We start from the raw sequence: 72,089 nt of genomic DNA, 5'->3' as shown, positions 1-72,089 counted from the left end.
TCATTATTTTATTATTTTTCCCACTTACCCTTTAATCTTAGCCGACCATTTATCTTTTCACCTCTTAATCCTATCCCTCCATTTTCTAAGGTGTTCTCTATATAAGATGATACTCTCTTCCTTTCAGAACCCTAACTAATCCAACAATATAGCTAACACTTTTATGCAATCAAGCCTTTAAGCAATCAAGCAACTTCACAACCACAATTCCGTTCTTTGTTGAGCTCTTGTGCACATACAAAATTTGAGAGAATATATTAAGCAAGATCAATGGAGATAGGAGACAATGGGCCACGACTAAATTGGCTCCAAAATGACACGAAAATTCAATAACACAAAATTTGTCAAAAATTACAGGTCGTTGATCATGATCAGCAGAATTAGTTGCAACTTTGATTATTTGATTTTTTTTGAAAAAGTCAATAAAACGAGTTTTATAACCTCATTTTGGAGCTAATTCAGCCGCATCCGAAGATAATGTAGATAACACCCCACTTGGCATGTGAATGCTATTATTGTCTTATTTGTTGATTTGCATGTTCTTAGGTTTCTTCATTAGTGTATGGTGAATGCTTTATTGTAGAACTAGGATATGCTTGTGGTTGGATCTTTTGTGGTTTTGTAATAGTTTATCATCATCATTTTTCACTGTATACAGATACATACATACATACATATACATACATACATACATACAGATACATATATGTATATATACATATATATATATATATATATATACACACATATGTTTATATATACATATATGTTTATATATATATACATACATACATATGCATACGCATATGCATACGCATACGCATATGCATATGCATACGCATACGCATATGCATATGCATACGCATACGCATACGCATACGCATACGCATACGCATACGCATACGCATACGCATACGCATACGCAGACACAAACACAGACACACATACACATACACATACACATACACACACATACACATACACATACACATATATATACACATACACATACACATACACATACGCATGAATTTAAGTCAACATAACACGTATGAGTTGTTTATGCATAAAAACCCAATCAGGTTTTTTACATATAAAAGCTCAATGAGGTTTTTTTAATTTAAATCATGTACAAGTTTTTACACGTACATGTTTAGGCTTGGATGATAGGAGTGATGCTTTGGAGCTTCATTTCCCTCCTTTTTATGTTTTCTTCTTCCAATCTAGTTTCTCAACTTCCTCATCACCAGGTTTATACGTTATAAAGTGGGTATTTGTAAAATTACCACCATATAATTTCACACATCTTCTCATCTTTCCAACAATATATTCTTTTATATATTTGAACAACATTAAATCATACTAATTTTTAATTTCTTTTAACAATGTCTCCATAGTTCTCAGATGTGTACCATTTTTTAATAAATTTTGACCCAGTTGTCCAAATTTGAAATAAATTATATATTATTGTTCTACACTTCATTCTTTACACTTTCAAAAAATTTGGAATTTTTGATTATTTTGGTGCAAGTTATGTGATCCACATGAACATGTATCTGATTTTCAATGTGCTTCCACTTCGAAAAATCATTAAAAAAAAAACTTAACAAAAAATTATAAAAAAATACACAACTTCTATTACTCACTCTTAACTATCTTTTTGCCAAAAGATTTTTCTAAATACTAAATGCAACTATAACTTTTTTGACCCATAGACCAGAAACTATGTTATGTTTTTCTGAAAAAAACATGAACACTTTTGTGTGTGGGAAGGATTTTACCCCCTTAATCTTATCCATTCTTGAAAAACTTTAGTAGTTTAGAAACTAGATTTAGAGTAATAAAATTCTTGTTCATATGGAATCTTCAAATTTTGAGTGCACGAGTCTCGAATTTCTCCTCCAAGTTCAGGTTTAGCTGATTTCAAAAAAAAGTGGCCACAAGTATACCCCTCTTTTTGTTCACCATCTTGGTACACTTACCCACATGTGTTGGAAGAAGAAGAGGTTGGAATTGATTTAAAAGAAGCTTGGACAAATGACACACTAGTCTCCTTCAAGGCCGGGGTCTTAAATTTAAGGATTTTATATTCTCCACAAATGATGGGTGTGAAGTCTAATGATCCCCAATCATCCTCCATGAGTACCTCTTTAGGTGAAGGATTATCTTTAGTAGGAGATAGTGCATTTTTTTGTATTGGAGAAAGAATTGAATAAATTGAAGGAGATTGAGATATTGTTTTTATTTGCAAACAACTTCGTAAGTTATTATCACACTCTAAGGTATACATCTTGTTGTTGTAGATAAACTTGATACTACAATGAAGAGTAGAAGGGACTGCTTGCATATCATGAATCCAAGGCCTACCTAGAATAAGGTTGTTTGTGAGAGTACTAAGCATGACATGGATAAGAGTTGGTAGGATCACATGAGCTGCTATAATAGGAAATGTAATTTGTACCTAATGAATGCTTACCAAGATTATTAGAGCCACAAATAGGGATATAATTAGGTTGAATGAGAGAGATATCCACTTCAATATTACATAACAAGTTGATGCTACACACATTAATAATTGATCAATTATCAACTAGATTATGTATTATGGCACTCCAATTGATGAGGAAAAATATCATGAGAGGATCATAGTGGTTTTGAGCTTATAAAGAAGGTAGTTCTCATCTTGTAAAAACATAATATTGGTCTTTGTTTTATTCATACTTGATCAAGAAAGTATGATACATCATTTGGCCTAGAAAAAGGTGAGACAACTACCTTCTACAAGGGTTTTTGGAGAATCACATGGTAAGTAGATGAAGTTTGAATAAAATCCCAAAGGGATATCTTAGATTGGGTAGCACAAAGTTTCTCAACAAGATCATACTCCTTACCAAAATCTTGTGAAAGACGAGGTGGTGGAGGAAGAAAAGGTTGGGAAGTGGGAAATAAAATTGAATCTTGCTTTTTGTTTCAAGTGTTATATGTGTAAGCTACTACATGATAATAGGGTTGATGAGTCACCCTACCTTTAACAACATCACTGATTTGTTTTGAGGTTGACAGACATCGTAACAAAGCTAGACAACAATTTTAGGCTTCACATAACTAGAAATGTGAATATAATTGACTTGATTAGGTTCTTTATTTATTGAAGCTTCATCTTTATGAGGGACAACATTTGAAACATTATTAGTGATATCTTCCTCTTGCACCAAACTTGTAACGCCTCATTAAGGAACCCCAAAAGACAACAACTAACTAACCAAATAAACATAGCAAATTTAAAAAAACAAAAAACAAAACACATTTACATTCATGGAATCATCATGGATTTAGCCATAAAGAATGCACAAGTAGAAGATAAACATTCACATAAGCTAAGTTCTCTATGGGTTCCCTAATGTCACTACTTATGCAATGTGCGTAAACAAGATCTAAAAATCTTAAACCATAATAGAATAACATTAATATTATATAAAGAAGAACATCTACAACTATCACTAGGTTCATTTTAAGCACCAAACTAAGTGTTCCATGATAACCTTTTTAATATAAGATATAATAAATCATCCATTCACATAAGAGCAGTCAATACCAACACTAAACCACTTAAAGAGTGCTTCTAGAGTTACATTTCTTTTCAATTATATTTAAATATATTACATAAATCTCCCTAAGGATTGTCCAAAATACAATAATAATGATACAAATACAATAATTCCCAATAATCCATATCATTTAATAAAACAATAATTGAATGATTTATATCATGAAACAAGAGATAGTATAAAGTAGATATCAAGATCCATTGGATGCACACGAACAAGTCCGCCGATACCCAATGGAGGTTGGTAATAATCATCTGATCATGTGGAAACCTTAGGTCCACCCCACCATGTTTTAGAGATAGACACAAGTCCCCACACACATAAGTAAACTAGGCCAACATCACCAACATTCTAAGAAGACTTAGGTGTACACAAGAGTAGATAAGGCACACAATAAGGTTCCACCAGAGGCTTCTATACATAGCCACATAGGATAGGGTTCTTGAGTACAAATAAGAAGGAGTATCATCATATACCCTCAACATGAATTTCCCTGATAGGCTCTCTAGGCCTTGGTGCCCATTTGATTGCTCATGTGGAAACAAATAGTCCTTTCATGAAGACAAGGAGGTTTGATCATGCTAGATTAATGCCCCAAAGACTTGCAAGCCTTCCCACTCCCATCCTTAGTCTGTATGAGCACTCAAGGCCATGGGAGGGGTACCATAATTATCTTGTTAATGTTGTTTTACCTCCTAGTTGATTAATTAGGTTATCACTTGATTATGGAACTCACAATGGGTTTCCCTGGCCGCCACTTTAGGGCCCCAATGCCCAGTTGTGAGCCACTCTCCCTAATTTGCACATAGAAACCTCTAAAATAGGGTTATATCAAGGGAATGATAAGAAACCATAACATATATAACTCATACAAATCATTCATAAGTCCATAATCAGGAATCATAATCAAATATCATACATAGGGCTTCTCTAGGTCTTATCGATCAATATAAATCAATGAATCCACTTCCAATGCAGTAAAAAATAGATTTATTTACATCCAATCATAGAGAAACATATGCAGACATGAATCAACTCAAATCAGGCCTTATAGACCCCCAAACATAGATACAATAGAGTAAAAGCTCATCCCATGCCTTTGGAACTCATTTGAACACCCCACACACTCAAACTGAGCTTAACAAGACTAAATCACAAATTCTGCACAATTAGACAAGTAACTGTATATTTGGAGCTTCAAGCTACACAATTGAGGCCTTTTTCTGTGCAGTTAAAGGTTTTAACTACACAGTTGAGCCTGTTTTGGCGTAGTTGGGAAATGGTCACTTGAGGCTAAAATCTAGGCATCAATCAGGCCTTGGAAGCAAAATCAGGAAAAGACCTATTTGAGGGGTGTATGTTTCCCTTCCAAAAAACCTTTCTCTTGACCTTAAGACTTAGATTAAAAGTAAAAGACACAAAACCCTAAAAATAGACCTTTAAAAATTCAATTTCGAGAGGGCATTTGAACACAAAATAATATACATATAACCAGAAATCAAGAACATATTTAGATATATCAATGGAAGTCATTAAATACACCATTTTACCCTATTCAAAATCTAAGAAGCAAGGTTCATTTAAAAAAGAATCATAAACCCTAAGAACTGTCCATTTGTAAACATAGAGAGAGTGCATTTCAATGCCAATGTTTTAACGTACATGACTAGAATTTAAAACACTTTTAGATAGCAATCAAAAATATTGAATACATCCTTTTTCCATTTCCAAAGAAAGGAAACAAGTTAATACAATAAAGGTTTTATAAACCCTAACTTGGATCCTAAGAAGATAAAGAAAAGAATGGAAGAAAGAAGAAAGAAGACTGATCAAATCCCACTCCCACGAACAAAAAAAAAAAGTCTCCAACCAAAAAGCAAGAAGAGAGAAGTAGAAAAAATTCCATCCAATCCTAAAATCCAACAATGCAACAATATCCAAAATCTCCCCTTAAAACTTGCTTAAGAAAGAATGAAAATTCCCTTCCAAATTCTCCCAAAATTGCACCTAGATCAAACTCTCCAAAAAGGCCCTCCAAAAAAATTCCAGCAACCCCTCTTTTAAGAAACAATAATAAATTAATAAAAATTCTTTCCCAAAATTCCACGGGAATCCTCAACCACCTCTCCATAAAGCCATACAATAACAACACATAAAACAATTCATTAATTCAACTATGCAACCAACTCCCACAAATAACAAATAATCAAAGAATTATCATAAGCTTCCTGCCAAAATAAATCATAAGTAAAAATATAAATAATAATTTACTCCACCTAAAATATAATTGCACCCACCAAATGCTTATAAATCACAAAATGAACCAAATATATATATATATATATATAAAATTTATGTTACAACATTTAATATTAATAACATTAATAATAATGATAATTGTAATAATTAAGAGTGAAGTTTATACCATCAAAATATTATAATCAATCATAAAATAATTAATGACATAAGACACAAATGTGCATGAACATATCCAATACTAAAACTGTTGGATATTGCTGCTGCTAGGATATGCTGTTCTCAGTGATGTTAACATATTCCTATGCTTTGGTGCTCCGGTGATGACATAGAGTTGATTTGGTTGGTTTATTTGTTTGGGATGCTGAATCAACTCGAGATACTTCATTATTTATTGGTTTCAATGGTCTAGAAGTTTACTTGATCATATCATTTGATTTAGATTGAGGTTTGGTTTTTCTAGTCAATGGTTGGCAAAGTCTGGTATTTGATCTGTTGTGCTCTGGTGTGATCTAATATTAAATTTCTTATTTGGGAGAGTGTTTGGGATGTTCATGTGTATCTTCATTTTAGATGGCTCATGATTTGGTGCTCTGCAAGTTATATTTCTAGTCTGAATTGCTGCTGTTAAGTGTTCTTGAGTGTTAGCATGTTGATCGATGAAGATTTGAATAAGTGGTGTTGGTGTAGCTATTTTAGATGGTTCTAACATGCTTGTTGGTGTTTCATGACCACACCCTATTTGTTTTGGTGGTTTGCATTCATCATTGTGTGCGGTATTAAAGATCTTATGGGTCTGGTGATATTCTTCTTATGTGGTATTTTTGGTGGTGTAACGTGTTGTGGTTGATCTTGGCAAGATTTATGATGGTGTTGCATGTTCAGGGATTTGATTTGGGTCTATGCTATTGTTGTTTATGACATTGTATTGGTCTAGTGGTTGGTTTATGTATTGTGTGATGTAATTTTATAATTAGTTGTTGAGGGTTTGAGCTGACCTTGTAGTCAAGGTTGATGAATTGTATGAATAGGTGTAATATTCATGTAATTTGGGTATGGGTGTTGTGTCTGCATTGTCAGAGAGTGGTGTATGTGCAAATAAGTGAATTTATCTTTTGGTATGGTGTGTTGAGGAGAGATTATTGTAGAGTAGACAAATGAGTTTAGCCAAAATTGTTATCAAGCATGAGGAGATTCTATTCTTTCAATTCATCCTAACAAGATTGTAGTCCGAATGTTAATGTAAGGTAGTGAACCTTCCCTGAGGGTTGGAGCCTTCTGTGTCATTATATTTTGAGTAGTGATCTCTAGACAGTGTGTCTAAATGCATGTGCATTCCCCATTGTAATATTTACACATACTATTGCAGAGTATCATCTTATTGTGGGTAGGTTCCCACCATGGTTTTTCCCTTGACCGAGTTTTCCACGTCAAAATCTTGGTGTTATGTGTGTTGCTATTATTGTGTTTATCTTTATTCTTGCTACAGTTGATCAGATATGAGATTGTGCTTAAATTGTTTAATCTAGTGAAAATTGATTCACCCCCCCTCTCAGTTTTCCTTCATTGTTGTTGCGAACAATTGGTATCAGAGATAGATCCTCCGAAATAAGCTTGACCGCTTGAGGAGATCTGAGATGGAAACCTATGTGTTCAAGAAGGAGAGTCCAAGATTTGATGGAAGCAATTATACTGTATGGAAGGACTGGATGGAAGTTCACCTGAAGTGTCTTGGAGATGATTATTGGAAGATTACAAAGAATACCTATAATGTTTCTTAGAATGGAGCGGTTACTACTGCTGAGATCAAGGATGATAAACATAACATAAGAGCTAACGAAGCATTGCTGAGTGCTCTGACTGATTCAGAGATGACAAATGTGACAGGCTTGCAAAATACACATGAGATCTAGGAGAAGTTAGAGACTTTGTATGAAGGAGATAAGCATGTCTAAGTTGCTAAGCTACAGAGTTTGAAGGGTAAATATGAGATGCCAAAGATGGGAGAATATGATAACATATCTACCTTTATGGCTAAGGTGAATGAACTTGTCCTAGGTATCAGATTTGTTGGTGGAACTCTTGAAGAAGATGAGATTGTTGCTAAAGTGCTGAGATCTTTGCCTCTTGCTTACAAGACTAAAGTAGTTGCTATTGATGAAATTCGAAGTGTGACTACTGTGACTAGGACATGCTGGTTGGTAAGATTGCTACATTTGAATTGAGTGAGTTTGGAGAATCACATGGAAAATTCGAGACTGCATTCAAAGCCTCTGTATCTGGGAAGAAAAAGTATGATCCGGGAGAGAGTTCATGTTGGTTTTCCAGATATGAAAGAGAAAAGAGAGAGATGGAAGAGAAAGAAAGAGAATTGGGAGATCTTAAAGCCCTTATTACTAGAAGATTGCCTAAGGGAGCTGGTAAGTATGATGGAAAGTTTCCTTTGAAATGTTTCTTTTGTAATAAGATAGGACATTATGCCTCTAGGTGTCCTGAAAAAATGTCAAGGTATGATAAACATGATAAATATGATAGATCTGACAAGCATGATAGGTATGAGAAGCATGATAAGTATGATATGACCTATAAGCCTAACCGGAAGTACAAATATCAGAAGAGGTGTTATTATGCCACTGATGAAGTGTGACAAATGAAGTCAGAGAATGAAAATTTAGAAGATGAATTTGTGTTTATTTCTATCAAGGAAGATGATCTGGTACTAGTGAATTCTACAAGCTGCATTATTGAGGAGAAATATTTGGCTTCTAAGATTGAAGAAAAAGATGAATGGGTGACTCACAATGATTGTTCACATCATATGACAGGTGATAAAAGCAAATTTGTGACTATGGAGAGGTATGTTGATGGTATAGTGAGATTTGGAGATGATAAACCTTGTGTGATTCGTGGTAGAGGTTCAATTTCTTTTGATGGTAAGTATAATACTGATGATGTCTTGTATGTTGAAGGTTTGAAGCATAATCTTGTGAGTGTTGTACAGATGGTTGATAAGGGATATTATTTTCAATTCAAGAAATGGTAAATGCAAGATATTAAATGCCTCCGGTATAGAGATTGCATAAGGGACTAAGACTAAAGGTAATATGTTTCACTTGAATGCCGATGAGAAAAGTTGTTTGATTGCTCAGATAGATGAAAGTTGGTTGTGACATAGGAGGATGTGTCATGTTAATTTTGATTACATGATAAGGTTAAGCTCTACTCAAGCTATTAGATATTTTCTTAAGATTGTGAAGCTTGCTAATCTAGTATGTAAAATGACAGATGGGAAAGCTAACAAGAACTACATTCAAGAGTAAGTTGTATACATCTAATGAATTATTAGATCTTGTGCATACTAATTTGTGTGGTCCTACAAGAGTGAGAAGCATGCAGGGTGACCCATACTTCATGTTGTTGATTAATGACTACTCTAGAATAATGTGGGTTACTTTTCCAAGGGAGAAATTTGAGCATTGGAGAAATTCAAGATATTCAAAGCTAAGGTGGAGACTGAGATAGGATTGAAGCTAAAGTGTCTGATATCTGATAGAGGAGGAGAATTTACATCTGATGAGTTTGATTCATTTTGTGAGGAATGAAATTAGAAGACAATTATCTGCTCCTAGAACCCCTCAACAAAATGGAGTTGTTGAAAGGAAGAACATAACCATTTTGGATGCTGCTAGGACTATGCTGATTGAAGGAAATGTTGCACAAACCTTTTGGAGAGAAGCTATTAGCACTGCTATTTACACATTCAACTGGGTGCATATAAAAGGCAATTATGATAAGATTCCTTATGAGTTATAGTTTGGTCATGTTCCTACAGTTAGATATTTTAGAGTTTTTCAAAGCAAATGTTATTTCAAGAGAGATGAAGATATAGGAAAGTTTGATGCAAGATGTGATGAAGGAATCTTCTTGGGATATTCTACAAAGAGGAAAGCCTACTAGTGTTACAATAAGAGGTTGAGGAAGATAGTGGAAAGAACAAATATGAAGGTTGATGAATATCATGGGAAGCAAATCAAAGCATGTGGATATGAGTTTGATTATCACGATGTTGTTTCAAAGCCTATACAAACTGAGATCTTAAAGCAAAATGCTCCAGTAGAGACAATTAATCTAGAAATTGCTGCTGCCAGTGAAGAATTTCAAGAACCAGAGAATCAGAACAATCATAAGACTTCGAGGTATGTAAGATTGAATCACTCAAAAAATCAGATTATTGGTGACAAAAATAAAGGTGTGATGAATAGGAGAAGGATTTCTATTGAAGAGATATGCTTGATTTCAAAGATTGAACCTAAAGATATTATAGAAGCATGTAAATATGAGAATTGGATAAAAGCCATGGAAGAAGAGTTGAATCAGATTGAGAAGAATAAAACATGAGAACTTGTTTCGAGACCTAAAGACAAGAATGTGATTGGCACTAAATGGGTGTTCTGAAATAAACTGAATGAAGCCGGTGAAGTGGTTAGAAACAAAGCAAGATTGGTATGTAAGGGATGTTCTCAGATGAAAGTAATTGATTATGAGGAGAATTTTTCTCTAGTAGCTAGAATTGAAACTGTTAGATTACTGCTTGCATATGCTGATTACAAGAATTTCAAGGTATATCAAATGGATGTTAAGTCAACCTTCTTAAATCATGATTTGGAAGAGGAAGTCTACATTGAGCAGCCAGATGGGCTTTTATTATCAGATGAAGGAGACATGGTATGCAAATTGAATAAAGCATTTTATGGAGTTAAAAAAGCCCTTAGAGCCTTTTATGCTAGATTGGACATGTATTTGATGATGTTTGGATTCTGTAAAGGTACCGCAGATAGTAATTTATACTTTAAGGTTGATAATGATAATATTTTGATTGTTGAAGTTTTTGTTGATGACATTATTTTTAGAGGAGGATAATTTAAGTATGAAGTTTGCCGATGATATGCAAAAAGAGTTTGAGATGTATATGATAGGTGAGCTGAAATTCTTCTTAGGATTACATATTACAAAAATTGATAAAGGAATTTTCATATCTCAATCTAAGTATGTGAAGGAATTGTTGAAAAAGTTTAGGTTAGTCGATTCTAAACCTGTTGGAAATCCTATGGTGATTTGATACAAGTTGTCTAAGCATGATGAATCTCAGAAAGTTAATTAGACTCTGTACAAATCTATTGTTGGTGGATTTCTATACTTGACTCAAACTAGGCTAGCTATTATGCATGCAGTTTGTCTTTGTGCAAGATTTTAAGCTGATTCTAAAGAGAGTCATGTTACTGTTGTGAAGAGGATTTTCAGATACTTGAAGGGGACAATTGGCTATGGTTTATGGTATCCAAAGAATGATGACTTCATGTTATGTACTTATACTGATGTTGATTGGGCAGGCGATGTTGATGACCAAAAGAGTACTACCAGTGGATCTTTCTTTCTAGGAAATAAATTGGTTTCATGGTCCTGTAAGAAACAAGATGCTATATCTCTATCTATTGCAGAACTTGAATACATTGCTGCTGCTAGCAACTGTACTTAGGTAGTTTGGATGAAGCATATGTTGAAGGATATTAGAGTTGTGTATGATGAGCTTACTATTATATACTATGATAATTCAAGTGCTATTAATATTTCCAATAATTTGGTACGACACTATAAAACAAAGCATATATCATTTAAGTATCATTTCTTGAGGGAGAAAGTCTATGATGAAGAAGTCAATTTGGAGTATGTATCTACAAAGGATTAGATTGCAAATATTTTTACTAAGCCTTTGCTTATAGTTACATTTGTCTATTTGAGAGACAAGTTAGGGGTATTTCCCCCTCCTGATGAGAACTAGATGCATTGAGTTGCATCAATCCGGTGGACTCATGGTCTTATCTTCTTATCTAGATTGATGAGTTGGTGCCGCTACTCAACTGAAGTAGTCAGTGTTTGAACCATACACTTGTTCAAATGTTTATATTTGCGAGTTTATGTTAGCATTTTAGTACGTTTGTTGGTATGAGGATATTGAGAAGGTTGTTGAAGATTGTGGATATAACTGAGAAAGGATGATTATTGTCTTAATAATATTATTTTGTCATTGATGTCAAGCAATTGATTTTCTGATTCAGTATGATGTTGTCATATCTTAATGAGTATGTTTTGATAAGTATAAAGATGTCGATAAGTGACACATAAAGAATGAAAATGAAGGGGAGTAATAAGTTATTCAATGGGCAACTATTATCGAGTTAGACAATGATGAGATTTTGTTGTTTTGATTGTTTTGATATCCTATATATGAGTATTTGAAGACTGAACAAGAAGGTGAAAAGAATTCAAGCTATAGAATTAGTTAAGGTTTGATACTATTCTATGTTACCGAGCAAGATGCTAGTCGATAAACCCTAAGGTTATCGCTATCAGTTAAAGAAGGCAAAATGTCTACCGAGTGAGGTTCCATATTTATCAAGTAACAACCAAGTAATAACATAATGCATTGGATGGATAAAAGCATTATTAAATGAAAGATGCCAATGAGTTGGAGATGTATAGATGATTGGTATGTTGTGAAAGAAGTTTGTTGAAGATCTACGACAACGAAAATACAGGAGTTAGATCTACAATGCAGATTGAATGGTCATAACCTAGCACAAGTTCCAAGGAAGGAATACAAGTTCCAAGTCGAGATAAAACATTTTCAAATCGAAAGAGACAATGAACCTAGTCAAGTTTAAATATCTAATGGCTAAGATTGATCATGGGAAATGTGATCAAGGAGATTAAGTGGTTAAGAATTGTTTATAAATAAGAAACTATTGATGAATAATGTATGTGGGAAAAATAGAAGAACAGTGATACTACAATAGTGATCACCGAGCACAGAAGATTGAATATCTGATTAAAGAACAGATTGAGAAGCCCAACAAGGAGCAAGATAAGTCTTATGATAGGATTATTTTGAGCACATAGAGTTTGCTTTAGCATTTTAGAGATGAAGTTGCAGATATATTTTATATTGTTAGTTATTTTGTAAGTGACAGGAAATCTCTTAACCGAGTGGACCTAATAGTCTTATTTGTAAATCCTCTAGCAAGGTAACATTTTGAATGAGTGTTTGAAATCCTTTGACAAGGTCACTTCTAACAAAGTGTAAGACTCTAACAAGTCTAAGGGAAATCCCTTGACTGGGTCACATCTAGTAGTGTGTTTATGTAATCTGTAACAGGATTGGCTTTTAACCGAGCATACTCTAGAAGGGTATATTTCTTAGTGGGTCTGAAATCCCACAGTGGTTTTTCCCTATTTGGTTTTCCATGTTAAATCTGGTGTTAAATGTGTTATGATGTCTTAAGTGTATCTGTTTATGAGTTTGAATGATTTACAGTCATATTTGCATAGCAGTAAAGGCTACCTAGGTTGAATCTGATAAATATAATGCATAGTGAGTTTTTATGATTCACCCCCCCCTTCTCATCTTATTAACAACTTATTCTAAGGGGGAGAGATTATTTGGTAAGGGGGAGAGAATAATTATTTGTATTTTGTCTTTGGCATTGCTGTTAAAGGGGGAGAGAAGCATGTGTAAAACTACCTTATCTTTGAAACTTTGTGTGCATGATCTTAGGGGGAGATATTGTTGGAGACTGTTAGTGTTGATTTATTCCTTTGCATTGATTGTTAAATTCACATTCCTATGTTTCCATCAATGCTAAAGGGGGAGATTGTTGGATACTGCTGTTGCTAGGATATATTGTTGTCATTAATATCAACATATTCCTATGATTTGGTGCTCTGGTGATTACAAAAGAGTTGATCTAGCTGGTTTATCTATTTGGGATGTTGAATCAACTAGAGATACTTCATTTGGTTTCAACTATCCAAAAGTTTACTTGATCATATCATTTGATTTAGATTGAGGTAAATGGTTTTTCTAGTCAGTGGTTGGTATTTGATCCGTTGTGCTCCGGTGTGATCTGACCTTAAATTGTAGATTTGGGAGAGTGTTTGGGATGTTCATGTGTGTCTTCATTTTAGATGGATCGTAATTTGGTGCTCTGCAAACTATCTTTCTAGTCCAAATTACAGTTGTTAAGTGTTCTTGAGTGTTAGTGTGTTGATCGATGAAGATTTGAATAAGTGGTATTGGTGTAACTATTGCGGATGGTTCTAACATGCTTGTTGGTGTTTTTGGATTGTGTCCTATTTGTTTTGGTGACCCACATTGATCATTGTGTGCAGTATTGAAGATCTTATGGGTACGGTGATATTCTTTATGTTATGCAGTATTTTCAATGGTGTAACGTGTTGCAGTTGATCTTGGCAAGATTTGTGATGGTGTTTCATGTTTGGGGATTGGATTTGGGTCCATGATATGCTGTTTATGACATTGTATTGGTCTGGTGGCTGATTTATATATCGTGTGATGTAATTTTGTAATTAGGTGTTGAGGGTTTGAGCCGACCTTGTAGTCAAGGTTGATGATTTGTATAAATAGGTGTTATATTAATTTAATTTGGGTATGGGTGTTGTGTCTACATTGTCAAAGAGTGATGTCAACTTGGGTCTTACTGCTATCTCCATTACCACAATGGCTAGGACTACTTGGGTCTTAATGATATCTCCATTACCACCATCGGGGATTGTTAGGCACACTCAGACCTAAAAATACAAGTGGAGTCGATGCCTCATATCTTCATCACCCAAAACAAAAAACACCTACACAACACATATATCCATATGTATAGATATCTAACAATAGCATTAGCAAACATAGTCAATCCTAATAGAGTCACCTAAAATAAATGTTAGTACATCATAATCTATCATCAACATAATACTTCATCTCACATATAGCCATTAAGAAATCATAATCCTCAAACTCTAATATTATCATTATACCCTCATCATATCAAAATCAATAGGAAATCATAAGTGTAACCATAAAACCTCATCATACTAGAATATATGTTAGTACATCATAATCTATCATCAACATAATACTTTGAACATCTCACATATAGCCATTAAGAAATCATAATCCTCAAACTCTAATATTATCATTATACCCTCATCATATCAAAATCAATATGAAATCATACCTGTAACCATAAACCCTAATATCACAAATAGGTCCTTAAAAATATAAATCATCATAACATAGTCACATCCTAAAATATAGATCTTTTATAGATAAGTAACCTTCAATAAAACAACTAAATATGTCTACTTCTAATTGATAACAAGCCACTAAAGCCAAGATAAACCAAAATAAACATAATTAGGATATAGACATAGAAAGCATTACCTTAGATCATAATTCATTTCCTAAAGGAGATCATATAATAAACATGGTTAGAAAAATATTCTTTTTAATAATACATTCCATCAATAATAGATTAACACTAAATAACCACCTCCTAATTAATACAATCAAGACATTATCACATTATAACTAGGCATCCACATATGTATGTAAACAACTTAAATATTGAATTCATTGGAAATATATCCAATCCATTTTCAATAGTTAACCATATTAGTATAAACATTATCATCATAATGACCATTAGAACTATCTACATCTCTATGATTATTACTACATTATCTGCATTAAAGTGTAGGTTCAATATCATAATTCCTGCCTTATCGAGTGAGGGTTAGAAGGGTATTACAAAACCTTCTTCATGGATAGGATCAAATTTGGGAGAGGGATGATTATTATTCATCAATACTTCATCTCTAGAAGGGATGTCATCAAAGTGAATGGTAGACAAAGTATCATGAAGGGAAGTATTAATGGTGTCATCCTCTTGCTTTAAGGTATTCTCATGAGTAAGACAAACTTTAGGAGAGGGACAAGCATAACTCATTAATGCTTCATCTCTAGAGGGAAGGTCATTGAAATGAAAACAAGGTAATGTATCACTAGAAAAATTAGAAATTAAATCATCCTCTTGTACCAAATGATCCTCACGGGAAAGGAACATTTTAGAAGAAGGATCGACATCATTCTTCAAAGCTTCATCCTTAGGAGGGGAAGTTTTAAAAGAAGTCTTAATAATATCTTCTTGTACCAAAATATCCTCATGGGTGGGACCAATTTAGAGAGAGGGTAATTCATAGCTATGGATGAAAGGAAGAACTAGGTTATCATCACATGATAAAAGGGAACATCACAAACATCTTAGATAAGGCTTGAAATTGAACTAGAAAAGGAAGATAAAAAATCCATTTATAAAATGTACTAATTATTAAGAAAGATACTCATATGGCACAATCAACAATGATGTAACCAAAGAAATTTTGAACTAATGTATGCGATTAATTTTTTAAGAAATTCATGCAAAAATTAGATTGGAAATGGAGTTAAAACTGATCTCAGGAGTTTCCAAACTTCCTTCTTGTCAACTTTCAAGTCATACCACTTGGACTATGGCACTAGATTCCCTAGTCCTAGTGGATAGGGGTGCTAGTTGTTAGTGTCCATCTCTTTTCTTTTAAATTTTGTCTCACTAGTCCTATCTTTATTTGTATTATTCTCTTGTATCCTTAGTTTAAGCTTGGAACTTGATTTTGAGCTTGCAAATGCACAAAAGATGAGAAATATGATTTTGGAATATTAGGGGCTTGCCTAATTCAAATCCCAAGTTGTAATTAGCCCCACAACAATGATGATTAGGAAAAATGTATAAATTTGAAATGAAATGCTTGAATGGAAATGTTGAAATAATTACACTTTGAATTGATGATGCAATGCTCTTAGGATAATTCCTCCACATGTTGATGCAATAACAAAATAAATCATTATAAAACCCATCATGAAAACATAACTGAAGATTCCTTATTGTAGTTTGTTGCTCATTATACTCAAATATGCTATTGAAGAATACTAATTGTTCTTGGTATGAAAATTGTAGATGATAAAACAAATTAGGGATTGTCCTATACATGGTTCTCAAGGTAAACTCACTTTTTGGCTTAGGGACCAAATTTTAGGGATGCAATATAATAGGGCCTTGATATTGGTTTTGTAATTTATATGAGAAATGACAACATTTAAGTGGAGAAAAAAGTGCATTAAACATTAAAACGAGATAGGACCCATATAGACTTAAAATGATAAAAGATAAAGGGCAAACATAAAATGAGGGCCTAAAGAGGAGTGCATTGAAGCTTTAAAGTAAGATAAGACTCATATTCTTGAATTGAGGATTAGTTGAAGACAAGAAAAGGTCCCAAAATACTTAGAAGAATGGGAAAAAAATAAAATGAGTTCTAAGAGTGTGAATTTGGACTCACAATTAAAGGAGTACAATTTACGACACTACAAATATGTAATTTTATATTGAAATTTATCATCATCAATTTCATTCTCATGTTTAGGGTTAAAATCCCTTCTCCTATCTTTCTCCACACCATCCAATTATAATTTTTTAGAAAATAATGTTATTAGGAATTGAATACCATTATAAAATTTATATATATTGTTATCATATAAGAATATACAATCTTATATTGTTCAAGCTTTGGCCTTTTTTTTAAAATATATAAAATCTTATATAATAAAATATAAACCATATAATACCCCTTAAGGTATCTTGCCACTCCTATATTTAAATATGTTCTCTTTCATTTGAGAGGGTGCAAATTTGGAGATTTATATTAAACTATATCACTATGCACATGAGTTATTATTAGCCATGTGGAAGTATATATAGGAGTGTCCTTGGGTTTACCCTTTTCTTTAATAGAGTATTTGTTGTAGGTGTTTTAAGAAAATGATGCTTTATTGTGTTTTTTTAAACTGAAAAGGGTTTTACCCTTGTATATCTCATGTAATATGTAAAATCTATGCTTGTATGATTCTCATTTTATAAATTGTTTGTAATGATTAGTATGCTAAGATCCTACTTTCTAACATGGTATGACAAGAGGTTAGAATATACTAATTATTTGTATTTTTAACTTATTTACTTTATCACATATTATACAGTTAGGATATAATAAACTTGCTTACTTAGATTACTTATGTATCATGTGACTTGTACTTTCCTTATTTGGTGGATTTGTACTACAAAGATGTGAGTAAATTTAATTTATTACATATTGGTTATACAATCAAATCTCTTTGTGGTCTATCCTATATGTATCCACATCTTTCTCTCATATGAGTAGCCATATAATATTATTGTGATGTATCCGTTGAGTATAATATAATTCACTATCATATTGACCTTCATTGAACTATGTTTTAGTCCTTCCTTATCTTAGGTGACTATCTTCATAGATAAATCTTATAGAATTTTTACCTACAAGAGTTTGGTTGAGATGAATACCCTCACATGTGACCTCCCTATCACACCTGTACTTCTTTGGTAGAGTTCTACTACACACATGTGAATTATTTTTACTTTATTTCACATGTTTGTATATTCAAATCTATTGGTGGTGTATCCTATATATACTCACTTGAAGCTCTCATATGAATAATCAATCACAAACCTTGTATCATTTGAATCCTTTGATTAGAACAAAATTGTTCTATCATATTGATCTTTTTTGTACTATACTTTATGCCTTCTTGATCTTGGGTGGCTATTTTCATAGCCAAATATATCACACTTTCAATTTGGAACTTCCTTATGCTAATTCTAAGCTACTTTTATATCCTAGATTGTACAATAATTATAATTATATCTCTTGCAATGGATTGTAAGCATGCGACAACTATTTTCCAAAGTTCAAATTCTCACTTTTGAAGGATGAGAATCCCAAGGTTTGACCATTACCAATTGGTGTGGGCATCAAAAAATTAAAATTGTACATCTAGGTTTATGTATGTGAAGATATAATCCTAGGTCACTTATAATAATCAAACTTCACCTATAATATTTTTTTTGTCAATTCTCATTTGATAGATTCAATTACACATGCAATCTTAATTTGCATTGGGCACAATTACTAAATATTTAACTCTCTCTATTCCTTTGTTGCTGATAGTATTTGACCCAGTCTAGAAACTTAGCTACTAGTAAAGAAGTTAAACACTCATATTCCCTTTTGTTGTAGCAATTCCTAATAGTACATCTTAGCACTACCTAGTTTTCCTTATATATTGCAAGTGAACTTATATATTAAAGGTTTGGGGTTTTAGTTAGGATGGAACTACACCATCAAGATAGAATTGTAAAAAACAGCTCAAATCACAACCATTGTCTTGACCTAAATCCTTAAACTTCGAGGTTTCAATTAATTTGAAATTGTACTTGATAATCTAACTTCAAACTGTGGTCTCTTACATCATCACAAAAATTTAAGTCTATCTTAGATAATTTTGAAGTAGACCCTATTGCATAAAAACCATTTCATTATTTTCTATTCAAAATTAATAAAAATCTTTAGTTTTTATTAATCAACCTTACCTTAAATTAATTTACTCTCTAATTGCATTAATTAAATGTCAATTGAATTTCACTGCAACTATAAACATTCAGAAGTTATGACAGAAAACCGAGTTCTAAACATTAGCAACAACATACACATGGTCAGCAACAAAATTAGAACTGCTACTAAGATTACTATACGCTGTTAGTTCTTGACCTAACTGGTTGCCTCAGACCTTTTTCTTGGTTTATAGGGTCAACACTCAGAGTGCTTTTAATATAAAAACAATACATACATTGGTTGACACCAGCAAGTTTATTTTTCCTCGAGAATTCAACACTCTCTAAAAGAAAACAAGAAGGCCAATGCTTCCAATTCTATTGCTGATACTTTAATGGATCAGTTTCCTTGCAGAGGGACAATTCTACAAATTTCCACATCTATGCTTCATAATAACTTTACAAATATTTCCACATCCATGAATCATGCTATCTATACAAAATATGGTGTGTACAATCATAATAATATCCCAATAAAGTGGCACAATCCAGCAATGGAGGACGATTTCCTTCCACCACCATATAACCATGCATTTGGGTGTGAAAAAAATTAACAACGGAGGAGGAATATACTGAGCTCCTGAGATGTACTTCCCAAGGGATTCACCAAATGAAAAGACTCAGAATCACGAGAGCCAACAACTCTACGAAAAGTAGCCCTCATATATGTGACGTCCCCTTCTTGGGCTTTGTATTCCTTGGGCATGACTCCTGCACCTGCTGAAATAGACCGCAAAACCTTCAAAACAGCCCGGTCTGCTTCTGTGGGGTGTCTCTTGATGGCTGATCCCACTTTACGTCCATTGAAGTACATGTTCCATGTGGACACTGAGAACAAACTGCAAGGCTCCTCGTCTTCCCTGTCACACTCAAGCACAATGCGGAGTAGCCCATTGTGCATTTCCTTGGCTAGCAAGTATGTGGGCACACCCAGTTCAAGAAGCAACGCTGGTGGCGCTGAAGAGTCTTCCTGAATGCACAAACTCACACGTCCCTTCCTGTGGCCAAATATGGTTCCTGTGGCCCCATGAAAGTATATTGGTGTTACCCTAAAATATTTTCACAAAACATCTTCTATCTTTAAAATATGGTTCTATTTACAATAGCTAGAATGTGAATGTAAACTTATAATAACAATTTTCTTCTTCAAGAAAAATAGGTCATCAATTATAACTTAAGAGATCTTATGTAATTCATGTGGTATAAAATATATGGAAACAAAATTACAAAATGATTAGAAAATATATATTAAATTGGTATTCTTACAAAGTTAAATTGATAAATTATAACACATTATCAATACTCATTTTTTTTTTGGATTTTTAGCAAAACAAATAGAAATGGATAGAGAGTTTAAGAGGATTACTTGATGGAAGCATGTCTAAGTTGATAGAGACAATTTGATTTACATTTTAGTTTAATCGATTTTTAAAAATTAAGGATTTAATGATTGAAAACAAAATTGAGGGATTATTGTAAGGAAATGGATGAAATGAGATAGAAATTTTCGTATCTTAATTGTCTTATAGAATTTGAGCAAATGAAAATTTCTATACATAATATGCAAAGTTTGCATAAATAACTTTGGACAAGTAGTTGACATAAAAAATACTCATAAATGTCTTGTAGAGTAAATACTCCTAGATCACAACTCAAAAACATATTATTATGATGAGGAACTCCCTCAATTTTCTAGAAGTTCTCTTTTTAACTATGTTACTTCAAATTTACGAGACAAGGGGATGGTTTTTTTTTGCCATTTTTGGGGACGAAGGGGATGACTATATAAAAATAAGAAAAATTTAAAATATTCATATGAATTGATAAATCATTCATCATACACATGTTACATAGAAATTGAGTTGAATTGAGAGTTGCAATTCATAAATTCATATACATGATGTAACTTAATAGTTAATACATGAGGGGACGTCCCCTATCGTCGCCCCATCCCTAAGATGTTTCCATTTTTGAACACTTGGTTTTTACCTAGGAGATGCGTCCTTGGGTAACACTTATTTTTAAGCTTATCTAGAATAAATATTCTTCTATTATTATTAGTTGGATATCTTGCTCTTACTTATAATATTTTATCATCATTTGTTAAGTCTTAACAATACAAATATAGAAACAAAATGATTAAATTTTCATTCCTGACCTAATTAATAAATATTGTAAATACAAAATATTATTGTAAATATTATCTATTTAAGTGCAAATCATTCTTTATTTTTTAAAAAAACATATAAAATAAAATCATGGGATACAACTTTGAATTTTCACCCTAGCATCAAATTTGGTTATGATAAAGCGTATGATTAGGGAATTGAAATATCAAATTTCATCATAATGTTATAGTCCATTTAATATCCCACCCTTTTATAATTATAATAATCATAAGTTGTAATAGAATTAAATATAAGGGATGATACCACAACAATTGTACACTAGATCTTAACTTCTTGATGCTCATGGGCAAGTCATAAAAAAATTATAGCATTTCTCAAGGTATCCACCTTCTTGACCATAATTTTCTTCTCCTTATCATGTCATGAACATAGTGATATTACACATACACTTTTTCTACACATGAAATGTATCATTTTTTCAAGCTAACATCACTGACTATTGTGCTGAACCACAACTTTATTTGAATTGAATAGAATGTTTTGAAACTATTTTTAGATATAGAATAATTGCTATTAGGAATATGTATTTATCATGCACTCTACCTTTGTAGTTGAAAGTGAAATAATAAATTATTATTTGATTATCCAATTGATCACACCACCAAATATGGAAAACACATACCTACTAGTAAAGCTCTTGCTATAAGCATTGGCAGTGCAATTAAAATCAATAAATCCTATTATATTTTTTCTTAAACCCTATCCTCCCTAGTGTAAAATTGAATACTTAAATGTGTATTTAAGATACATAAAGGCTCTCTTTATTGTATTTCAATTCTCTTTTACTCATCTGGACATATAGCTACATGTGGTTCCCACTACTTGGAAAATGTGTGGTCTGGTGTGGACTATAACATACATATAAGTATAAAAAATAGTAATCATGTAGGGGATGTGGTTTTTGTTGTTTATCTTAACTACTATTGAAATAATTAATAAATATAATTATTTGTTTCAATAAGAATGAGAAAAATGATTGGTTTGTATGAAATATTTACAAATAAATTTACCATAAGTTTCCTCTAACTAATCTTGAGTTTTTTGTTTCCTCTATATTTGTTGATATTCATCCTCAAGTATTCATAATGGTTTTATTTAGATATGAGATGCCCAAACTTTAAAACATAAGTGTCAAACATTTGATACTAGGCTATGGTTGATTAGATAATATGGTAGAAATACTTCAATACAAAAACCAAGTGTTTATCATCCTTCACAATGAATTTTTCTATTTATTTTATGTAGATATCCTTCTCTAGATCTCTACATGTAGAAAATTTATTTTCACATTCATCTCTTAAGCGTTAAGATTAAATGTCAGTAAAAAATAAAAATATGATAGATGTTAGCTTTTCTTGGTAGAGCTAAGTTCTCATCAAAATAGATTCTTTCTTATATGAATATCCCTTAGCTACTAACCTTTCCTTGTACTTGTCATCTTATCTCTTTAAACTATATTTATTCATAAAAACTCATTTGTATCGAATCGTGATCGAATCAGTATCCTATTCTTAGGAAGCTTCTATAATCCCCATGCTATATTGTTCTCTAGCTTAACTGTATCCTCATCCATGACCTTCTTCCATGACATAATAAATGTTGATTTCATTTTCTTCTTGATTCTTAATGGCTCATCCTTTCTAGTAAATGAAGAAAAAATACATCCAAAATAAGATAGGTATATTAATGCAAATTACATATTCGATAATTTATTTTGTATAATTTTCAAATATGTATTTTTTTTCTAATACTCAAATGATAAAAAATAATATTTAATAAGCATGTATAGAAACCACTTTTTAAAAGTCACCTTTTTAGGACCATACCATGCATATGTTCAATCACCATAACTTCACCTATATAAAAGTATTTTTCTCATTATTTTTTTGGGAAAATGTGTATTATATTGAATATTCATGAGATTTTTTTTTAATAATTTTTTCCCTAATATTTTTTAAATCAAATTTTATTGGTCTTAATCATTTTTATTGAAAATTCCTCATATACATCCAATGTAATTTGAGTCAAACTAATCATTTTTCAATCATTTTCCATTGTGCAAAGAACCATGTGTAGATTGATGTCATATAATTTTTTTATAAGACACATAAAAATTTAAAAGTAATTAAAAATATGAAAAAATTGACATTTCAAGTATATGGATTTGAAACCCTTAGAAATTAATTAAAAAAAGATGAAATAATTAAATCATAAAAGGAGTTACATATTTGACAACTATACATCATTGTCTATAATGATATTTAATTTCATAAAAAAATTCTTGAAAGAAAAGTCATTATCCTTATTGCCAAACTCCATTATTCTTTTGGTATTTTCATGAAATTCTACTTGGAGGTCCAAGGCACAGGGCTGAGTTTGCAAGCCTAAAAAAAAATGAAAATCCTACTAAAGACACCACAAGATTGAGAGAGGGGAGGGTAATGAATTAGTCTAGAACTTAAAACACTTTACTTATTATCATTTAAACTTCAAATCATAATTAACTTATTGCTGCAAATATGAAACATGAAAGCACAAAGTGCAAAACACAAAAGAGCACTGGATTTACTTGGAAAACCCAAGAAGGGAAAAATCATTGCGAGAATCGTACTCACAATATGAATAAATGATAACAATGTTTTAGGCTCAAGGGCAATCAAATCACTACACCTAATTGGAATTGCACTTGACTAAGGTACACAACCTTACTGCAAGATACAAAGGACTTTCAATATTGAGACGCACAATCTTAGGGCAAGATACAAAGAGCTACATAGGTTGCCAAAGGGCTTACTATCTTTAGGCAGGTACATGGAATGATGAATTATAATGAACAATATCTCCTGATCATGAAAATATGCTTGAACCACTATATCAAGAAAACAATATCATGGAAAATATCACCTTCATTCAATATCTCAACACACTATCACACTAAAGATATGATCTCATCAAAACTCATCACAAACTAAAGTTTTAAAATTTTCTACTTGCACATTATTCACATCCAATTTGCAACAATCCAAACCCCAAATTACACATCCACAATTTCTCTTGTACAAGGGTATACATTGGAACCCTCAACTAGATTGATCATAGACATAATATACATGAATTACATAATGTTGGCCACCCAGACCAAAAATATGTAATGTGATCCAATCTAGGAGATAAAGGGGACCCAAATAAACCACACCACATCTTCCTAAGCTAGTTCCAATGAATTGCATACACTAACACTCCCTCCAAAGTTGGCATCAAACATAATGTGTAGAACAACAATAAAACACGTTAATCAATTAACCCAAATGCATCACTCAATACAAATCTATACATGCAATGGTGAGACCCATATAAAAATTCTAACTCAACCTCCAATACATATCTAGACCAAAAGGATATGATCCAAATAAGATACACCACCTGAGTTATCCAAAGACCAAAATTGCTGACAACACTGAACACAAAACAATATAACTTCACATGTCAATTAAACCAGCACTAAAAATCTGAATTGGAACACTACACTAACCATATAAACATTTCTACCAAGCTATAGCACTTGAATCACCAAAGAGGAGCAATGTAGAGTATTCTCTATACTAGTCCTAATAAACAACCTCATCGTTAGCAGTCGCCACAACTTATTTCATCAACACAACAATTGAGGACCTAAAACCATGATAGTGAAATATCCACAAAATATAGAAATTATATTCAAAATTATAGATAATGAACATCAAGAACTAGAGGAATGCAAAACATTCTACCATGAAGACATTTAAATACTCCTTTCCGCATATTGTAACTTCCACTATACTAGCCTTCTAGAAATACCTAATACTTACTCAGAATTACCACTAGGAAACATAACAACATTTGAACACTCATTTTTGGACCATCAACAATATTTGCACAACTAAAAAATATCAATGACAACCCAACAAGTTTGACAGTAATGACAACACAACACAAGTTTCCAACAATCTCTCCCTTTGTCATTGATGACAACACTTGCACCACTAATGAATAATAGACTTATTTCAAATGTATTTCTCTCCCACACTTATTGTATCTCTCTCTGTCCCCCTTTGACATTAAGGACAAAGTGTACAATATTACAAATAATAACTCTCTCCCCACTTGTAAAACTCTCACTCCCCCTTTCGGGTAAAACTCTGATAACTACAATACTCCCTTTGATAGGGATAACCACCACCTTCATTGCTTCCCTAAGAGTATCCACAACATTAATTCTGGAGACAAAAGATAAAATTTGATTCTCTCTTTGAAAATATGCACCACTTCTATGCATCTATTTTGAAGAAGGAGGGGCAAAAACCCCTAACTTCTAGCTGAGATACTCAACGATATCCTTCACCAGTGTCTTCGTAACAATGTCTACAATATCATCCTTTGTAGGAACATACTCCAATTTGAATTCCTTCTCCACAACCTTCTCTCTTAACAAATGACATCATATAGAAATGTGTTTAGTCCTTGAATGCATTATCAGATTCTTTGAAATGTTAATTACACTTGTATTATCACACATAATAGGAATTACCTCATCATACATGACCTTGATATCTTTAAGATTTTTCTTCATCTACATGACTTGAGTGCAACAAGATTCTGCTACACTATATTTTTTCTTTGCAATAGATTAAGATACAAAATCCTTCTTTTTGCTCAACCAAGAGACCAATCTGTCTCCCAAGAAAAATACACCACCACTTGTACTTCTTCTATCATCAGTACATCTAGCCCAATTAGAATCTATGTATGCCTTCAAAGTGAAATTATCATTCTTCTTGTACCATAAACCAAAATCTGGAGTCCCTTTCAAATATCTGAATATCCTTTTCATTGTTTGATCATGTGATTGCTTTGAATTAGCTCGATATCTAGAAACCAATAAACATCATGTATAATATCCAATCTTGAAGCAGCCAAATACAACAACCCTCCAATCATAGAATTATGTTATTTTTGATCAACTTATGAAGATCTATCATCCTTACTCAGCTTACAACTAGTAGTCATAAGAGTTCCAATTGGTTTACAATCCTCCATACCAAACTTCTTCAACAAATCCTTGATATACTTGGTCTGTGAAATGAAAGTACCTTCTTTTGACTATTTCACTTGAAGGCCAAGGAAAAATGACAAATCACCAATCATTGACATCTCAAATTCTTTCTATATTTCTTTAGTAAATGTCTTACAAACACTATCATCACCTCCAAAAATGATAGCATCAACATACATAACAACTTTCAACAATTTATCACCTTTGATATTGAAATAAAGATTGCTATCTACAATACCTTTCTTGAAATTTGTAAGACAAGATGAAATGTGTGAGGCATCACACCATGTCGATACACCATCCAAATCATTCCAAAATAGCTCTTATAATTCTGTAGACTACTGCATGGACCAAAACATCATAGGTCGGCTCCAAATGATAGAATAGTTAAGACACACCAATTCAATTTACTCAAATTACAATATGGACTGCCAAAAACACTTGTAGATTCTCAACATAGCATCACCTAATATCAAAAAATCTAATTCATCAAACTGCATCACCAGAATACTTGAAGGTAGAGGAATGCAATGCATTTCTATACACTATCACTATGTTGTACCAACCTAAACTCAAATATCTACATAAATCTAACTGTAGACCAAATGATAATTTGAAAACTAGAATATATCATGCATTTGTATCCACCAACATTATACTTCAACCATAGGAATTGATGAAGCATATGTTCCATAATGTGGACCAAAAATTTGAATGAACTCTAACAGATTGTTCACTAGAATAGTCACACTTAACCAACGCCAACTGTGAACTACTAAGTTTATCTTTGATGCTCCAAAAAGCTATATTACAACTTGATAAACCATATTAAGTGACTACAATCAATCTCTTACCATCCAGATGACCCCTGAACTAATCCACTGTTATTGCACTACTTTAGACAACATTCAAATGAAGGATATCACCAAGTTACATATTTGGATCAACAAGTTTGACGTCAATGACAACAAGAACTCATATCTACTACAATCTCTCCCTTTTTCATTGATGGCAACACTTGTGTGAACTCCAAACTCACTCCCCCTTTGACATGAAGGACAAAGGGTATCTTCCCAACACAACACAAACTCAATCTACAACATCTCATCATTACTCCCTATATCTATAACAACTCCTAAAAATGAAATGCAACTAAAAACCAAAAATTTACTCCAATCATCATCTACTTATTCGCGTATACAAGAGAAAAATTGTCTTACCAACATGATCTCAAGCACCTTGTAGAGTATGAGGCTAAATATCTTTATGAATGATCTTAAGCTATGACCAAGTAGTTTTATATTCTTCTCTCATAGAGGCCAATAATAGTCATTGACACCCAATATTCAATAGAAGATCCTTTGCCTCTCTGTAGCTAACTAGAAGCATTATTGACCTATCTAATTTTTGAGTCTTTAAGCAACTTTCTTAGAAAACTAAATTATTTCTTTATCCCCTACCTTTGATTATTGAGTAGATTCAACTTTGGTATGAATTCTCCAACTAAGCTCTACGACTACTATCAACATTCTTCTTCAAATCTGTGAACTATAAAGTTATAAAATTTGTGCTTCTACAATATCTATTTAATCTTAATCTCCTTAGTGGATATTGGTCAGTAATGACAAAACTGGTTAACAATCACTACATAATCCATAATCTTCTCAAACACACCTATACTATGCTTTAGCCAAGTGTGTGAATATGCACTCCTATCTACTAACTCCTTTCACCTCTTGTCCTCTGCTCTTTTTTCTACATCCTTCAAAATTGTTACTTCTAGGTTAGAGGTATGATATTTTAGACCCTTAAATGACACCTATAGCTACTTCACATCACTTAGAGATTAATCTAGCACAACCTCTAAAAGTTTCTCATAAAGAAACATTATTTTATTATTGATTAGTTCTATGCACTCTACTTGAGATATGATAAAATTCTTCCATGGTATGTGATGGAGAACATCACCCAAATGTAACATGTGAAGGGGTGACAATTGACTAAGGTCTATTTGATCTTGGGACAGAGGTAACTAAAGTACCTTAGTAGTAACAACTAGTGCAAAGTTCATCTACAACTACAATAATTCTGATATGGAATCTTTAGAGGGTCCAAAAGATTCTCCACTAGACATACTTCTTCTCTCTTCCTTTTTTCCCTTCTCCTTCTCCTTCTCAAAATTCTCCTCCTTCTTCTCTTCCATCTTCTCCTCTTCTATCTACTTCTTATCCTCTATCTTCTCCTTCTCTTTTGCAATATTCTTTATATTCTCATCTACATCTATTTGGTCACCTTGACTAGTTCCTAGGCCTACATAATCACCTTTCTCATCCTCTGTTTTCTTTTCTGGATCAGCTCCACAGTTGGCATTATGTGAACCAATATGAGGACATAATGACATTGTATGTTGTCATTGATGTTAATATGCTGAAGAGGTGAGAACCGGCATATGTGAGAACCAGTATAACACTACGAACTGACATTTGTGCCAAAGTGAAGTGGTGTGTTTGTTCAAGGTGAACTGACATATGGTTATGGGAACCGGCACATGGAAGCGTTGTATGACTACCGGTTGGTAGTCTCAACTTCAGGGTTTCTGGTTGAAGTGCTTCAAGCCTATGTGGCTCAACCGGTGACTTTGTGTGATGAGTTAGCATGGTAACGAAGAATAGATCATGTTGCCACACAAGCCTTGTGCGCGTGAAGGATCTTGCATGAAGGAGATTGTTCCTATCTACCTCAAGAATGTGCAAAGTTTGTAAACGGTGATAACATGTGATGGGTTATCAGCCGCTATGAAATTGGTGGAAAATGGATGATGGAGATTGGATCAAGACTATTGCATTTAATGCAGTATGCTCAATGGTCAAGATTGAACCGTTTGAATTCCTTAACCTAACAGGTTTTAGGGTTTAGGGTCTATGCTATCGACCTACCTATTTTCCTATAAGGTCGATGTTGTGACTCTTTCTGAGGTTGTTGGCAAAAGTTGTGTGTGTGTATCCAAGAGAAGGGATATGTGATTCTTGCCAGACCAAAGGAGAGAAGTGATACCTACAGAGTGTAAGTGTAGAAGGTGAAGAGGAGCTTAAATGGATCTGCATTGGCATTGAGTGCTGTTACGAAATCATTGTAATACTCGTTGATCTCTAACCATCTCAACAATTGGAAAATCCCTTAACAGGGTAGCTTTAACCGGCTAGCTGTAAATCCTTTAACAAGGTGACTCAAAACAATTGAGTTCTTGAAATCCTCTAATAAGGTAACCTTTAACAGGGTTTAACCCTTAACTGGGTATTCTAGCCATCCCTTAACCGGGTGATCCCTAACAGGATTAGTTCCTAACAGAACCTATTATATCAGTCTTTAACCGGACAAGGCTCCTAATAGAGAAGACTTCTAAAGAGTTCAAAAACAAGCTTGTGGGTATTCATCCCCACCATGGTTTTTCCCAGTTGGGTTTCCACGTGAAAAATGTGTGTGTTATGTGTGATGTCTTCCTCATGTGATGCTTTGTTGTTTTCTTTCAAGCAGTAAATCATCTTGATCTAGTTGATCATATGTATATCTTTGATGGTAGATTACTTGTTCATGTATTAGGGTGAAATGGAAATGAAGTGTTAGAGTATATGAGAAGATATGTATCAATCAGTTTATGCTTGTCTCAGTTATTCTGGGTTTTTGCCGGTTGTACTCTGTTTTAGGACCGGTGTTACTGTTTGTCTATCAATGCATAATGTTTACTAACAAACCAGTTTAAGAGTGTGTTTTTGTCTGTACTGATTCACCCCCCCCTCTCAGTACCAGTTTGGTACTATTCTTTAATCATTGAGTTATCAATTGGTATCAGAGCGTCCTCTAGGTCCTCTGTGCTATAAGCTTAACCGCTTGAGGTAAAGATCCTAGTTTAATGATGAAGAGGGAAGGTCCAAAGTTTAACAGAGAAAATTTCAGTATATGGAAAGACAGAATGAAGATATACATCAGAAGCATGGGTGCTCAACACTGGAGCTATGTTGAGAAATGCCTATGTTGCCCCTACTGGTACTCTCACTGATGACCAAAAGAGAGAGATGCAAGAGAATGGGCAAGTCATGGAAGCCCTAATTAATAGTTTATTTGACATTGAGTTTATGGATGTCTAAGATAAGGTAAATCCCAAAGAGGTATGGGATACTCTTGAAAATATCTATGGCGGTGATGAGCATGTAAAACAAGCTAAGGAAGAAAGCCTTAGAGGGAAGTTTGAAGATATGCGGATGGTTGAAGGTGAGACCATTCAACAGTATGGAATAAGAATGAAAACCATTGTTGGAGATATCAAGAGTGTAGGTGGTAAAAGAGAAGATTCCACTGTGGTAAGCAAAGTCCTGAGATCCCTATTGCCGGTCTATGCAATAAAGGTTGCTTCTATTCAGGAGCTGAGATCAATAGACAAGACTAAGGTATCCCTAGAATCCATCATTGCAAAGTTGATAGCCTATGAGCTAAATAGTTTTGATGGTAGTGTTAAAAAGACTGAATCAACTTTTAAAGCTTCTGCTGTACCATCCAGAAAAGGAAAAGAAGCTAGCACTTGTGGTGAACCAAGACAGAGCAGAGAAATGGATGATGAGGAGATTCTGATGGAATTTGAAGCTCTCCTTGCCAGGAAACTTCCTAAAGGAACTAGCAAATACAGAGGTAAGCTACCTTTGAAATGCTTTTTTTGTAACCAGATAAGATATATTGCTGTAAATTGTCCTAATGGAGACAACAAGGACAAACCAGAAAGGTTCAATAAATTCAGAGGAGGAAACCAGAGAAACTATTTTGTGGCAGTTGATGAAGGTGTCACAGGTGAGGAATCAGAAGATGAAGAAAATGAAGATATTGTGTTTGTTGCTATCAAGGAAGATGTGTCAGACAAGAAGGCTCTTGTCTCCTGATTTGATAATTCCAATGAGTGGATCATTGACAGTGGCTGTTCTCACCATATGACTGGTGACCGGAGCAAGTTTCTATCCTTGGAAGAGTATGATGGTGGTGTGGTTTGCTTTGGCAATGATGCACCATGGATGGTCAAAGGCAGAGGGTCCATCTCTTTGAATGGAAAGAGTAGTGCTGACAATGTGTATTGGGTTGATGGTCTCAGACACAACCTTCTGAGTGTTGCCCAGCTGAATGACGGTGGCCTCACTCTGGAATTCAAGAATGGAGTTTGTAGAATCAAAGGAAAGAATGGTGAATTGGTGGCCACCGGCATGCAGACCAAAGGTAACCTATTTCAGCTAAATGCAAATATAAGTACATGTCTTATGGCTAAATTTGATGATAGTTGGATATGGTATAGGAGACTGTCCCATGTAAACTTTGATAACATTGTGAAGGCTAGTAAGATCAAGGCAGTTAGAGGGTTGCTGGTGCTAAGAAAACCAGATAATACCTTGTGCAAAGAGTGTCAATTGGGGAAAATGTCTTCCTCAACCTTTAAAGGTAAATCTTTCACTGCTGACAACTTGCTTGATCTTGTGCATACTGATTTGTGTGGTCCTATGAAAACTAGAACTGTGCAGGGTGATAGGTACTTCATGATTCTCACTGATGGCTGCTCAAGAATGATGTGGGTCACATTCTTGAAAGACAAGTTTGAAGCCTTTGTAAAGTTCAAAGCTTTCAGAGCATTAGTGGAGAAGGAAAGTGGTAAAAGGATCAAGTGCCCGAGAACTGATCAGGGAGGGGAATTCACTTTCGGTGAATTCAACAAGTACTGTGAAGAATATGGCATCAAGAGGAAACTGTCTGCCCCCCAGAATCCATAGCAGAATGGCCTAACAGAGAGAAATGACTGGACTGTGGTTGAAGTAGCTAGAACCATGTTGATTCAAGGAAAGGTAGCTCACACCTTTTGGAGAGAAGCGGTGAGCACTGCAGTCTACACAATGAACCGGGTACTCATCAAGAAAGGTAAGGATAAAACTCCTTATGACTATTGGACTGGTAAGACACCCGTGGTTAGCTACTTTAGAGTGTTTGGTAGCAAATGTTACATCAAGAGAAGTGAACACCAGAGCAAATTGATGTGAAATGTGATGAGGGAATATTCCTAAGATATTCCACCAAGAGCAAAGCTCTCAAGTATTTCAACAATAGGACTCAGAGAATTATGGAAAGCATCAATGTAAGAGTTAATGAAACCTCTAAGAAAACTGAGGAAACCAGTAGTGAGCAAGTGGTAAATGAACCTGTTGTAACCTTCTGGGAGGCAGTTGTTAGTCAACCAAGTACCAGTAGCAGTGTTCCTACACGGGTAGATGTAGATGCTGATATTGATAAAGATGAGGATGAAGAAGAAAAGCAAGAGGAATCCATCAAGACCATTCCTCGATATGTCAAGCTGAATCATGATCCTAATCAGATCATAGGAGATAAGGATGCAGGAATCCTTACAAGAAGAAAGTTCAGAGAAAACTCATGTATGATCTCTGAATTTGAGCCTAAATCATTCAAAGAGGCCCATAAAGATGAAGACTAGATCAAGGCAATGGAAGAGGAACTTGACCAGATAGAGAAAAATGGTACATGGTCTTTGGTACCCAGACTAGAGCATAAAAATGTCATTGGTACCAAATGGGTTTTCAGAAATAAGTTGAATGAGGATGGCATAGTGATTAGGAACAAAGCTAGATTGGTGTGCAAAGGATATGATCAAGAAGAAGGAGAAGACTATGGAGAAACCTTTGCTCCTGTAGCCAGATTGGAAGGAGTCCCCATTCTTCTTGCATATGCAGCTTTTAAAGGTTTCAAAGTATATCAAATGGATGTAAAATTTGCATTCCTAAATGGTGTACTTGAAGAGGAGGTGTATATTGAGCAACCAGATGGGTTTTCCCTATTTGAAGATAGTGACATGGTATGTAGGCTACATAAAGCCTTATATGGTCTAAAGCAGGCACCTAGAGCATGGTATGAACGTCTACATTCCCATCTTGTGAATATTGGATTTGAGAGAACAAGTGAAGATAGCAATATCTACTTGAAGTCTAAAGGAGACCAGATCCTGATCTATGAGGTATTTTTTGATGACATTATCTTTGGTGGAGATGACAAGATGAGTCATGATTTTGCAGATGAGATGAAGAAAGAGTTTGAAATTTCACTCATAGGGGAGATTAAATTCTTCATTGGACTATAGATCTAGTAGATGAAAGATGGAATCTTTATCACTCAGTCCAAGTATGTTAAAGAGGTGTTGAAGACCTTTGGCATGGAACATAGCAAACTGGTTGGTATTCCGATGGTGATCGGTTGTAAACTATCCAAAGAAGATGACTCAACATTGGTTGATGAGAAGGAATACCGATCAATGATTAGTAAGCTTCATTATGTAGTGCATAGTAGACCGGATATTGCACATGTAGTTGATATTACTGCAAGATTCTAGAAAAGCCCAAGAGAATCCCACTTGGTTGCAGTCAAGCGGATTCTTAGGTATTTGAAGGTAACTGTTGACTATGGATTGTGGTATCTATATAGAAAGGATTTCAACTTGAAAGTATACATAAATGCTGATTGGGCAGGCAATATAGATGACCAGAAAAGCACAACCGGTGGTGCATTCTTTCTCGATGGTATACTGGTCTCATGGATGAGTAAGAAGCAAAGTTGTATCTCTCAGTCTACAACGGAAGCAGAGTATGTTGCAGCTTTCATGAACTGCACTCAGACAATTTGGATGAAGCATGTATTAAATGGCTTCAAAGTTCCTGTATCTGAACTAGTAAGTATATTTTGTGACAATACTAGTGCAATTAATATCTCCAAGAATCCGGTTTTACATTCTAGAACCAAGCACTTTGAGCTTAAGTATCATTTCTTGAGGGAAAAGGTTAAGAACAAAGAGATTGTATTGGAACATGTTTCCAGTCAGGAGCAATTAGCAGACATATTCACCAAGCCTCTCCCAAAGGCTACATTTATGTACTTAAGATGTGAATTAGGGGTGTTTCCCCTTCACGAGGTAAACTAAAGGTATATGCTCCACATCAGTCAGGTATTGCATAGTCAAATTTTTCTTCAAGATTGATGTGTTGAAGGATGCTACTCCTCGGGGGGAGCAACATAATGGAATAGGGAAGCTTGTGCCTCCACTTTGGCATTGTTGTCAAATTGGGAGAAGATGTGAAGCAGAGAAGATATCTGCATGAATTGGGGGAGAAGATGTGAAGCAGAGAGATAATGACATTGTATGTTGTCATTGATGTCAATATGCTAAAGAGGTGAGAACTGACATATGTGAGAACCGGTATAACACTATGAATCGACATTTGTGCCAACGTGAAGTGGTGTGTTTGTTCAAGGTGAACTAACATATGGTTATGGGAACCGACACATGGAAGCGTTGTATGACTATTGGTTGGTAGTCTCAACTTTCAGGGTTTTCGGTTGAAGTGCTTCAAGCCTGTGCGGATCAACCGGTGACTTTGTGTGATGAGTTAGCATGGTAATGAAGAACAGATCGTGTTGCCACATAAGCCTTATGTGCGTGAAGGATATTGCATGAAGGATATTGTTCCTCTCTACCTCAAGAATGTGCGAAGTCTGTAAATGGTGATAACGTGTGATGGGTTATCAGCCGCTATGAAATCGATGGAAAATGGATGATGGAGTATGGATCAAGACTGTTGCATTTAATGTAGTGTGCTCAACGGTCAAGATTGAGCTGTTTGAATTCCTTAACCTAACGGGTTTTAGGGTTTAAGGTCTATGTTACCGAGCTACCTATTTTCCTATAAGGTCAATGTTGTGATTCTTTCTGAGGTTGTTGGCAAAAGTTGTGTGTGTGTATCCAAGAGAAGGGATACATGATTCTTGCCAGACCAAAGGAGAGAAGTGATACCTGTAGAGTGTAAGTGCAAAAGGTGAAGAGGAGCTTAAGCAGATCTGCATTGGCATTGAGTGCTGTTACCAGATCATTGTAATACCTGTTGATCTCTAACCACCTCAATAGTTGGAAAATCCCTTAACAGGGTAGCTTTAACCGACTTGCTGTAAATCCTTTAACAGGGTGACTCAAAACAATTGAGTTCTTGAAATCCTCTAACAAGGTAACTTTTAATAGGGTTAACCCTTAATCGGGTATTATAGCCATCCCTTAACCGGGTGATCACTAATAGGATCGGTTCCTAATAGAACCTATTGTATCAGTCTTTAACTAGACAAGGCTCCTAACAGAGCGGACTTCTAAAGAGTTCAAAAACAAGCTTGTGGGTATTCATCCCCACCGTGGTTTTTCCTAGTTGGGTTTCCACGTGAAAAATATGTGTGTTATGTGTGATGCCTCCCTCATGTGATGCTTTGTTGTTTTTTGTCAAGCGTTAAATCATGTTGATCTAGTTGCTCATATGTATATCTTTGATGGTAGATTACTTGCTCATGTATTAGGGTGAAATGGAAATGAAGTGTTAGAGTATATGAGAAGATAGGTATCAACCAGTTTATGCTTGTCTCAATTATTCTGGGTTTTTGCCAGTTGTACTCTATTTTAGGACTGGCGTTTCTGTTTGTGTTTCAATGCACAATGTCTGCTGATAAACTCGTTTAAGAGTGTGTTTTTGTCTGTACTGATTCACCCCCCCTCTCAGTACCGGTTTGGTACTATTATTTCATCATTGAGTTATCACTCTACTACTACTTTCCCCATGCAAACTCCCTTTTAGACTAGATCCAATGTTTTTCCTCTTCAGAGGAGAAGAAAAATTTCTCTTCTTCAGAGGAGAAGAAAAATTTCTCTTTCGTTTAAGATCTCTATGCCAGTTCCAAGCCTCTCTTCATTTGGATGAACCTCCAACCTCAATAAAGTGTTAATATTATTTTCAACCTCTTCCAGAGATACCTCATAAGGTGACTAAGGCAACGATGTAGTCCTTGGTTCAATAGCCTCTATGTAGCAGTAGTCTCTACTCACGGAAAAAATAATTTCACTCTTGTATTTCATTTCCAATTCACCATGGATCCTCCATCTAGCCTACATATTCTTTTGAAAACTTTTGAACCAACCCTAATATTACTTGTTACACTCATCTATATCATTATTAAAGCTCCTAATATGCTGTTCAATTTATACTCCAATAGGATGAAACTTATCCCAAACCTTATTCTCTATACTTGAAAGATCATTCATAAACATGAAAGCCAAATATATGATTAGAGACCTAATACCTAAATGGATACTTTGCACTCTTGGCCTTCTCAAGGTTGTCTAGCAACTATAGTCTCAAAAGCTCACACAGGCCAAACTTCTCACCTTGAATCACCGTTTGATATGCAACATAGCTCACAATGGTAGTAGAAGAACCCTCCTCAATCTAAAAGTAAACCTTATATGATACTCCCTTGGTAAGATATTTGATATCCAGATCAACTATATCTTCCACTGTCATAAATCTCTTATCAAATATCGAACCAGTTAACTATGCTATAGTTTTGTTCTTCACCATCTTCATCTTCTGGATAATGCTAGTGGAGCATAGTTTAGTCAAGGCCGTAACAAAATCCTTCATGATTATGTAAGGCTGGTCAAGGTACATCACATCATCATGCATCTAAATCAAGATAATATGAATCCTTGCATGCTCGTAGCAAAAGTTGGAAATATTTCTAAATGTTCAAACCTAGCTTTAAAATATTCTTGTACTAGGGCTTTAATGTCACCAAATCATCCTCTACTAATTTCTTCCATAAATCATTAAACTTAACACGACTCACTTCCGTCAAGGGTGCATGAATATAAGGCCTAAAATCTTTAGTGTAAACCACATCTATCACAACCCACAAATAAGCTCCTTCCTCATCACTCACCATAGCCACAAATGGATAAGGCTTCAAGATTGGTCATGGATTTAAAGATGGATTGGTGTAGCCATTTCACACAAACTGAAACTGATAACTTAAGATTTGCAAATTAAAACCTTGAATCAGACTGTCACACAAGAAGACTCTTTCACACTAAATAACTCTTAAATTCATAAGATCACAAGTGATCAAAATTAATTTAAAAATCCAATTTATCTATTGCATTGACCTACTTAGGTTTTTTCAACATAAATGCATTTTGCCATTATACTTTAAAAATTTGATATGCTATTTTGTCAAAAATCTCAAACATCTCCATGGACCAACACAAATATCCATAGTGCTCTAGAAATACTGTCACAAATCTTCAATACTAAAAACAATTCAACATCCAAACTACAAGGGGGTTCATAAGGTCTTCAATCAATTCTCCCCCTTAAACAATGCCTTTTATCTAGTTTTTGAAAGAAGCATCTACACGATTAGTAGGTAAAGATCCATCCATTTCCTTTCCTTCAACACTATCAATATATTTATTCACCCATGTCATCTTTGTCTTCTCCTTTTCTTCATTAACATCAATCTTTTCTATCATACCAAGAATTTTCTCATTGTTTCCCTTGCAAAACCTAGCAATATATTGCAATTTATTGCAATTATGATAAGTTAGTTCTTGCTATAGACCATTTCCACTCCTTCCAACATTAGAACTTCACTCAAGACCTTGTGCCCATATTTTTTGCAAGTAGAAAAATACCCATTGAATGATTGATAATTTCTACCATTTTTTGTATTCATATATCCATTCCATAGCATCCTACTTCTGCACTTATTCTCCTTATGTCCAAACTTATTGCAAGAATAACACGAACCATTAAATGACTGAGATTTGATCTGACTTCTACATTTACTAGATTTATGTCCAAAATTATTGTATGAAAAATAGTTACCATTAATGGATGATGAATACTTGGTTTGAGAAAGAGGAGGTCTCCTAAAATTCTTCTTATTCCAGACTAGAATGAAACCTTTTTGAGCTTTATTAATATTCTTCAATTAATTTTTGACCTTTTCTTTCCTTTATCCTCTTTGTCGGGAGTCTTAGATCTTTCACCTTTTTAAAAACCAAGTCAACCTTTATCTTTGGATTGTTTCTAAGCACTTAACATCCCATCAAGCATTTCACTACCACCTTTAAGATTTGACCCCTTGTCAATATGTTTTTTTCCTTCTTTCAACTCTTTCATCAACATTACCACTTCTTCTTCAAGTTTGATACATTCTACGAACTTGATATGTAGCTTTTTTTCAAGATCATCAATGGTATTCTTTTCATCTTCAACTTGCTTTCTCAAATAACCAACGTGTTCTTCTAGCTTTTTGTTCTTTCCCCTACTTTCATCCATATCAAAAAGAGAAAATATTAATTCTCATTCAAGATATACTACATAAATATCCATTTATGTTATTTCATAGCATCCAAATCTTGAGATTAAAACATTGCATTCAAATCCTGAATCTACCTCAACTGTTAGACTGATTCTTTAGGAGCCTCACTCTCATAGGTAAGTTGTTGAACACTTTCAGATGTTGAGAGGGGGGGGGGATCAATATATATTAAAACTTAACTATTCAATTATCATTCATTCCATTTACCACATATGTAGAAGTAAAGAAATGGAAATAAAAAAACAACAACCATACATAAACACCAAGATTTTACATAGAAAACCTAACGAGGGAAAAAACATGGTGAGAACTATCCCACTATATGAAAAATAGGTTACAATTTTATAGGATCAAGGACAATGAGCTCATTGTCCTTCATGAGGACTTGCAAGATTGAGGTGCACAACCTCAAGGAAAGATGTAGATAATACTTGTGGACATTGAAGACCACTTCTTCAAGGTAAGATACATTATATTTAAAAGAGAAACATCAATATGATTGATCTGCAAGCAATCACATCCCCTGATATGATGATTATAGTTCCTTCATCACTGCTCTACTATACTTGTGAATCTTTGCACAACTTCACATACACTTTGCACAACACATACCACACATGCATACATCTCAAAGAATTATTTCATCCTTTATATATAATTTGCAATCAAAATAATATCAATTAGGTTGGCCTAATTAGATGTAATGTGTAGGATCAAAACAATCAACCCAAAACTAATCTCATATGAAATGTAGAAGCAAAGATGAAAAATGTGAGGGATCACACTATGTCAACACACCTTTCAAATCATTCCAAAAAAACCCCCATAATTTTTCATGCTATCGCATGGACTAAAACATCATAGGTCGACTATAAATGATAAAATAGTTAAGGCACACCAATTCAACTTAATAAAATTACAATGCGGGCCACCAAAAATACTTTTGGATGCTAAAAATAACATCACCTAATATCAAAAAATCTAGTTTATCGAGTTACATCACCAAAATACTTGAAGATTTGTAGAGGAATGCAATACATTCTTGTACACTATCACTCTATCATTGTAGTAGCTTGAGCTTAGATTGATATTAATCCAACTATAGACCAAATGAGAATCTAAAAACTAGAATACACCATGGATTTTTATCCACCAACATCATACTCCAACCATAAGAATTGATGACACATATATGCATTGTGAGAGTTGAGAAATACAACACCATAGGAGCCCAAATGATCTCTGCAAGTTGAATAACCTATTACAAGGAGAAACAAGGAAGCAAATAATAAATAAAACAAATACACAAAAAATATGCTCAAAATGATGAGAGCTCAATATTCACAAAATATGTAATGTGATAATCCTTACAATACAAAAGAAAGAACTCAACCTTTAATAGGTCAAGAAACCCTAAAAAGGAAAACCTAGGCTTGCACATAATAATTAATAAAAGAATCAATTATTATGCACCTAAAGTTAGCTTAAGTATAAAAGAGATAAAGGGGAACTTAAATAATTAAACAAATATTGTTTAATTAATAAAGTAAATACCTGAATACTCTAACACCCCCCTTAAGCTAGACTTAGGGAGAAGCTAAAACCTAGAACAACTATTGAAAGTAGGAAAGATGGGTCCCAGAAACAAGGCCTCATCAGGTACCCAAATACAACCAAATCTCTATGAATAGGAGAAATAGAGAAAACCACATGCGAACAAAACTCTACTCCAAACAGAGATGGAAAAAGAAAGAAGAAGGATTGAAAAAAGCCTCCAAACAAGAATGTTCCAAAAAGATAGGAACAAGAGAAGATTAGAAGAATCACTGAAGCATGAAGAACTAGCAAAGACTGTCAAAGAATAACTGTTGATCTGAAGAACCTCCACTGAAATAGAACATGACCAGGTAGAGAAGACTGTAATCTGCATGAGTTCCCTCAAATGACACTACTCAAATCAGAAGGCAAACAAAGGCAAACAACTGAACTCAAAGATATAGATGGTATGAGAAACTAAAGCCTAAAGAGCTAATCAATCGAACCAAGGAAGCATTAGAACCAATAGGACAAACCTCCCCATAATGCTAAAGAGGGAGAGGGATAGGTGCATTGAAAAGAACGACCAACAAGAACTGCATGACGAAGAACCAGGAACATCAAAGGCACAAAGATAGTACATAGTGTTGTGGAAGGAACACTCACTTGACACACAACAGGAGGTGAATGTCATGGAAGGAACATTCACTTGACAAAGGTGGATGACAAACAAGGCAAACATCAACCCCCTCATGGAACTTTATAAGTAGTGCATGTACACTAAGGCACAAGATGTGCAAGATCTCAAGTAAAAAATGCATGATGGAACTTTATCTCAATGCATTTACATAAATGAAATTCTAAAATGATAATAATACTGGAAACAAAAATAAGAGCCAAAACCGAGACATCCTACTCAGAGAAGAGATCCCAGGACCTAAAACATCCAAGATATCCACAAAGTGCTGAAAAGCAAAAAATTGAAGAAAATATTTGTGGAGCATAATCTGGAAAGAAAACTCATATGGCTAGAAAGTACATAGGATAAGCTTTCCAACGATATAAAGTTTTCAAAAAATGGAGTTCGGATGCTCATTCTATGGCTCCCGGAGTGCAAAAAAGAGACCCCACTTTGACTGGAAAAAACCACAGTCAAATAGAAAAATTGGAAAAAAATTCTAAGACCACAAGGTCTGGCTTAGAACCAACTTTCCGACGCCTATTCATTTTCAAAAAAATGACTCTGTTTGCCCAAGTTATGGCAAAAAAACCAAACCCCCTAAATAAGGCAAGAGGGAGGTGCAATGGGGGTAGGGCTCCGGTGGCGGGTGGGTGGCGCAGTGTGTCAAGTTCTGATACTAAATGTAAAGAACTGATGCCAATAGCTAACAAGATGAGAGAGGGGGGGGGGGTGGGTGAATCATACAAACTTAATCTCCCATAAAATCAACAGATTCAATCTCGGTAACCTATGCTTCAACAATATAACCAAAAACTGCTAAACATGCAAACTCATAAACACATAATCATCATAACACATATAGCACCAAATTTAACATGGAAACCCAAATAGGGAAAAACCACTGTGGGATTTTGGACCCACTAAGAAATATACTCTTCTAGAGTATGCTCGGTTAAAAGCAAATCCTGTTAAAGATTACAAACACATTGCTAAATGTGACCCGGTTAAGGGATTTCCCTCAGATCTATTAGGATCTTCACTTTATTAGAAGTGACCTTGTCAAAGGATTTCAAACACTCATTTAGAATGTCACCTTGCTAGAGGGTTTATAAATAAGACTGTTAAGTCCACTCAGTTAAGAGATTTTCTATCACTTACAAAATAAACAACAGTAATGAATATATCTGCAACTTCACATCTAAAATGCTAAAGCAGATTCTTATTTTCTCAAAACAATCTTGTCATTGGACTTATCTTGTCCCTCTACTAGGCTCCTTACTCTGTTATTCAAACAGGTCTTCAAGCTTCTATGCTCGGTAATCACTATGTAGCATCCCTGCACTTACACTTGCCCGCATGCATTGTTCATCAACAATTTCTTATTTATAAACAATTTGCTAACCGTTGAATCTCCTTGATCATATTTCCCCTGATCAATCTTAGCCATCAAATCTTCAATCTTGACTAGGTTCAATGCATTCTCTGATCTGAAAATGTTTTACCTTGCCTTGGGACTTGCATTCCTTTCTTGGAACTTGCACAAGGTTATTGTAGTTCAATCTGCGTTGCAGATCTTCCTGCTGATCTTCCATTGCCGTAGATCCTTAAACAAACTTCATGCATGGCATACCAATCATTTATACATCTCTAGCTAATCATTATCCTTCATTAAATAATACTTTTATCCATCCAATGCGATCTGTCATAACTTGGTTGCAACTCGGTAAATACTAAACTTTACTCGGTAGACATTCCACCTTCATTAACCGATATTGATAACCTTAGGGTTTACCGACTAGGTTCCTTAGGGTTTACCGACTAGGTTATTTGCTTGGTGACATAGTATAGTACTAACCTTAAAATCAACAACATATATAGGATATCAAAACAATCTAAACATCATGATCTCATCATTGTCTAACTCGGTAATAGTTGCCCATTGAATAACTCATTTCTCCCCTTTCTTATCACATTCTTTCTGTGTCTTTTACCAATATCTTAATTCTCTTCAAATCAATCCTCTCAAGATATGGCAACATCATACTGAATCAGAAAATCAATTTCTTGACATCAATGACAAAATAATGTTATAAAGATAGTTATCATCCTTTTTCAGTTATATCAAATAATCTTCAACAACCTTCTCAATATCCTTAATGAATATCAACAATCTTTTTATTGAAAATGCCAATAGCAGAGGTGGCTAGGTGGTGGCGTAGTGGTGGCCCCGGCTATTTCCGGTGGTGTGGGCTGTTTCCGACGGTGCAGAGGGGTCGACAGGTAGTGCAAGGAGGGCGTGGGTGGCGCAGCGCAGTGGGGGCCAAAGGGGTGCTACGGCGGTGGAGGTCGGGAAGGCGGTGCCGATGGCAGGGACTGGAGAGGGGCTGCGGTGGCGGGGTCAGGAAGGCGGTGTCAGTAGTGGGGACCGAAGAGGAGCTGTGGTGGCAGGGCTGGCGGGGGCCAGGAAGATCGACACCGACAGGGAGTTGGGGGCCGATGGTGTTAGAACCGCTGGCAGTGCCAGACCTGCAGCAGGTCAGGGGGCAAGGTACCGTGGGGGAACCCCCCAACCAAAAATTGTTAAAAAAAAACACTTTTTTCGCCTTTTTCCAATATTTTTTTGATTTTTGATTTATTTTTTTCAAAAAAAAAAAAAATCGACCTGCATGCCGTAAAAAGGCAAATTTTTTTTTGAATTTTTTTCTCGAACTGCGTGCTAGGGTTGTACAACCTGGTACTGGAGAAAAAATACTCCATGAGGCTCAGGAGCCAAAAATGGTCAAGTTTACATGACTATAAGGGTTTTTGGGCCTTCTGAGCACGATGGTGAGGTCCATTTAGGCCCAAAGTGCTTAGAAAAAAGGCCTATCCCTAAGTGCATAAAAAAAATTCCTGAAACCCTAGATCTGCTTCCAATGCAAAAATTCTCAAAACAAGAACAAATAGTTGTAGATCTGAAGTTCTGATACCATGTGAGAGTTGAGAAACACAACACCATAGGAGCCTAAAGATCTCTGCAAGCTAAATAATATGTTACAAGGAGAAGCAAGGAAGCAAATGATAGAAAAACAAAAACACACAAAATATGCTCAAAAAGATGAGAGCTCAATATTCACAAAATGTGTAATGTGATAATTCTTACAATACAAAAGAAAGAACTCAACCTTTAATAGGTCAAAAAACCCTAAAAAGGAAAACCTAGGTTTGCACATAATAATTAATAAAATAATTGATTATTATGCACCTAAAGTTAGCTTAAATATAAAAGAGATAAAGTGGAACTTAAATAATTAAACAAATATTGTTTAATTAATAAAGTAAATACCCGAATACTCTAACATGCACCATTATGCAGACCAAAATTTGAACAAACTCTGACTAGTTGTTTGCCGGAATAGTCACACTTAACGAGCAACAACTACAGACCACTAAGATCATCTCCAATTCTCTAGAAAATCTATATTACAACTTGATATACCATCTCAAGTGACTATAATTAATCTCCAACCATTTGCATGACAATTGAACTAATCCACTTTTACTGCACTACTCCAAACCAGATCTGGACCAAGGATATCACCAAGTTAAATATCTGGATCAACATTTTGACATTAATTTCTCTCTCAAATTTACATGTTTTATTTTAATATTACTTTTTCTTAGCTTATATTTTTTTTTTTGTTTGTTTGAATGTCTCATTTTTAGTTGTTTCTATCCACTGTAGTGTTAACTAAGTAGGGTTAAGCTAAAGCAATAATTCTTAATTTTTTATATACGTATGTAAAAATAGGGAAATCTAACAATGTTATTGTTAGGATAATCGATGGACAACTGAGAGGGGGGTGAATAAGCTGTCAATAGATTATAAAACTTCAAGCACACAAAACCTTTTACTAGAATGCATAAACCAAATGTCGGAATAGCAGATATAACAATTAAGCATAAACATAAATCATAGGACGATTACCAACCATCCATAACATAGATCACCATGATTTGTACATGGAAAACCTGGTAAAGGGAAAAACCATGGTGGGAAGCCTACCCACAACTAGATAATACTTCTACAACAAGTATGCGAATACAATAAAAGGGGTTTTCACATGCAGGAAGGCCAACGGCCTAGAGCGCACTGCTCATCACAAAAGGAGCCTCACTGACTACAAAGAAATCGAGACTACAATTCAGAAAGATGAATGAATTGCAAGAATAACATCTCCTATGGTTGAGTATAGTTCTGATTAAGCTTAATACCAGAGGTCTTAAACCTCTTTTACAAACCCAATTAGATCACCTATGATCGACCAAAACCTCTGCATATGATTACAACTTTATTTGCACATAGATAATCCCATAACCTTTTCCTACCACATATATGATCTACAAAGAGATCTTACATTATATTTATACCAACTCGAGACCTAAACAATTAGGTTGGCCACCTAAAAGATAATACAATAGATTCGTTATATAATCCCACAAACCAATGATAAACCAAGTCGGCCTAAGACCAAAACAACATAAACCAAACAATAAATTGAATCGGTGACGCATCGGGAGCATCAACCAACACGTTACATAAACCGGTCCATAACCTAACAGAATAACCACCATACCTAAAATAGGTCGCCATAAGACAAATAAAACATGACGAACAACCGGAACATGAACATGATAATCATCAACATCCTGATAACTATCTAGAAGTTGCACCAACACCACTTATCAAATTCATCAAAATATCTTCAACAAAGTGCTGCTGGTAAAACCTTTACTGGTAACCAAAAGGCTTACTAGAACATATGATAGCATCCAGATCATCAATCCCTAAACCAACTGAATGTGATACACATTAGGAACACATGAATAACCAATTGAAACTGATTCCAATAGCCAGACCAAAAGTGAAGACAAATCTCCAGATCAACATCAAAGATCAACCACTCTACTAGAAGCCGGTAGACAACAAAACAACTAGTGTTGACATCAATGACAAAAATTAATACAACACATAATCATGTCATCCAAATTACCAACAATCCCCCCCTTTGATATTGCTAGCAACACTAGATGTGAAAAACATCCAAGTGCCAAGAAGTGCCAAACAAGTCTCCCCCAAAGGAAGATATCCAACAATCTCCCCAAAATGATATGACAATGAAGTTCTGAACCAACAGACCAAACTCACCCAGTGAATGATATCCCTATTAAGATTTTTTTTTCACATAAATATCTCTCCCCCTTTGACATCAATGCCAGAAAAATGACAAACATCAGAGAAAAGTCATAAAACTTCTGAACCACACTATTGACTACTCCCCTTGAGTAGTAGCACCAACACATCAATCCAGAATGAATGATAATTCTGATAATGCATGCTAGACTGATGTCAGTCAGCATCACTAAAGTCTCTAAAGTACTCAAATGATTCCTTAGGCAAAGGTTTGGTGAAGATATTTGCAATCTTCTCTTTAGTGTTCACATAAACCAGTCTGACTTCATTTGCTTCCATCTTCTCATTTAGAAAATTATACTTGATAGGTGCTTAGTCTTAAAATGAAATACCAGATTCTTTGACACGTCAATAGCAACAGAGTTATCACAGTGAATAACTACCGGTTCATTTCAATCCACCCTTATATCCTTCAACATTTGCTTCATCCATAGAACTTGTGTACAGTTAATAGTAGCAACAACATACTCAACTTCAATAATAAATAAAGAAGTACATGACTGCTTCTTGCTGATCCACAAAACAAGTTTCCTTCCAAGAAATAAAGCTCCACTAGATGTGCTCTTTTGGTCATCAACATCTCCAACCCAATCAACATCTGTATATGCACATAGTGTAAAGTCATCATTTTTAGGATACCACAAACCGTACTTAGTTGTTCCTTGCAAATACTTGAAAATCCTTTTCACCACACTCTCATGATTCTCTCTAGGATCACTCTGATATCTTGATACAATACAAACTACATTCATTATATCCAATCTATTCTAAGTCAGCTATAACAATCCTCCAATCATAGATTTATACCTTGTAGGATTGATCAGAGCTGATGCATCATTCTTTGTCAATTTCTCACTTGTAACCATAGGGGTACCAACCGGTTTGGAATTTTCCATACCAAATTTATTCAACAACTCTCTAGCATACTTAGTTTGGCAGATGAAAATACCTTTATCATTCTGAGTAATTTGCAAACCTAAGAAAAATTTCATCTCCCCAATCATAGACATCTCAAATTCATTCTTTATATTTTCAAAGAGTTCCATACATAACTTATACTCACCTCCAAATATGATAACATCAACAAAGACTTCAACAATCAATATTTCATCATCAGTAATCTTATAATATAAGTTTTTGTTAACATTACCTTTAGTGAAACCAAGTTCAAAAGATATTTGTCCAATCTAGCATACCAAGCTCTAGGGACTTGTTTCAATCCATATAAAGCTTTCCTTAACCTGCAAACCATGTTTTTGTCATCTGAAAGTAAAAATCCATTAGGTTGCTTAGTGTAAACTTCCTCTTCAAGATCTCCATTAAAAATGCACACTTAACATCCATCTAATAAACCTTGTATTTCTTATGGGCAACATAAGCAAGAAATAATCTCACAACTTCAATCCTAGCTACTAAAGCAAAAGTCTCATCATAATCAATTCCTTCCTTCTGAGAATATCCTTTACATACCAATTTATCATTATTCCTCACAACTTGTCCATCCTCATTCAATTTATTCCTAAAAACCCATTTATTTGCAACAACATTCTTATTTTTAGGTCGGGGAACTAAATTCCACGTGTTGTTCTTCTCAATCTGATCTAATTCCTCTTCTATAGCTCTCATCCAAAATTCAACTTTACAAGCTTCAATAACTGATGCTGGTTCAACTTGTGAAATTAAACATATCTCATTAGTTGCCAACCTTCTTCTTGTCATTACTACTTTGTTGTTGTCTCGAATGATCTAATCTTCTGAATGATTTAGCCTTACATACCTAGGAGTCTTCTGACTTTATGTTCCTGTACTCTGATCTTCAGTTAATGTTAAATTTTCTGATACTATTGGGGTAACTAGTTCAATATTTTATTTCAGTATAGGTGTTATCGATTTAGTTATGATCATCTCCACTTCTAGCTCTCTCTCATAAGTTTTGATTTGACCTTTGTACAACTCATCCACCTTGACATTAGCACTTTCCACAATTATCTACAATATTATTTTATAACATCTATATGCTTTGATTTCATTAGAATAACCAAGAAATATCCCTTCATGACATCTAGGATCAAAATTTTCAATGGAATCATCTCTTTTTATATAGCATTTACTACCAAAGATTCTAAAATACTTATCTGTAGGTGTATTACCAAACCATAACTCATAAGGTGTCTTACCAGTGTCTCCTTTGATATGAACTCTATTAAATGTGTATACCACCATGCTCACAACTTCTCTCCAATAGATATCAGGAAAATTATCTTCCATCATCATATTTCTGGCCGCATCCAAGATAGTTCTATTCTTTCTTTCCACAACACCAATCTGTTGAGGTGTCTGAGGAGCAGAGAACTGTCTCCTTATCCCATGCTTCTCACAATAAGTGTTAAATTCATCGGATGTGGACTCACCACCCTGATCTGACCTTAAGCATTTAATCTTCAACCCTGTCTTTGTCTCAACTTTAGATTTAAAGATCTTAAACTTTTCAAAAGCTTCAAATTTCTCCCTTAAAAAGTAACCCACATCATTCTAGAATAGTCATCAATGAATAGCATGAAATATATATCACCTTGAAAATTCTTTATTCTAGCAAGACCACACAAATTAGTATGAATAAGATCAAGAACATCATTAGATTTTTCTTGTATACTCTTAAAAGAAGTTCTGACTTGCTTTCCCATTTGATATTCCTTACATACCGGATTATAGGGCTTCACAATCTTAGTTATATCTCTAACAACCTTAGTTGAACTGATCTTTACAATGCAATCAAATTCACATGACACAACCTCTTATGCCATAACCAACTCTCATCAACTTGTGCAATCAAACATGTCTTCTCACCGGAGTTCAAATGAAAGATGTTACCTTTATTCTATGTACCGGTTGCAATCTCCAATCTAGATTTGTTAATGATTTTGCATTTTCCATGTCCTTGAACTGTAATTGAAATCCCTTATCCACCAACTATTCTACACTCAAAATATTATGCCTTAAACCTTCAACATAATAAACATTATCAATGTTACGCTTACCATCCAATGATATAGTTCCTCTTCCTCTGATCATACATGCTTTGTCATCTCCAAATCTAACCAGTCCACCATCAAATTCTTGCAAAGATAAAACTTCCTTTTATCTCCAGTCATATGATGTGAACATTCATATGATGTGAACATACACTATCTATCACTCATTCATCCTTGTCTTCAATTTTAGCAGCAAGGGCCTTTTCCTCATTTTGAACAACAGGTGCTTGAGCATCTTCCTTTATAGAAAAAATAACCCATTCCTTTCCACTGCTGGATCTGCTGGCTAAATCTTATGACGGTTCATCATTAGAATTAGTCACACCTTCCTCATCCACATGGTAACATGATTTGTCTTTGTTTATCCTTTACTTATGCTTCTTCTGATAATCATGGTTAGGCCTAAAAGATCTTCTAGCTTTCTCTTCAAATCTTGAATTCCTTTTAGGACATCTAGATGCAAAATGATCTATCTTATTACATGCAAAACATTTAAAAGGTTATTTTCCTTCATACTTACTTCCTGTCAGACATTTAGGTACTCTTCTAGCAAATAGAGCTTCAAGTTGCTTAAACTCATCATCTTCTTTCTTCATTTCCTCCAGTTCCTTCACATATAAATCTTTCCAATCACTCTTGCCATTTGATGATGCAGATGTGTGAAAAGTAGATTCAGTCTTTGCAGCTCCTTGAGGACCAAATTCTTCAAGCTCAAAAGCAAATAATTTTCCAACCAAAGTATCCCTGTTAACAAAAGTGTTAGCCATTGTTCTCATCTCATTAATTGCAGTAGCCTTATTCTTGTAAGCTAGTGGTAAAGCTCTCAATACTTTAGAAACAATCTCACCTTCGCTCAAAGATCCACCACAACACTGAATTCCCATAACAATTTCATTAACTCTTTTCTTAAAAGCAACAATCCTTTCATCTTCTTCCATCTTTAGATTCTCATACCTTACCAGATAACCACCAAGTTTAGCAATTTTAACAGTAGGGTCACCTTCATCTAGAGCCTCCACCTTATCCCATATAGCCTTCACAGATGATTGGTCAGTTAATTCCATAATTTATTGATTAGAAAGTGCACTTAAGAGTACTTCTCTAGCTCTATAATCATTCTCAATGTCCTTATCCAAGGTTGTTGGAGGAGGATTGCCACATGCCAAATTATGAGGAGTATAACCTTTCTCCATGACCTCCCAAATCTCTTTCCCAATACATCTCAAATGAGTTTCCATTCGATTCTGCCATAGCCTGTAATTTGTCGAATCAAGCTTAGGGGTTTCTCTTGAAAAAATAGATGCAGTTGAATTATTGTTTGCCATAGGATCTTCCTCAAGTGGTTAAGATTTTGTAGAGAGGACCAAGCTCTGATACCCATTGTTAGGATAACCGGTGGACAACTAAGAGGGGGGGGGGGAATTAGTTATCAACAAATTATAAAACTTTAAACACACAAAACCTTTTACTAGAATGCATAAATCGAATACCGAAATAACAAATATAATAATTAAGCATAAACATAAATCACATAAAAATTACCAACCATCCATAAAATAGAACACCATGATTTGTACGTGGAAAACCCGATAAAGGGAAAAACCATGGTGGGAAGCCTACCCACAGTCAGATAATACTTTTGCAGAAAGTATGTGAATACAATAAGAGGGGCATGCACATGCAAGAAGGGAAACAACCTAGAGCGCATTGCTCATCACAAAAGGAGCCTCACTAACTACAAAGAAATCCACACTACAATCTGGAAAGATGAATGAACTACAAGAATAGAATCTCCTATGCCTAAGTACAGTTCCGGTTAAGCTCAATACCAGAGGTCTTAAACCTCTTTTACAAACCCAATTCAACCACCTATGATTGACCAAAACCTCTGTATATGATTATAACTTTATTCGCACATAGATAATCCAATAACCTTTTCCTACCACATATATGATCTACAAAGAGATCTTACATTATATTTATACAAACCCGAGACTAAAAAATTAGGTTGGCCACCTAAAAGATAATACAATAGATCCATTACATAATCCCACAAACCAATGATAAACTAAGTCGACCTAAGATAGAAACAACATAAACCAAATAATAAATCCAACCGATGACACATCGGGAGCATCAACCAACATGTTACATAAACCGGTCCATAACCTAACAGAATAACCACCAAACCTAAAATAGGTCACCATAAGAAAAATGAAACACCACAAACAACTGGAACATGAACATGATAATCATCAGCATCCTGATAACCTTCTAGATGCTGCACCAACACCACTTATGTTGGCAAATGCACACTCCAATGAGAAATTGTAGGTGATTGAAGGTTTTGTCATTGATGGAAACCTTGCAATCATATGATACCAACAACGACAAAATCTACACCTGCACACAGAGCACTGGCAATGAAAGGAAGGATACCGACATCCTAGCCGATAGGAATTTTGTTTGAAATGTATTTTGTAATTAATTGTAAAATCATTGTAAGCCGATATGGCGAGTTGTAAATATGACTCATATATGTATGAGATCATTGTAGATCATTTTGGAATAAGGAGATAGGCAAAATTATGCAGACCTAATATGCGAATCATTGGTTAAGGGTTTATGTATATAGCAGAACTTAAACCGGTACTAGATCTGGCATAGAATATGCTAATCTAAAGTAGTGCAAGGCTTTGGATTAATATAATCCATTATTGTAAGCCAGTGTGACTTCTTTTGTAATTGAGTAGTGAGCTCTAGGCACTTGGCCTTCCTACATGTGTAGGCCCCTATTGTAAGAGTAATATTCTCTTATTGGCTAGTAAGCGAATATTGTGGGTCACAAATCCCACCGAAGTTTTTCCCACACTAGGTTTCCTCGTTAAAATATTGTGTTATGGTGTGCTTCTCATGTGGTTGTTATTATTCTTGTTTACTGCATTATTTTTGGTCTACCAGTAGACAGTTTTAATATGCTTTTCATGTTTTAAATCAAGTAAATTTACCTACTGGTTAGATACTGATTCACCCCCCCCTCTCAGTATCTCTAGGAATCCTAACAACTTATTGGATTCATCAAAAGTTGTTCAATAAAGCGTTGCTGGTAAAAACCTTATTGGTAACCAAAAGGATTACTAGAACATATGATAGCATCCAGATCATCAAATCCATAACCAATTGAATGTGATACACATCAGGAACACGTGAATAGCCAATCCAAACCAATTCCAACAGCCAAATAAAAACCATAGATAAATATCCAGATCAACATCAAAGACCAACCACTCTACCGAAAGCCAGTAGACAAAAAAACAACTAGTGTTGACATCAATGACAAACATTAATGCAACACATAATTGTAGCGTCCTAAAATTGTGACACTTGCAATTTTGACTGCATTTGGGTCTTCACGATGGCGATGCAACACTGAACCTGAATGGAGACCCCGAAACTTGCTCATGACATCAAAAATTGCATTTTTCAGCACCCTGGCCTGATCCTCCTTGCACCCTGCTGTCCCTGGAGGTGGGACCATGGCGCCCAACGCCCTGGTCCCTGGCCCTATTTTGGGCCCGGTCTCTTTTGGGGCCTCAGGTCTTTATGTTTGCAATTCGGGAAATATTGTTTCTTGGTTGGCCTAAGGTCGAAAAAATCAGTCTATCAACCCTAATTGACAAGTATATAAACTACATTTTCCTCTCCCATTTTGGTAGATGAAAAAAGAGGAAGGACATATGTGTACAAGATGCGGAAGCAATATTCAAATATTCAAACATTCAAGCATTCAAGCATTCCTTCAAGCAATTGATCATTCTAAGTCTCCATTCAAGGCTAAGTGTTGCATTCAAGACAAGGATTCAACCATTGAAGAGGAGATCACATACAACATACAACATATAACAACATTTACACCTTCGCATGTAAGAATACAAACATTCTTACAACAAGGTATCAAGTACTTGTTTACATTACAATCATTTACATTTACAACATTCTCATTTCTTGGTTAATTCCAAAACCGGGGTTTGACCTAAGGGCAAACCCCTAATCCCTAACCCCACAATCGTCTTCGCTTTTCTGTGTGCAGGTTGTAGGTACGCGGCTGTAATTGAAGATCTGGAATCCTTGTGCAGAGATGAACAGATCCCCCTTCGTTTCGCAGATTTTTCGGAGGACCGTGTGCACGCCGGGCGCCATCGTCCCGTCAACTTTCGCTCAAATTTGCAGGACAGAGCCGTCTCGACATTTTACTGCTAATTCTAGGTCCGCAGCTTCATCCTATATTCCTATCTCTGTTTATAAGTGAATCTTTCTCACTTTTCATGCATTCCTAGCTTAATCATTCTATCTACATTCTTTACAAAAGAGGGTAGCCTTGCTGTCTTAACCCTTGAAACTCATTTAGAATCCAATCTTGCATTGTGTGGGATTGGATCTTGTGGGTTTCAACCCCTCTTTTGAATGTAAAGTCTCCCCTAAGTGAAAACCATCAATCCTAAGTGACCTCCTTCCCCTCTCCTCGGTGTGGTGGGGGGAACACTTAGGGTTCGCTCGCGATTTTCTGCTTTACAATAATCAATTCCTCCAAATTGCCAACAGTTATTTTATTTTCTTTTCTTTGAGTAGAATGTACCTATTAGGCTACATTATTTATTATGTGGGTCTATTTGTAAGTGGGGTTTAAGTTTCTTCTTTTTCCTCTACACTCTAAACTATCCTCCTCATTAGGTTAATTTTTAACCTCTAATTTAGAATAAGGTGACAAAGAAATATAGATAAAACTTCAAAAATACAACAAGAATGAATACACAACCAATTTGATTATTAAAAATTGAGAGTTATTGTACAAGTATAGGCTTGAGACTTCACAAGATATTATACTAACATATATAGATAGAGGGATATTTTGATGACAAAACAATACCTAAATAAATAAACTACAAAACCTCAATTTTAAGCACCCAATAGATAGGATAAGAAATACATGTGAAACCATCAAATGCTAATTAAAGAATTATAATTTAAAACCACTAAAAATATGGCAACTCAAATATCTAGTTAAAATAGAACCTTTGAAGACCAATATAATCCCATTAGCTAAAAATAATATATCATTTATACACTTATAACAATATTATCACAATCTAATTACTCTATTTTTGGCTCCATTAGCTCAATTCATAGATTCCTTACAATGTGTCACAATACACTACATCATAAAATCAAAATTTTTGGTCATTAGAAAGGGAAAAAGAATCCTAAGGAACAAAGTTCAGAGGTTCAACTTTGCAATCATCATCCTTGATGTTTTTTAGGATGGATGATGAAAATGTGAAGTTTATTGATGCATCAATATGGTTGTCATTGATGTCAACATACTGATTAAGTTTTAGTGTTTGGTTTTGCTCCAGATGTTCTGACTTATTGTAGATATTTTTCATGATATGTTGCTATGTTGTTGGGTATTTTCTTGAGACTTCACTCTCATGTTTTCATGGTCCAAAAGTTGTGCTCCAGAAGTCTATTAATTGATGATGATGATTGTATGATAGAGTTTGTAGAGCATCACATTGCTCTATTTTTTTTAGATCTTCTTTTGCATTTCTGGATTTATTCTTATTATGCATGTATCTTTGTTATTTTAATTTGGCACGTGTTGATGTTCTCTAAAATTGTGTGTTTGGAAATGTTGCTTCCTAGTTTAGTGATTGTGGTGTTTGGATAATGTGTTGAACATTCATTGTGGCATGGTCCACTTCTCATTCCTTTCCATCATGAGAATGCTTAGTGAAGACCTATTTTGAAATACGTTTTATTATATTCTTGGCCGACTTGGAAAATCTATTCTGGAGATTAGTTTATATAAAGAATGATTGTAATGAAATATCATATGAAGGATTCATAGAAGGAAGTTGATTGTAAAAGGAAGATCTATCTTTGGTGATATGAAGTGGTTGAGTAGTATGGTTGTTTGATGATGCTACTTGGTACCGGTTGCAGTAAGCCTAAGGTTTCTTTTGGTATTGCAACTATTTGGCAGTTGTTCTTTTGTGGTGGATTCTTTCATTCTTCCTTTGGGCAATGAGCCCTTCTTTTTTCAGTGGTTTTAGTCAGGCAATGAGCCCACCTGCAGTGAGACATATTTGTAAAAATCACCTTATTTGGTGTCACCCTAACAAGAGTTTTTTACATTGAGAACTAACATTCTCCGTGGTTTTTTCCCTTCTTGGGTTTTCCACATTATATCTAGTGTTCCATTTGTGTGTTTTTCATGCTCTTATCTATTCATGGTTAAGTATTCTAAGTTTAATCTGTATTGGATTTGTTTCTTTGGGAAAATAAATATATTTTTAATATACAATTGATTCACCCCCCTCTCAGTTGTCCAAAATATTCAACAATGGAGTCACTATAATATTCCTCACTAAAAATTTAATTAGGATTAATTGGTGTCCTAGGGTTTTGATCTCCAAAAGAATTTTGATGAGCATAAAAAACCTTGATTTCCTATAAGAAGTGACAACTTCTTCTCTTTCTATCTCACCATCTGGCACCATTACCTTTATAGAGAAATATGTTAATACTATTGACTTATATCTATCCTCTTGATCAATTTTATTATTATGTCTATGTAATTCTTGATTAATTTAACAACCAAAAAGGGCAATGCAATTGAAACATCCCATTAAGTTTAAAACTTAAAAGGGTAGCTTAGTGAATACTGATGATGAGAACTTGAAAGTGTATCACTAAGTTAATGCAGTTATAATCACTTCATCTTAGATATGTCTTTTTTGATACTTCATATTCATGCGGCTTATTAATATGGTGTTATCTACTGCTCCTCTTCTATGAAATATTTTTCACATTCTTCCCTCTCATGTACAAGGATAATTTTATGAGTAGACAAGGTATTTGAGTAGATATTTCATAGTAATGACATGGTGTAGATTTGATAGGCTCAATGACTTATTTTATTATTATCTTTAGATATACATTATGGTACAATAAATTTAATATTTATTGTGTACATTACGATCCACATATTATGGTCAATTTATGGCCATAGTTAAGAGTTTAATTATATTATTTAGAGGATCACTTGTTGGCAATATATTTTCTCATTGATGTCAACTTGAGGTAATTGGCGAAGTTGAAGAGGTTGAGAAATAGTTAGAAATAGATTGGTAAGATAGTGGAAGATTTGAGAGAGATGGGTTGACAAGGATATTGGTTTTCATGGAAATGATGATGAAGAAACAAATGATTGCCATGTCTTTTATACTCAAGCATGGTGAAGATGAGGAATTAGATGTTTGATGATGTGTTTCATCTTCCTATAGGGATACTATGTCACTTTGATGCTCCACATGTAGTGGTAGGTTCAAGATTATTACCCAAGGCATCCATAGTGATTTCTCTAAGGCAGAGTGTTCAGGTATTTTGGTCCGCATTTCTCCACACAACAAGATTTCCTCATATGGTTTTGGAAATAGGTTGAAATATCTATAAAGATTCTATTTCTATAGTGTCGTATGATGTATCCCTTTGTAGTAAAAGATATAATTTTATATGTATTAAATAGTGTTGTGAAAATATTATGCAATTAACAAAGTCTAGTAAAATGATTTGCATTTCATCATACAAATTGCTTAGGCCATGTGGTTTTGAGGGTATGTTTGTTGATGTTAAAAGACTTACATGTTTTAGTTTTAGTTGATCTGGTGGTTTGCAAGTATAAATTTCAAGGAAACAAGATGACAGAAAACCAGATGCTCTGTTCTTTACTAATACAGGTATTTTTTTTTTGGCGGCTACTCAAGATAGTCTGTATTTACAAGAGAATTGTTTAGTGATGTTTGGTAGGACCTTTTTCATATCTATTTTAGTCCAATGAGAGCCATATCGTGGAATGTCGGGGGCTGCAATGCCCCTGACAAGATTCGCTTGATGTGAGGCCGGATTTAGTTATGCTTCAAGAAACCAAAATTTTGTTTAGTGATGTTTGGTAGGATCTTTGTACCTTGAGCAATGTTAGATGAGTTTTGTTCATATTTGGTTTTGGTGGTGTAAATATCCCGGAATACTCAGAGCCAGAAAATTGATTCTCACAAGCCATTTTTCTCCGCCTTCTTTTACTGGTAAAGTGCTACATAGGCATAAGAGGAAGGTGAAGACTACATAGGCATAAGAGGAAGGTGAAGATCATTCTAGGAGTGTTGTTTCATCATTAGGATGATGGCGTTCCTCTTAATTCTCAACCATATGGGGTTAATGCAACAAGAATTGAGGCTCTAACAAAGGATTATCCTTTTGATACCATTCATGAAAATAGTTCTCAAACAATCAACCACCCACCGAAAGAAAATCTCTTTTGTAAGCATATCAAGGAAGCATTTACAAAACAAATCTCACAAGAAGTTACAGGAGCAACACAGGAATACAAAACAAAGCTCACCACAAGTAAAGGAACATCACAGGAATATATCTTCCTATAACTTCAAGGACAGACTCGTAAAAAGTTCATAATCTCTGTGCTAGCTGAAACAACAGATACTTCCTAATAATGCAGTTATCATATCTAATAGCACAAAGAGAGTTAATGAAATCTTGCCTGTGACCGTGGATCGACGAAGGATGGAGTCTTTAAGTCGATGCCCATTAAGTGGGGAAGCACGTCCAGTTTGGCAGGAGCGACGGGGTACAATAATGTGCATCAGAGATCTGAAAGACAAGGTCGGCCAGCAGCAAAATCTGACATCCTTCTCACAATCCACACACGCAGAACCCTCCATTATTTCCATCCCTGGTGCTCCTCTCAAATCTATTATCTTCCTCATCTTTACGGCTGTTTTAGCTTTGAATGTAAGTGATAGTTTAAGCTCACTTGGGCTATGTAGAATCCCTGAACCAGTTTTGAGAAACCATATCTCGTGAGGATAAGGTCATTTAGAGGGCACGAGATGTTTGTGGCCACCATTGTCAATCCACCGACTAAACTGTAAAAAGATTGTCATGAAATAGTAGGAGCTCAACTTTTCGGTGAGGTTTGGACCCAGCCATTTAATGGCTTTCGCGCTTTCGCCTCACAGGTTCTCTCTCTCTTATCCATCCCTTTCACCAAAAAAGCAGCTCTCTTCACATTTTTCTTGAGAAAGTTGGTGACTATCTTCACGTAAGCAGATACCCATGTGTAGGGGAATCGCTTTTATATGATTGCATATTAATAAATGATACATTAATGAATTCACTTTATCAGCATTTACATATATTTTTGTAGATTCAATTGTATATATATGTACACATATTTTTCTATATAGATAATTTATTAGATCTTTTGTTTCTCATATCTAGTCCTTCATTACATTCATAGTTGTATTTTCTCATTCTTGGTCAGTCATATGGTATATGAGATTGTACCACATCAAATTGTTTTGAAATTATAAAATTAAAATATTCAAACTTTTGTTAACTCTTGTATTTTCATCTAGTTATTATTAGTCAGTGTAGTAAACATTTGCATTGTTAAATGTTTTGTCCTTGTACTTAAATGAATTCAATATATAATCATTCATATTTATTATGAAGGTCAGAAAAATTCTAGGAAGACATTGCCGTTGAGCACTAAAAGGAACTAAATTTTGCATTAGATCATCCTATGACATCTACCTAGCTATATAGTCTTTTCATTGTTCTTTTTCATGTTTGTAAATGTAGTCCAATCAAGGGAATCAACCTAAGAGAACTTGGCCCTTGCAAGTTAGTGATTTTTACAAAATATTTTAAAATACTCTAGAAATCATTATGAATTAGTTGACATTAGAGACAAGGGTGAAATATATCACTTAGGTGCACTTTAGCTAGTTCAAATCCACGTGTAATAGATTCAATCTATTTAGAAAGATAGATTCATGACATTTTAGATCTATCCCCAATATTGTGGGATTAATCTTTATATTATGGGAGCAACCTAGTTTATATTTTGTCATTCTTCTTCCAATAAATATATGAAGTTTTGATTTAGAGTTAAATTCAAAACATATGATATAAATAGAAAACAACTATTAATAGCAACTGTAATTGACTAAATGATTTTATCTTTCTTATCTTTAAATTTATTTATTTTACGACATGATATGTCCCAATTCTAAATTACGTTAAATGATTGCTGTATTCATAAATATAATTTTAGTAAAGTAATTCACTTATTTATTTGTGTTTATGGTGAATACATCCATTTGTACATGACGTACATTTACCCCTATGGTTTCTACCCTATTAGATATCTTTTAAGTCTATAATTTTTTAATTACTACATCTTATGTTTATATTTGATTAAGATTTGACTTATATTTGACAATTATATTTCATAATAATAACTTTATTTTATGATTTGTAGCTTATTGATAGATCTTTTTTTCCACTATCCAATCTTCTATTCACCTCTATAGGGTTCCACATTCCAATATGTTTTGTTTGATTATATATCCTTCATCTTGGATTTAATTAGATCTAGATCCATCCTTATCTACTTGTCATTGATTTGTTCATACTAGGGTTTAATTTCATACCATTTGATCTTTTATCTACCCATTAACCTTTGTTTTTTCATAGTTTACACAATTATTTAGATTGTCATAGTTCATCATTAATAGCCTCTATCTATGTACATGCTATAGATCCTATTATTACAGTAATTTTTTATTTATAATTCTTCCATCCTTGATGTGATTGTAGTGTTGTCAATTGTACTCTTTTAATTAATGAGTTTGATTTCCCACTCTCCTACCACTTATTTTAATTTTTCCATTCCCTTATACATCATTGGACCTTTTATTGCATTATATTAATATTTAATTCAATGTTATGAGTCCTATTTAACTTTAATACACCAACACTTTATTATTTGGGCCCTTATTTTAAGTGAGGCCTTTATCTTATTTCATCTTAAGCTTATATGGATCATCTTATGTCATTTTAAAATTCAATGCACCTTTTCCCACACTTAAATATGATAATCAAAATATTTCTGGTATTGAGACCTTATTATCTCATGACCCTAAAAATTTGGGCCTATTTTTTCGTGACAATGTCGCCTAGCCTCATTGCCCAATGTTTTTTGGATAAATTTTTGGGAGGATAATATGAAGACGTTGCCATTTCCAAATCTATCCTTGATATGTGATAATGATTATTTTAAGTCGGTAAAAAGGTGTTTTACTTTGAGATCCCCATATATGATATCACTTCTAATTCATTTCAACTTCTCATTCTTACATCCACAAGCTTCATTCCTATAGCTATTATTGCAATTCAAGTGTAGATCTAAGTCCAAGGAGAAACAAGTTATAGAAAGGCATATTTAATTATCATTTCATGATAGTATTTATTATGAATTATCATATTATTACATCAACACATGGAGGACTTATTCTAATATCATTGGATCATTAATTGAAGGTATAACCATTTCAATTGAGCATTTCCATTTAAGAGTTTAGATTTTGATTTTGATCTCCTATTCATCATTGATGTAGGGTTGAGTCCCAACCTAGGGTATTACTAAGGCAAACTCTTATACAACCCCAAACACCATTTTTCTCCTATTGTCTGTAGATCTAGGCTATAAATTAGGTTACAGGTTTAGATAGAGTACAAAAGAGCATAGTACACACATAGATAAACTTAGTGAGACCTATTTCATAAAAAAACAAGACTGGGGTTCCGAGCACCTTTCTTCCAAGAATAGGGCACCTAGCACCACAGTCTAGGGATCTTGACCTAAAAATTGACCAAAAGGAAGGATAAGAGCTCCTAAGATCAATTTGGTACACATTCTGGGCAAAAGCATGGAGCTGTGTCACACTTCAAGCTAATTGGGGGTAGTCCAACTGGACTAAGTTTGACTAGACTACCCTCGAGTTGCAAGGTTCCAAAATGGCACTGGTAGTTCAACCGAACTATTGGTGCCATAATATGGGGTTTTTGTGAGCACCCGAACACAAAAAGGTCAAAAAATTCAAAAAAATTCAAAATAGTTTGACCAGACTACATTCGGTCGAACTCACCTATGTGGCAGCCAAATCACCTATTTTGTCTGCAATTCTGAAACTTTTCACTTCTACTCAATTTTTCTTCGAGTCAAATATTTTTTTACAAAAATAAAAAAATACCCATTTGTAGAGCTCGAAGTCACAAATCTACACATAATTTTTCTAATATTTTGATTAATTTTAGTATTTTTTAAACATTGTGAGTAGGTTTTTTAAGTTAAAAAAGAGGCTGATTTGAAATTAAAAAAAAATATTTAAAAAAATAATTTTTTTTTCACTAGATGAGAGAATATTCTCCAAAAGGGTATAATTTTTTTTTGATAATGATAAATTTAGTAGACAAAAGGTGACACCAAATGAAAACTACCAAATTCAGCTATGTTGGACTTACAAATGTTATTATGAGGAAAATATATTTTTTATTAACATTGCATATATATGTCCTCTATTTGGAAAATAAAAAATAATAAAAAAATAAGTTCATTTTCACTTTCTTTGGTGACACCGACTAGAACCTCTGATTTTCAACATTTTTCAGCAATAAAAATTCTATCTTTGAATATATAAAAAAATGCCAATTTTTTTTTTTTTAAAATAATAGATATAAATTTCATTAATATTTATATATTTGATCAGTTTACATCATTTTGAAATTCAATTTAGAAATGTCACTTTTATGCTATTGAAGTTAAATAGTTTTAGTTGTCGTTACCCTTTAAAAAAAAAACTCAAATCACGACTTAATTAATTCCCTCCATGTTTGTTTCCTAAGATTCTCTTCATTCGCCCCAATAATTTAAGTGTTAAGTCGTGGTCCTTGTGTAATGCTGAAGTTAGTCGTGTTGGAATCCAAGAATGCTGAGAGAGGGGGGGGTGAATAAGTGTTCTACCAACAAGATCAATTTTAACCTTTTTAACAAAGTATTTCTATAACCGGTAAACATAAAAGAATATAACAACAAATACAAATGAAGCAACCACAAGAGCATACACCATAACACAGAGATTTATACATGGAAAACCTCAAAGAGGAAAAACCACGGTGGGATTGGTGACCCACAATATCTATCCACTGGCCAAATGAAAACATATTACAATAGGGGCCTACAAATGTTGGAAGGCCAATAGCCTAGAGCACACTCCTCATCATAAAAGGAGCCTCGCTGACTACAAACACCAAATATGGAGTTACAAACAAAATTTCAAACTCTGAAAGTGCATCTGCTATGTTGGTTGAGTTATCACTGTGTCCTCCCTTACAGGTATCTTTCTTCACTGTGTCCTCCCTTACTGGGTTTCACTGTGTCCTCCCTTACAGGTATCTTTCTTCACTTCCCAAACCTCTAAACCAATATCCAAGATCGATTACAAAATATTACATTCGTATTCTGTTGATCAAGATCACTCACACAATATCACATCACTATATTTCATTTTGATTACAAAATAACCTAACCGAACAGACTTAAATACCCTTCCCAAACACAAACATAAATGCCTTATGTCAGCTTACAATGATATTACAATTTATTTACATGTCGGCCTAAGCAAAAATAAATTCATTAAACTTCAAGACCGATGCTTTTGATCATTACCGTGTAGACCTGCCGAATCAATCTCCCATGTCAGCCTCATATACCGATTCCTAGTTTGCCAGTTTCTCTTGTCTATCGGTGTTGGTTCCTTGTGTGCCGGATGACTTGAATTCCGATTTCCAAACAATGAATACTAGTGAGTACCGGTTAAGGGACCAACCCAAAATGGTGTGTGTTGCCATCAAAGACAACACAACTAAACTAGACGAGTGTCAATTGCCAACAAGTCGGGCATCGTTCACTTTATCTAACCGTAGTCATGGAGTTGTAAATTTTTAAAAGTTCCCGATCGCCCAACCTTTCTCTTTGTCTTGTGTTTTGGTCGCTCATGCAAAGGTTGTCAATATTCCAAAAACCTTGACAATGAGTTCTGAAGTTTGTGTTCTCCATGACTGAGCGACTTGTGAATCCTTGCACAGATTTTGGGGCACCGCCACTATGTTGGGTCACTTGTATGGACTAACCTTGTTTTTCCTTGTAAGAAGGGACCAGCAGATGAAGGATCAATTTTCAATGCAGTGAAATAAATACAACATTAAAGGCATGTCTCATCATATGGGTACATCGATGGGGTGGCGAATTTTTTTCGAACCAACTTTCATTTTTCACTTGTGCTTTCATGAAGTGAGCTATCTAGGTCGAGCCAATGCAGAGCGGGATCAAAAACCATTGGGCAATAGTGAAGGACACATAAATAGAGCACTTGACCCTAGGAGAGTTCCTATGAGATCTTGAGCAGAAAGAAAGGACCCCATTACGAGATAAAATCTTTTAGAGTGGTTTAACCTATGCAGCTAGTTTCCCACCTATCGTTCCCTATGTCAATTTAATTGTTGCATATTCTAAAAGATATGACCCAACAACACAAAAAATTCAAAAATAAGACAAAAAGGTGATTGCAAAAATTAACTCTGAAAGTGTTTCCCATGCTCTGTGCCTCCCTGAGAAAGGAGCCTCTGAAGACATGTTTGTTCTTGTTGGTGAAGAATATTTCTAAGCTCATGGAGACTAGTGCAAAAAATGCATTGCCAAGTCTTGGCTGAAATCCAAAAAAGGAGGTAAGTCTCAATTGCCCTCCAGACTAAAAAGAATACATTTTAGGGATGAGATTTCAAAAATCAATGCTTGTTGCATCATGTAGTGGGAAATGCCCATGCTGACTCTTTTGAATTTTGGATATGCCACTTCCTTTTAGTAATTTGGTGTCCACAAAATTCCATCAATTGGGCCTCTATAATTAGTTACCACTTAAATGAGAAATTGAGGAGTTTACAAAAGTATTTGGCCTTTAACATCTATTCATACTTAGTATATGTTCTAGCTAGTCAAGAATCTATTTGGCTTGGATTGGAATTGCAATGCCCTCCCTCTGCATGTATGCCTATTTTCAAAAAATTTCCCTAGCTCATCATGCAGATGGGCATGCAAACCTTTTCTCGCATAAATGATGTTTTCTTAATGAGGCTTGTTAGGAAACTAGAAGGAAATTCTAGACTGCAGATTTCCCATGAGGCCAGTGTCTTTGTGATGGAATTTGGAAGTTTCTACACCCAATTCGACAGATTCACATATCTGAGAATTGAGGGTTTTGAAAAAGCTCCATTAAAGCTGCCCCATTTTCTTGCCGATTTTATTGTATTCTTGGAGGTTTGTTGGCAGATGGCTGTGGTTAATGTCAAATATTTGAATATGGGAAAAAGGGGATATTGTTTCCCATTGTCAATGTCTCACTTTTTTTTAAAAACAAATAGTGCTGCAAAACGAGTCGAGAAAACCCTGGAAGAATTTCACTTTCATTCCTTGCCAACCAAGGCTAGTTTTGACAACAAAGGCTATGTGAAGCATTACTTATATGGAGCTAAGAATTATGTGCACCGACCATATATTGAATATTTTTGGGTAGACCATTCTGACGATGCTAAGGTGTTTAGGAGTTTAATGAGACTCATCTGTAAAAAAATCATGCTTTTGGCATTTCTTTTAATATCCCTGATAATTCGGTCGAAGATGAGGTCATCCTTGACTCAAAATATCACACTCTTGCTGACAAGGCTCCACTTGGGATTAATTGGTCAGAAGGTGAGCTCTCAGATTTGATGGCTTGTACAACTTCAGTGTTGAGAAGAACATTTGATTGGTTGAATGGAAAGTGGAGACAACATGTTAACTCCTCACAAGATCAGAAATCATCATCTCGCAGAGATCAAGTGGTTGTATCGGCTACTTATGTTAAGGTGTCAACAGACAAACCTGCTATTAAATTGCCTAGTTGAGGCTCATAGTCTGGTGGTGATGGGGAAAGACTTGAGGAAATTGCAACCAGACTCAAATCAGCCCGCGAGCAGGATGAAGAGGCTGTGTCATTAAAAGGGAAGGCACCACTTGTTGATTATGAGGGCATTTACTAGCAAATAATTAATAATAATTCTTTCTCTAATTTATTGGAAATTCCTTCCTCTCATGTTCAAAATACTCCTGTGAGTACTGCTAATAGAGACTCGAGACTTGAAACAACTTCTCCAGCGTAGCTGGAAAAAAAAGGTGGAGAAGAGAAAAACTACCACATCTGTTACCAGTGAAGTTGATACAATCACCCTGTTGCTGCATAGTTCTTGCAAGCCCAAGAAGGCAAAGAGGATGTCTCGAATTATCTTTGATTCTGTGCCTATTCACTAGCTTCTAGAGATTGTTGACCCCATAAAGGATTTGAATGAAGGTGAAATGACATAGAATGGTTACAAAATCAGTCATGTGGATATGGGATGTTCTACCCTAGAAGGAGATGTTTATCATGTCGATTTTTCAGTGAATGCACTAAGCAATAGAGAAAAGGAGAAAAAGAAAGAAAATTTGGAGATACTATCTCAACTGCAGTCATTGAAGGATTTCATTTCATCTATTATAAATCCTACCACAAGGGAAGCCTCAAGTTCAAGTGTGCAGGGAATTGACCTCGATACTATGTAAGGAATTAAGAGCAATCTCGGATACGTCGAGGTTGTCACCAAGTGGATGGATGAATTATATCAGGGTAGTGTCATTTATGTCACCAAGTTTAGGAGATTGTATGTAACTGTACTAAACAAGAGGAAAGTGTTGAAATCAATGAACACTGAGGGGGGGTGGGGTGAATTAGTATTATGCAATTCACAAAATTATTAAACTTATTCTTAAACCACCAAATGCATAAAAATGAAAGCAAAGTGTAGAAACATAAACCAATCAACCACAAAATTATAACACCAAGATTTTTACGTGGAAACCCGAAAAGGGAAAAACCAGGATAAGATTTTAATCCACAATATTATTATACTTTGATCAGGAGTATGATAATATTAGAAAAAGATGAATGTACTTGCATTCAGGCTCACTCCTAGAGCTCACTACTCAAATACAAAATAGGGCTACAACCTAGAGGAATCACTATCCTACAATTGATTACAAATGGTTACAATAATGAATGAAATGAAGAATAGCATCTACTAATGCCAAATAGTAGTTCCAGTTAAGCTCAATTTGACTTCTGCAACTATTTTGTCTCCCTACTTTTTTTTGCTTTGTCATATACCGGAGCACAAAAATATTCAATCACATTCACCAAAATTTGCACATTCTCTCATACAGACTTCTTAGTCTCATATCTTCTTACAAAATGATCAACCAAATAAATATTATATATCCACATCAACGAAACAATTCATTTCTCATGTCAGCTTCCAAAAACTGCATAACACGCAACATGAAACATGTAACCAACAAGTCGGCTCAATCCGTCCATAAACCCATATGCGGACCTAAATAAGATGATAAAAATCTTCACACATGTTGGCTCAAACTCCTCGAACTTGAAATGAATCACCAACATCAACCCAAGGATTCCAGACCACACATTACACCAAAATAAGTCTCTTCTTCCTAGATTACCGGATACCGGACCTTCAATCTCACTCATGAATCAACACCAGATATCAGGATTAAAGAATAATCTACCTCAAACCTCAAATCACTTACCTCTATTACTGCAACTGAAGTAACACAACCAAAATCAAGATCTACACACTGAACTCATACTCTACTGATTACTGTATTCCACCTTCCAGACTTATGCCTTATGAACAATGCAACTTCTAGTAAATCAAATCTATGTACATCAGATATGATATCTAAACCAAGTTGCCATAAATGAAAACTCCTAAGCATTTCTGATGCATCAATCTTCACTGGAACAATGTCTCTTGCCAACAATCTCTCCAGTTGGCATTGATGGCAACACTGTGAAAAATGAGTTCTATACACTTAAGACTGCAAAACTTCAAACTTCAAGAATCTCCAAAATTAAACAAGATTCAACAAGCTCAATAAGACCCCCCTAAGGATTTATACTCTTTTTTACTTCGCTCTCTCCCCCTTTCACAACAATGCCAAAGATTGGAATCCACCAAAATTTATTTACAAGGATATATATAGTGACTTACAAAAAATTGAAGATATGAACACAAATTGTCTTTAGGTTCAACAAGTGGTTATCCCAACCCTTCTTCAAACTCTCCAAAATATTGATCATACCATTGAAGAGATAGGTGTGCATATCTGCTTCTCTTCTATCTGCTAGAACACTCTTGTTTAGAGAATCCTTTGCATCTTGTATATTGTTGATCAGTGAGTCTTAGGGAATGACAAGGCTTCTTACTTCTCCCACTCTACCCAAAACTATGTCCTTTTCCTAATTTAAACTTAATTTTATTCAATATAATCATAACTTGACCTTCAAAATTGCTAGTCGAGACTGATTGGGGTGAATATGATTGAGATATGCTAGCAATTTGGCCTTCACATTCTCTTGTTTTCTTGTAAATGTCAATGATAAACTTTGGCAAAATTAGACATGACTTGTATATTTGGCTGCCTTCATCTAATGCATCTTGAATGCTCTTCATAGCAGTTATCAAACTTACCGTATCACCCTCAACCATCTTAAAAATTTACCTCATTCTCATAGCATTAAACTGAGTCAATTTTTTTGCATCTACAGCCTTCTCCAAAGATACAAAATGAGATTCTACTACATTTAACATACTTCTAAGCTTACCAGAGGGATTATCAGTTATATCCAGTTTAAAAGATGGTAAAATTTTCTCCAATACACCTTCTGCTAATGTTATCAACTCTTTATCCGACTTATGGGACTTGAGTAAGTCCTCATTGGCTTTTTCTTGTTCAAGAGTTGCAAGCTTTGAACAATGCTTGAATAGGAGATAATAAACTCAAATCTATAGGCCCTTTAGTAAAATCATCTGAATTAGTGACAACTTGTTTACCTTTGTTAGCTACAATGTCTCTTGCCACTATCACCAGAGCTTAATCATCCTTAACTTCTGCTTTCCCCTTCTCTGTTACCTCTGCAATTGCATCCTTTTCACCCTTCTCAGATTCAACCTCTCCCCTTTCTTCATCGAATTTACCAATCTCCTCAGCTGCCTTTACTGAATCAACCTCTATCACCTGGGGACCTTGTTTAGCTTCACCAAAGATATCAACCTTTTGATCAACATCATCAACTACATACTGATTTGTGTGGAGCTACAAGAGTGAGAAGCATGTAGGGTGACAAGTATTTTATGTTGTTGATTGATGACTATTCTAGAATGATGTGGGTTACCTTTCTAAGGGAGAAATCAGAAGCACTAGAGAAATGCTTAGGAGTTGTCATTGATGGCAACTCAGTTCAGATAATATATCCGGTGTACATAGATTTGATTTATCGAAAGTTGCACTATTGATAAGGCATAAGTCTAGAAGGTGGAATATAGTAACTGGTAGAGTATGAGTTCAGTGTGTAGATCTTGAGTTTGGCTATGGTAATAGATGCAGATGATTCAAGGTTTAAGGCAAATTATTCTTTAATCCTAATATCTAGTGTTGATTCATGAGCGAGCAATTGTTGGCAACAACAATGAAGGAAAACTGAAAGGAGGGGTGAATCAGTTTTCACCAGATCAAACAAATTAAGCACAATTTTAGATCTGATCAACTGCAACAAGAACAAAGTTAAGCACAATAAAAACAACACACATAACACCAAGATTTTGACATGGAAAACCTGGTTAAAGGAAAAACCATAGTGGGAACCTACCCACAATAAGATGATACTCTATAGTAGTATGTGTAAATATTACATTGGGGAATGCACATGCATTAAGGCACACTTCCTAGATCTAACTACTCAAAATATGATAACCCAGAAGGCTACAACCCTCAAAGAAGGTTCTGTTGGTTCCAAATCAACAGATCCCCAAACCCTAGAGATTTAGCCACTTTCCCATCTACAGGTTCAAGGTTGGATTTGGCCAATGAACGAGATTTAATCACAAGACTAAAATCTCTTGCACTTTTGGCTCTGCAAGACCAAGGTGGGTAGACCTAAGCAATGCCTAAATAACTTTGAGCTTCCAACAATCAAGGCATCATTGATTTCAACAAATATCCGAATGTTTTTTTGCCAAGGAAAGTGTATGAAACTCAGAGTTGGCTATTATCTTGTCTTGTCAACTATCACTCAAAACTTAGGATGAGTTCTCTACTCTACACCTACTCCTATGAATTGAAAATAAAAGAGACTTTGAGAATGAAATGATTCAAAAAAATAAGAATAAACATTAACTAGTGTCTTTATTTACTGGGCAATAGAGTCAACTTTTAGTTTGCAACTTATACTCAAATAGTTTGAACTGTAATTAGTAAAATCTAAGTATCAATGCATTACATCAACACCCATTAACTTAGTTCTTTTGGCAATCATAGTTAATAATCCTGCATGTAAAATATGTTACTCAACATCCTATTTAGGCACTTTAATATCTTCCTTGAAGAGAGGAAGAGATAGAATGAACGCCAAACTTGCTAGGACAAAATCAACAATCCTTGATTATCTGTTTCATAAATAACTCCTTTACATGCTAGAGACAACAACAAAAAGAATCACTATTCTTTTCTTGCATTTCTAATTACAATTATTCATGGCATGAAGCAATACAAACTAAAAACAAAACTCTAACTGTCATTTATCCATGCACTGTACATAGCTCTCTCATGGAGCTGAAAATATGGAGCCAAACTAACTCCTAAACTAAATTCTAAAAACTTACCCCCTAACTCTTGAGAATGACAGAAGAATACAACAAAAAGATGCAAGGCAAAACCCTAAAGAAACCCTAAGATGCATCTCATTGGTCCACATATTTTCTGGAATTTTTAATTCCCTCCTTGAGATCTACACCTTATCACCTTGAACTTTTCAAGATTAAAAAATTTGTATATTTTCCATTTGCTGTCCTTAGTCTGCCATGAACCTACTAAAGATCTTTCAAAATTTGGAAAATCTCTTCTTCAAGTAGCCTATCAAAATCACCTTTCTGCATCTCTTCCAAAGTTTTCTATTTTGAGCAAACTCTCTTTTCTGACTTAGTCAACTTTTGCATCTCTGCTTGAAAACTGAAAAATCACCCCTCTTGGTTAAAAACAATATTTCCTCATATAGGTCCTTAATTTTCTTTGCCATTAATCCACATCTTCTTTTTGATCTGAAAAGAAAAATTTACTGCTTTAGTTGAAAAGACCTCTGACTTTTCCCTTGTATCCCCTTTTGGCTGAAAATAGGAAAAACCACCTTTAACTTGACTGAAATGATTGAAATATCTCCACTAGTACATTTGGAGCGGTTTTCCGATGAGCTATGGGATATCTTTTGTTTTGTCAGATTAATTTGTTTTTTTTTTCAAAAATTACCCCGTGTTTGTTGGAATTCCACCGTGTTAAATTTCACGTTGGAATTCAGATGAAAAACTGACAAACATTTCTGACCGGCTATGTGATTACTTTTTCTTTGTTTGTTTAATTTTTTTTTTTTAAAGTATACCTTGTGTTCGTCAGAATTCAGACGTGTTGAAATTTCACATCAACATGCTGCCGAACATGGATTTTACCTGTTGATCGGTATATGTTGGTCCAATGATTTTCATTAGCCTCTTGATTTCATTTTACTCATCGGGATAACATTAACCAATGACCTCTCTTCTTGATGATTGGTGCGAGTTATCCTTCTAGTCTCATTGAGCATCGAGATAGCTTAAAATGTGTTCAGGCGATGGGCATAATTTCCTCAATGTCTTTTCCCTCGACGTAGCTCCTCCTGATACATTATGTCTCCTTAGCATAAGATTTAACCCTTTATCGTTGTAACCTTTGCTGATGCATTTTACTTTTGCCAGTGTCCAGCAGAATAAGTCTTATCGATAGCATCATCGGCTATCGGCAATACAATATTTCTCCATTGCCGCTAGTGTGTGTTCTATCGATGGACCTCATTGGTGTATTCTATCCTGATCATATGCTTCTACTTGTGTGTTACCATTGGGTTGACTTTTGCTGATAGTGCAGATTTAATATTTCACGTTGGAATTCTGACGAACACGTGGTATTTTAAAAAAAAAATTTAATTACGCCCCATCATTATATGCGGGCTTAGGGTGCAAAAATTGGGAGGAAGCGGGCACAATTGCTACAGATAGATGCTTGGCAACAACTGTACAAGAGTTTGGTCCTTTCATTCTTGTCATCAAGATTTTTTTGCAAGTTCCTTTGCTTTCCTTGCATTCTCTTGTTCACTTTGTTTAATGGTATCAACTTTGGCAAAATATGGATCCTCAACCTCCTCAACCTCTCCATTCTATGGCTTCTAGTTATAAAGACAAGTCGCTGAACATACCAATCTCCCCAGTTATGATTCACTATCTTTCTATCATCAAAATCTTTAGGTTTTAAAAATCTTTAATATCATCTGAGATTGATCCATCACAAGGAAATCCATACATCTGATAAATTGGCTTTACTATCCATTCCTCAAATTTGATATAATTTGATCTTGTGTAATGAGAATCCCAAACAAAAGTCCATAATTAAACAAGTTGGTCTCCCCTTGGCTGTTTCTGATGTTAAGCCTCAATTCCTCGGGCCACATACCCCTAAAATGTCCATAGAATAAGATTAAATGCATCAATAATGAGTAAACTTAAAATTAGGGCAATTATTAGGGCACAATT

At 34.6% G+C, this 72,089-nt stretch overlaps 1 protein-coding gene across 1 annotated transcript; it reads right to left on the bottom strand.

Annotated features, from left to right (window-relative positions):
- Window positions 1-19,610: 19,610 nt before the first annotated feature.
- Window positions 19,611-58,322, bottom strand: LOC131047751 (protein MIZU-KUSSEI 1). The gene is made up of 2 exons (XM_057981544.1): window positions 57,958-58,322; window positions 19,611-20,311 (listed from the first exon to the last, which is right to left on the bottom strand). Exons 1-2 carry the CDS (start codon window positions 58,181-58,183, stop codon window positions 19,845-19,847), a joined length of 693 nt encoding a protein of 230 aa, XP_057837527.1. The 5' UTR covers window positions 58,184-58,322; the 3' UTR covers window positions 19,611-19,844.
- Window positions 58,323-72,089: the final 13,767 nt, after the last annotated feature.

The sequence above is a fragment of the Cryptomeria japonica genome, chromosome 4 (assembly GCF_030272615.1).
Source record: "Cryptomeria japonica chromosome 4, Sugi_1.0, whole genome shotgun sequence".
NCBI lineage: Eukaryota > Viridiplantae > Streptophyta > Pinopsida > Cupressales > Cupressaceae > Cryptomeria > Cryptomeria japonica.
This window is presented reverse-complemented; position numbering and strand designations above follow the sequence as displayed.

Coding starts and splice junctions, on each gene's coding strand:
- LOC131047751 (XM_057981544.1), bottom strand. CDS start 58,183: ATGAGGAAGATAATAGATTTGAGAGGAGCACCAGGGATGGAAATAATG. Junction 20,312..57,957: donor TCGTCGATCCACGGTCACAG/GCAAGATTTCAT, acceptor ATGGGGCCACAG/GAACCATATTTGGCCACAGG.